Source organism: Panulirus ornatus, chromosome 6, assembly GCF_036320965.1.
Source record: "Panulirus ornatus isolate Po-2019 chromosome 6, ASM3632096v1, whole genome shotgun sequence".
Taxonomy (NCBI): domain Eukaryota; kingdom Metazoa; phylum Arthropoda; class Malacostraca; order Decapoda; family Palinuridae; genus Panulirus; species Panulirus ornatus.
Genome location: NC_092229.1, coordinates 8,526,013 through 8,598,101, shown reverse-complemented (window position 1 = coordinate 8,598,101; position 72,089 = coordinate 8,526,013). Strand labels below are relative to the sequence as shown.

The 72,089-nt window shown below is 48.5% G+C and overlaps 1 protein-coding gene across 1 annotated transcript; it reads left to right on the top strand.

Annotated features, from left to right (window-relative positions):
* The first annotated feature begins 21,890 nt into the window (after nt 1-21,890).
* On the top strand, nt 21,891-59,893 carry LOC139749047 (uncharacterized). Its single transcript, XM_071662464.1, has 5 exons — nt 21,891-22,013; nt 39,245-39,484; nt 45,835-45,970; nt 56,461-56,590; nt 59,750-59,893. The coding sequence occupies exons 1-5, from the start codon at nt 21,901-21,903 to the stop codon at nt 59,833-59,835; spliced, it is 705 nt and encodes a 234-aa protein (XP_071518565.1). The 5' UTR covers nt 21,891-21,900; the 3' UTR covers nt 59,836-59,893.
* The last annotated feature ends 12,196 nt before the right edge of the window (nt 59,894-72,089 follow it).

Here is a 72,089-nt window from a genome sequence, read left to right as displayed (position 1 = left end):
AGGGGGATGGTGAAGGAAGGGGGGGGGGGGCTTATGGCTGAGTTAGGGGGGGTTGGGGGTTTAGAGGGGAAGGAGGGGGGTTGTGGTGGAGAGGGTGATGGGGATTGGTGGTGATGGTGAGGGGTCGAGGGTGAGGGGAAGCAAGCCAGTGGCCAGCCCCTTGGGTCGAAGCCAAGACTTCGTCAACAACTGTCCTCATTCCCCTCCCCTACCTCTCCCCAAATCCCTTCCCCTCCCAACTTCCCCTCCTTCCCCTCCCAACTTCCCTCCCTCTCCTCCCCTCACCCCCACCTTGAGGTGGATGGCACACAACCTCAGCTTCCTTCTTCTCCTAGGACGAAGAGTGAGCATAGCCTCAGCTTCCTCCTTCTTCTCCTAGGACGAACAGAGAGCATAGCCTCAGCTTCCTCCTTCTTCTCCTAGGACGAACAGCGAGCATAGCCTCAGCATTCTCCTTCTTCTCCTAGGACGAACAGTGAGCATAGCCTCAGCGTTCTTCTTCTTCTCCTAGGACGAACAGTGAGCATAGCCTCAGCATTCTCCTTCTTCTCCTAGGACGAACAGCGAGCATAGCCTCAGAGTTCTCCTTCTTCTCCTAGGACGAAGAGCGAGCATAGCCTCGCGTTCTCCTTCTTCTCCTAGGACGAACAGTGAGCATAGCCTCAGCTTCCTCCTTCTTCTCCTAGGACGAAGAGCGAGCATAGCCTCGCGTTCTTCTTCTTCTCCTAGGACGAAGAGCGAGCATAGCCTCAGCGTTCTTCTTCTTCTCCTAGGACGAACAGTGAGCATACCCTCAGCGTTCTCCTTCTTCTCCTAGGACGAAGAGCGAGCATAGCCTCAGCGTTCTTCTTCTTCTCCTAGGACGAAGAGCGAGCATAGCCTCAGCTTCCTTCTTCCCCTAGGACGAACAACGAGCACAGCCACATGAACCCCTACAACCACACCGAGGACGCCCACAACACCCACATAAACGCCCACAGCACCCTCGTGAACGCCCACAACACCCACATAAACGCCCACAGCACCCTCGTGAACGCCCACAACACCCACATAAACGCCCACAGCACCCTCGTGAACGCCCACAACACCCACATAAACGCCCACAGCACCCTCGTGAACGTCCACAACACCCACATAAACGCCCACAGCACCCTCGTGAACGCCCACAGCACCCACATAAACGCCCACAGCACCCTCGTGAACGCCCACAGCACCCACATAAACGCCCACAGCACCCTCGTGAACGCCCACAGCACCCACATAAACGCCCACAACACCCACATAAACGCCCACAACACCCACATAAACGCCCACAACACCCACATAAACGCCCACAACACCCACATAAACGCCCACAACACCCACATAAACGCCCACAACACCCACATAAACGCCCACAACACCCACATAAACGCCCACAACACCCACATAAACGCCCACAACACCCACATAAACGCCCACAACACCCACATAAACGCCAACAGCACCCACATAAACGCCCACAACACCCACATAAACGCCCACAACACCCACATAAACGCCCACAACACCCACATAAACGCCCAAAACACCCACATAAACGCCCACAACACCCACATAAACGCCCACAACACCCACATAAACGCCCACAACACTCCAGTGAACGCCCCGAAGGTTGGAGGATATACACGAGGGGTGACCATCTGGAGAAGAACGGCTTGGGTGAAGGGCCTGCGTGGTGGGATGGGGTCGCCACTGCAATGGATGTGAACAGAGACAGCGACCTGTTGTTGACCAGTTGAGACAGGTGGATCCCACAAGCCATTCCACCCTTACCTCCTTCCCCGTCTCCTGCCGTCCACTGGGCTCCCTCAAGCGCGACAGACGGGTGACGGAGGCGAGAGAGAGAGAGAGAGAGAGAGAGAGAGAGAGAGAGAGAGAGAGAGAGAGAGAGAGAGAGAGAGAGAGAGAGAGAGAGAGAGAGAACGCGTCTGAATGGATGAGGAATGAATGAGTATTATGAATGTTGTCAGCGTAAATGGGGGAAGGGGGGGGGGGGGGGGGGGGGGGGGGGAAGCCGCTCCTGTCCTAAACTGTCCATTGTCACGCCCGTCTGACGGCAGACTGTCTGCCAGCAGACTGTCTGTCTGTCTGTCCGTCTGCTTGCCACTCCAAGGTCCAGCAAGACTGTCTACCACACCACCCGTCTAGCAGACTGTCTGCCACATTCGTCCACTAGCAGACTGTCTATTTACCCCAGACTGTCCGACTGTCTACCACATTCATCCACCAGTAGACTGTCTATCTACCACCCCACCCGTCCAGCAGACTGTCTATCTACCACACCACCCGTCCAGCAGACTGTCCGACTGTCTACCACATTCGTCCACCAGTAGACTGTCTATCTACCACCCCACCCGTCCAGCAGACTGTCTATCTACCCCACCACCCGTCTACCAGTCAGCCAGCCACATCCCGTCTAACAGACTGTCTGTCTACCCCACCACCCGTCTAGCAGTTCTACCACGCCCAGTTCAGCAGACCCTCCAATACGCTGGTGTGTACTACATTCACCAGGGGGGGGGGGGATAGACAGACATTTATCCCCACACACCCCATACACACACACACACACACACACACACACACACACACACACACACACACACACACACAAAGAACCTCCCTTCCGATACACACGTGTAGTTATCATGTAGACGTAAAAGTACATATATATATATATATATATATATATATATATATATATATATATATATATATATATATATATATATATGTTTATACATATATACATTTAGGTACGCATTCATGCACGCACAGAGAGAGAGAGAGAGAGAGAGAGAGAGAGAGAGAGAGGAGGGAGAGAGAGAGAGAGAGAGAGAGAGAGAGAGAGGAGAGGCTGGGGTCTGACGCTAACTCTCACAATTGCTTTAATAAACGAGGAGGAGGGAGGGGGGTATAGGTGAGGGCGTGGTGGGGGGATGTGTAGGGTGGTGGGGGGGTGGGGGAATGGGGATATGCGAGGAGTGAGGGGAGTTCGGGGAGGGAATGGAGGCCGAATGTGTGGGGTGTAGCGCAGTAGAAGATATAGGGGGTGGGGATGGAGGGGGGGATGGAATTTGAGGGTGTAGCGAGAGAGGGTGTAGCGGGAGGGGGTGGAGGAGAAGGGGTTGAGTGTGTAGGGGTTGTGTGGTGTAGTGCTGGTGTACTGTGGGGTATAGTTGGGTGGGGGATGTGTCGGGTGTGGGGTGGGGTGTATGGGAGAGAGGGGAAGGATGTATTCCAGGACCATACTAAATAATTAAGGCAGTTGTGGGGGGGTGGGGGGAGAAGACAGGACACTATGGGATGGGACATTAAAGGAAGGGACATTGAGGGACGGGACTGAAGTCTGGCCCTTCACCTCCCTTCTCCTCTCTCACCTCCCCACTATCAACAATACACATGAGGTTCCGGGAGATGTGAGGCAACGTTTATCAACAATACACATGAGGTTCCGGGAGATGTGAGGCAACGTTTATCAACAATACACATGAGGTTCTGGGAGATGTGATGCAACGTTTATCACTCTCCAAATACCCCCATAATGCTGGGGGGGGGGGGGGGCTGATGTCCCCATTGCTTTGGGGGAGCCTGGCGCCCTCATTGTTGGGGGAAGGGGGTGACCTGGTACCTCCATAATCTGGTGTTAAATGGGAAATCAACTGACCAGCTTCACGCGACTGGTGGAGTTCCACAAGGCTATGTTCTAGTACCCATACCTTTCATCATATATATATATATATATATATATATATATATATATATATATATATATATATATATATATATATATACATATATCAACGACCCAGAGAGACAAGACCCACTAGCAAACATTCAAAATTGGCAGACGACACAGAGAAAAATATGGCCAACTCATGGGCAGACTGTCAGAAGCTTCAGACAGAATGATGTAAATAAACAGAATGCACAGAGACATGGTAGATGGATTTCAATACAGGAAAGCGCAGCAAAGGTCTGCACTTAATTACCAACACATAGAAACCACGAATAGTACGAAATACTTACGAAAAATCTTTATAAAAAGATAAATACGAGAGGGACTTTGGAATGACCATCAGTGATGACCTTGCTATGGCAAACATTGTCTAACTACATATAATTCAAGCCAATAGGATGTCAGGTATCATAGCTAGAAATCTAGAAACTACATAAAAACAAAAGGAGACGATACTCACATCCTCTGGAGTAAGCTGTTCACTTCTGGTCACCACACCTGGGAGAAAGAGAAAGAAGAAACTAGAGCGAATGCAAAGATGAGAAACCAAACTAATATATATATATATATATATATATATATATATATATATATATATATATATATATATATATATATATATATATATTTTTTTTTTTTTTTTTTTTTGTCGCTGTCTCCCGCGTTTGCGAGGTAGCGCAAGGAAACAGACGAAAGAAATGGCCCAACCCCCCCCCCCCATACACATGTACATACACACGTCCACACACGCAAATATACATACCTACACAGCTTTCCATGGTTTACCCCAGACGCTTCACATGCCTTGATTCAATCCACTGACAGCACGTCAACCCCTGTATACCACATCGCTCCAATTCACTCTATTCCTTGCCCTCCTTTCACCCTCCTGCATGTTCAGGCCCCGATCACACAAAATCTTTTTCACTCCATCTTTCCACCTCCAATTTGGTCTCCCTCTTCTCCTCGTTCCCTCCACCTCCGACACATATATCCTCTTGGTCAATCTTTCCTCACTCATTCTCTCCATGTGCCCAGACCATTTCAAAACACCCTCTTCTGCTCTCTCAACCACGCTCTTTTTATTTCCACACATCTCTCTTACCCTTACGTTACTTACTCGATATATATATATATATGTATATATATATATATATATATATATATATATATATATATATATATATATATATATATATATATATATATATATATTTATATATATATATATTCACCATTATTGTCAGTGTATAAATATCATTTGATGTTGTCATTGCCTGTGTCAACATCCCCCCCCATCATTAACCACCCATTTCCCTATCAGGCAACCGTAATGGTGAATGATGGTGACTCCTGCTGCTAGTGATGGTGAGATATTCGTACTCTTCCTTGTACACCAGTGTTGGTGGTGTACACAAGTCATGTACACCATCCTAGTGGTGTACATAGGAGTGTAGTACAATTCGTTGTGGTGTGGGTGTAGTGTTTGACAATCCTCTTTGGAGTGTAGTTGTCTGGCTGGCACTGGTGAGCTCAGGACGTTTGATGGTGGAGATGGTGGTGGTGATGATGGTGGTGATAGTGATGGTGGTGGTGGAGATAGTGGTAGTGGTGCTGGAGATGGTGTTGGTGGAGATAGTGCTGGTGGTGGTTTTGGTGGTGGAGATAGTGCTGGTGGTGGAGGTGGTGGTGGAGTTGGTGTTGGTGGATATGGAGATGGTGGTGGTGGTGGTGGTGGTGGTGGTAGGTTCCTCCAACACACACACCCACACACACACACACACACACACACATACCCACATCCTGAATCCAATCCTTTCATGATTTCATTTCATAAGTTCATCTGATTTACTGTGGATCGACTCTCTCTCTCTCTCTCTCTCTCTCTCTCTCTCTCTCTCTCTCTCTCTCTCTCTCTCTTCCTCACGTTATTGGACAGACAGTCTTCGTGCAGCTCGCTGGCTGTCTGTCTGTCTGTCTGTACACAGTCACCACACAGACGACATAACACACGATCCTTGTTTTTCTTTGGTTCCACGTTTCGTTCATCTCCTCCTCCGATCCCAGCTCTCTCTCTCTCTCACGGCCCTCGTCTTCTTATCTCCTAATAACTGATACCGTCAAACCAAGATCTTTTAAGGTACTGATAGCCATGACCATACACACAACATCTGGTCAGTCCATAGTTGTAATAACTGTACGACTGGAAAAAATGGTAACACAGTCTCCCTGGCGTCATGATGCGAAGGGGGGGGGACACACTCAAAGGTGTGTAGGGAGTTGTGGGTGGTGGAAACAGGTTTTAAAAGGGCGACACAGTCAATGGGGAGGGGCGGGCTATGATGATATAGAAGAGTCGTCCCTTCTATATAAACCCACGTCGTTCCGTGAGCCAGTACATCCAGCAAGGTCGTCTCTCTCTGGCTGACGCCTGTCATATATATAATCATCCATGAAATACGACCCTCCCCATTGCTCTCGTTTATTTTTTCCCCCCACTTGTTCTGCTCCGGGTGTAAGACACACTCAGGAGAAAAAAAGAGAATAGAAAATGGCACTTACTTCCACGCCTCACAAGTACTCACTCACTCTTCCACTTAGTCCATTAGCGAGTTTTCTGCTCGGCTACCTAGTCAGCCCCCCCAGCCCTCCCATCCTTCCCACCACCACCAGCTGGGGGCTTACCTCTCAGCTCAGCATGGGGCTTTGCTGTTGGCTCAGCAGGGACTGAGCTGTGATGACCCCCCTCCGGAAGGGACTGAGCTGTGACCCCCCCAGCAGGGACTGAGCTATGACCCCCAGGAAGGACTGAGCTGTGACCCCCCCAGCAGGGACTGAGCTATGACCCCCTCAGCAGGGACTGAGCTGTGACCCCCCCAGCAGGGACTGAGCTGTGACCCCCCCAGCAAGGACTGAGCTGTGACCCCCCCAGCAGGGACTGAGCTGTGACCCCCACGCCACCAGCAGAGGCCCAGCTATGACCCCAGGTCACAGGCCTCAGATCCAACACATTTTGCTAGAGATGTAGAACACACGTGTAATGTTATATATGGGGATAGGGGATTAAGAATACTTCCCACGTATTCCCTGCGTGTCGTAGAAGGCGACTAAAAGGGGAGGGAGCGGGGGGCTGGAAATCCTCCCCTCTTGTTTTTTTTTTTTTTTCCAAAAGAAGGAACAGAGGGGGCCAGGTGAGGATATTCCAAAAAAGGCCCAGTCCTCTGTTCTTAACGCTACCTCGCTAACGCGGGAAATGGTGAATAGTTTAAAAGAAAGAAAGATATATATATATATATATATATATATATATATATTAGTTATTTCTGAGCTGTTGTATGAGGGCTGTGTTTCGCAAGGCAGAACAACAGTTACTGTAGTCAGCACAGTCAGTACATTCAATAAAGGCAATATAGTCAGTACAATCGGTATAGTCAGTACAGTCAGTATTGTCAGTGCCGTCGGTATAGTGAGTATAGACTGTACAGTCAGTGGAGTCGGTACAGTCAGTACAGTCATTATAGTCAGGAAAGCCAGTACAGTCGTTGTCCAGGGTCGTACAGTCGTGCAGTCTTGTTCCAGGGTCGTACAGTCGTGTTCCAGGGTACCAGCGAGAGGTGAGGGAGACGGAGGGAGAGAGAGGGAGGGAGAGAGAGGGAGAGAGAGGGAGGGAGGGGGAGGAAGAGGGAGAAAGGAGGGGGGGGGGTAAATAAACCCCTAAGAGTCAGGGTGACAGACTGGAGGGAGAGGGAGGGAGTGGAGGAGGGGTTGAGGGAGGGAGTGGAGGAGGGGTTGAGGGAGGGAGTGGAGGAGGGGTTGAGGGAGGGAGTGGAGGAGGGGTTGAGGGAGGGAGTGGAGGAGGGGTTGTTGTTGTTGTGGTGGGGGTAGAGGGAGAGAGGAAGGGAGGGAGGGAGATGAAGAAGATGATGTCTAATTAAAAGGCGAATTCCCTTAAGAAGTAATCCGTCGAGATAATTATCTTAATTAGATTTAGTAATGATTTTATTACGCATGGCCACTCACACACACGCGCGCCTCACCACCTCACCTCACTGCCTCATTTGCATGATGGGAAGTCGCTTCACGTTCGTCTTTTCGCTATTCGTGAACACGTCCTCCACAACGGACGAATCTTCGCCCACGAATATAGGTCTTCGCCAAGTTTCGTGATTCGTGCGGGCGGGCGGGACGAGGTTGAAGGTGTTTATATCCCAGGGTGCTTCATAACCCATGGTTTATGAGGGGTTGTAACCCCCACCAGGCAGGGGGTCACAACCCCAGTAGATAGGGGTCACAACCCCAGCAGGCAGGGGTCACAACCCCAGCAGGCAAGGGGTCACAACCCCAGCAGGCAGAGGGTCACAACCCCAGAGGGGAAGGGAGTCACAACCGACCCTGTACAACCCCAGCAGGCAGGGGTCACAACCCCAGCAGGCAGGGGGGTCACAACCGACCCTCTACAACCCCAGCAGGCAGGGGGGTCACAACCGACCCTCTACAACCCCAGCAGGCAGGGGTCACAACCCCAGCAGGCAGGGGTCACAACCCCAGCAGGCAGGGGGGTCACAACCCCAGCAGGCAGGGGGTCACAACCCCAGCAGGCAGGGGTCACAACCCCAGCAGGCAGGGGGTCACAACCCCAGCAGGCAGGGGGTCGCAACCCCAGCAGGCAGGGGGTCACAACCCCAGCAGGCAGGGGGTCACAACCCCCAGCAGGCAGGGGGGTCACAACCCCAGCAGGCAGGGGTCACAACCCCAGCAGGCAGGGGGGTTACAACCCCAGCAGGCAGGGGGGTCACAACCCCAGCAGGTAGGGGGGTCACAACCCCAGCAGGCAGGGGGGTCACAACCCCAGCGGGTAGGTGGGTCACAACCCCAGCAGGCAGGGGTCACAACCCCAGCAGGTAGGGGGGTCACAACCCCAGCAGGTAGGGGGGTCACAACCCCAGCAGGCAGGGGTCACAACCCCAGCAGGCAGGGGGGTCACAACCCCAGCAGGCAAGGGTCACAACCCCAGCAGGCAGGGGGGTCACAACCCCAGCAGGCAGGGGGGTCACAACCCCAGCAGGCAGGGGGGTCACAACCCCACACCTGCATGGCAATTAATGTTAGTTATTACGGACAATTACTCTAGTCGAAGGGGTCGAGTCATTAGTGATAATTGATATTCCCATTCTGATAATCACACCTGCCTCTGGGGGAAGGGGAGGGGTGGGGGGGGGGGGAAATTATCACTGGAGGGCGCAAATGCCTCTACTGGGTTTCCCTCCACCACACTCTACTGGGTTTCCCTCCACCACACTCTACTGGGCTTCCCTCCTCCACACTCTACTGGGTTTCCCTCCACCACACTCTACTGGGTTTCCCTCCTCCACACTCTACTGGGTTTCCCTCCTCCACACTCTACTGGCCTTTCCTCCTCCACACTCTACTGGGTTTCCCTCCACCACACTCTACTGGGTTTCCCTCCACCACACTCTACTGGGTTTCCCTCCTCCACACTCTACTGGCCTTTCCTCCTCCACACTCTACTAGGCTTCCCTTCTCCACACACACACACACACACACACACACACACACACACACACACACACACACACACACACACACACACACATGTAACAATTCTATGGTCGCCACACTCCACACCTGGTGGAACACACCCACACACTTGAAAATGGAGCTCGTCTGTGAGAGAGAGGGAACAACTGGCGTGTCTTCATGGAGGAAAGTGGCGTGTGTGTGTGTGTGTGTGAGAGAGAGAGAGAGAGAGAGAGAGAGAGAGAGAGAGAGAGAGAGAGAGAGAGAGAGAGAGAGAGAGAGAGAGAGAGGACCTGATGCATGTGTGAGAGAGGGGACCTGGCACGTCCGTGCCTCGTCAAGAGGGGACGTGGTGCGCCTTGTGTGAGGTGGTGGTCATCGTAGACGAAGGACACAGACGGACGGACGGACGGACAGGGACGGACGGACAGGGACGGACGGACGGACAGGGACGGACGGACGGCAGGGACGGACGGACAGGGACGGACGGACTGCAGATGATAACAACACAGCCAACATCCCCTCCACTTCCCACCGCCCCTTCCCACAGTCGTGTGTGTGTGTGGGGGGAGGGACTTGGTCATGACGACCTGACTGGTCACACTGGGGTCGTCACAGTCGTGTGTGGGGGGGGAGGGAGTTGGTCATGACGACCTGACTGGTCACACTGGGGTCGTCACAGTCGTGTGTGTGGGGGGGAGGGAGTTGGTCATGACGACCTGACTGGTCACACTGGGGTCGTTACAGTCGTGTATGTGGGGGGGAGGGACTTGGTCATGACGACCTGACTGGTCACACTGGGGTCGTCACAGTCGTGTGTGTGTGTGGGGGAGGGACTTGGTCATGACGACCTGACTGGTCACACTGGGGTCGTCACAGTCGTGTGTGGGGGGGGAGGGAGTTGGTCATGACGACCTGACTGGTCACACTGGGGTCGTCACAGTCGTGTGTGTGGGGGGGGAGGGAGTTGGTCATGACGACCTGACTGGTCACACTGGGGTCGTTACAGTCGTGTATGTGGGGGGGGAGGGACTTGGTCATGACGACCTGACTGGTCACACTGGGGTCGTCACAGTCGTGTGTGTGTGTGGGGGAGGGACTTGGTCATGACGACCTGACTGGTCACACTAGGGTCGTCACAGTCGTGTGTGGGGGGGGAGGGAGTTGGTCATGACGACCTGACTGGTCACACTGGGGTCGTCACAGTCGTGTGTGTGTGTGGGGGAGGGACTTGGTCATGACGACCTGACTGGTCACACTAGGGTCGTCACAGTCGTGTGTGGGGGGGGGAGGGAGTTGGTCATGACGACCTGACTGGTCACACTGGGGTCGTCACAGTCGTGTGTGGGGGGGGGAGGGAGTTGGTCATGACGACCTGACTGGTCACACTAGGGTCGTCACAGTCGTGTGTGTGTGGGGGGGAGGGACTTGGTCATGACGACCTGACTGGTCACACTAGGGTCGTCACAGTCGTGTGTGGGGGGGGGAGGGAGTTGGTCATGACGACCTGACTGGTCACACTGGGGTCGTCACAGTCGTGTGTGGGGGGGGGAGGGAGTTGGTCATGACGACCTGACTGGTCACACTAGGGTCGTCACAGTCGTGTGTGGGGGGGGGAGGGAGTTGGTCATGACGACCTGACTGGTCACACTGGGGTCGTCACAGTCGTGGTGGCTAGCTAAGAAGACGCCATTGATCAGGAGGAACTGATTGTACAGGCTGGTGGTGGAGGTGGAGGCTGGTGTTCAGGCTGGTGGTGGAGGTGGAGGCTGGTGTTCATGCTGATGGTGGAGGTGGAGGCTGGTGTTCAGGCTGGTGGTGGAGGTGGAGGCTGGTGTTCAGGCTGGTGGTGGAGGTGGAGGCTGGTGTTCAGGCTGGTGGTGGAGGTGGAGGCTGGTGTTCAGGCTGGTGGTGGAGGTGGAGGTTGGTGTTCATGCTGATGGTGGAGGTGGAGGCTGGTGTTCAGGCTGGTGGTGGAGGTGGAGGTTGGTGTTCATGCTGGTGGTGGAGGTGGAGGCTGGTGTTCATGCTGGTGGTGGAGGTGGAGGCTGGTGTTCAGGCTGGTGGTGGAGGTGGAGGCTGGTGTTCATGCTGGTGGTGGAGGTGGAGGTTGGTGTTCATGCTGATGGTGGAGGTGGAGGCTGGTGTTCAGGCTGGTGGTGGAGGTGGAGGCTGGTGTTCAGGCTGGTGGTGGAGGTGGAGGTCGGTGTTCATGCTGATGGTGGAGGTGGAGGCTGGTGTTCAGGCTAGTGGTGGAGGTGGAGGCTGGTGTTCATGCTGATGGTGGAGGTGGAGGCTGGTGTTCAGGCTGGTGGTGGAGGTGGAGGCTGGTGTTCAGGCTGGTGGTGGAGGTGGAGGTTGGTGTTCATGCTGATGGTGGAGGTGGATGCTGGTGTTCAGGCTAGTGGTGGAGGTGGAGGTCGGTGTTCATGCTGATGGTGGAGGTGGAGGCTGGTGTTCAGGCTAGTGGTGGAGGTGGAGGCTGGTGTTCATGCTGATGGTGGAGGTGGAGGCTGGTGTTCAGGCTAGTGGTGGAGGTGGAGGCTGGTGTTCATGCTGATGGTGGAGGTGGAGGCTGGTGTTCAGGCTGGTGGTGGAGGTGGAGGTTGGTGTTCATGCTGATGGTGGAGGTGGAGGCTGGTGTTCAGGCTGGTGGTGGAGGTGGAGGTTGGTGTTCATGCTGATGGTGGAGGTGGAGGCTGGTGTTCAGGCTGGTGGTGGAGGTGGAGGCTGGTGTTCAGGCTGGTGGTGGAGGTGGAGGTTGGTGTTCATGCTGATGGTGGAGGTGGAGGCTGGTGTTCAGGCTGGTGGTGGAGGTGGAGGCTGGTGTTCAGGCTGGTGGTGGAGGTGGAGGTTGGTGTTCATGCTGATGGTGGAGGTGGAGGCTGGTGTTCAGGCTAGTGGTGGAGGTGGAGATTGGTGTTCAGGCTGGTGGTGGAGGTGGAGGCTGGTGTTCAGGCTAGTGGTGGAGGTGGAGGCTGGTGTACAGGCTGGTGGTGGAGGTGGAGGCTGGTGTACAGGCTGGTGGTGGAGGTGGAGGCTGGTGTACAGGCTGGTGGTGGAGGTGGAGGCTGGTGTTCATGCTGGTGATGGAGGTGGAGGCTGGGGTACAGGCTAGTGGTCGAGGTGGAGGCTGGTGTTCAGGCTGGTGGTGGAGGTGGAGAGATGAACGAGAGGCAGGAAGTGATCCACCCACATGGCCATGTCATGACGTCACAATCTTAAATGGATGATCCACCGGCCCCTTCTATCACTCCCCCTTTCCATCCTTTCCCATTCCCTATCCCTCTAGTCTCTCCACTTCTCATCCTTCCACTGCCAAACCCTCCACTCCCCCATACCCATCCCTCCACTTTCCTTCCCTCCACTTCCCTTCCTATGACCCTCCACTGCCCCCCTCCTCTCCCACCACACCTTCCCTTCGCCTTATCACCTCTTCCATCAACACAAAACACGACCAACACACACCCCAACACATATCTTGATGAGGTCAGAAGGACCCATCAAACTGGGTTTGGTCCACTGAGGACCCAGCAAACTGGGTCCGGTACACTGAGAACCCACCAGACTGGGTTCGGTACACTGAGAACCCACCAGACTGGGTTCGGTACACTGAGGACCCACCAGACTGGGCCCGGTACACTGAGGACCCACCAGACTGGGCCCGGTACACTGAGGACCCAGCAAACTGGGTCCGGTACTCTGAGGACCCACCAAACTGGGTCCGGTACACTGAGGACCCACCAAACTGGGTCCGGTACACTGAGGACCCAGCAGACTGGGTCCGATACACTGAGGACCCACCAAACTGGGTTCGATACACTGAGGACCCACCAAACTGGGTTCGGTACACTGAGGACCCAGCAGACTGGGTCCTGGCATCCCCACCAGTTCCTCCACCATATCCCCGATAGCTCCGCCACCACCGCCCTCATCCCCACCAGTTCCTTCACCATCTCCCTCAAATCCCCAACAGTCCCTCGATCATTACTCCCCTCTCTCTCGCTATCGTCCCTGCCATCCCTAACCAACTCCTCCTTCTTCTCCAACATCTCCAACACCACCTCTTCAGAGACTCCTCCATCACCCATAAAAGACGGGGAGAAGTATTGAAAGGGCTGTGGAAGTTGGGGGGTCAGCGCTGAGCCGGCAAAACTCTAGAGCCTTGGTTCGACTTCCCTTAAGTGGCCGCTTTCACGTCGATGTGGTCGTCTTTATGTCTAGGTGGCCCATCTTGTGGTCGTCCGAGAGTCTGGGTGACAAAGTTGTGGTCGTCCCTGAGTCTGGGGGGGGCAAAGTTGTGGCCGCTCTTGGTCGTTCTAGAGTTTGGGTGGCAAAGTTGTGGTCGTCCCTGAGTCTGGGGGGCAAAGTTGTGGTCGTCCCTGAGTCTGGGGGGCAAAGTTGTGGTCGTCCCTGAGTCTGGGGGGTCAAACCTGTGGTCGTCCCTGTACCTGGCTATCAAGTTTGTGGTCGTGCTAGAATCCGCACGACCAAAACATTGATCTCTTCTCATCTGGGTGGCCAAGACGTGGTCGTCGTCCCGTCTGGGCGACCCAAGACGTGGTCGTCTTTCAGTCTGGACGACCAAGACGTGGTCGTCGTCCCGTCTAGGTGGCCAAGACGTGGTCGTCTTTCAGTCTGGGCGACCCAAGACGTGGTCGTCTTTCAGTCTGGGCGACCCAGACGTGGTCGTCTTTCAGTCTGGGCGACCTCAGACGTGGTCGTCGCTGCGTTCGACCCATGGAGCTATTATCAACATCATGTGACCTTTGCTCCACTGTAGTCTGGTGTGAGGTGTACGAAAATAATTTTCTTTCTACGATGCTTTCTTTTATATTAATTCCAGGACAAGAGTCTGTCTTCATAACCAGAGAATGGCGCACTAGAATATTCCTTTGATGTTGGGCCAACTTAACAACTTAAAATTCCTCAGACTGGGAAAAATAAGTTAATATTCGTAGACGTAATACCTCTGTTGATTCACTCCCTCTTCGAAATGTGTCTCGAGTTAGCTCAATTGTATTCGAGGTTTCATTCCCTCGTAAGTACCTTAGGAGGAGTGTCGATGTGTCTCGTTTCCCTGGTTCGTTTCGGTTGTGGTTCATCGTGCTGGTTTCGAAACATTTCCTCATGGTTTAAGAGACGTTTTTAGCGTGGCATTCAGCCACAGAGGTTCAGAGATGGCGAGCTAATCATTCGGTTTATTCAATCATTGCTTCAGTGATCTGAATGGCGTTTTTCGACATTCGTCCAACTGATTCAAAGAAGAATTTGTTTGCCGGAAACGAATCCTTATGGTTCATCTTTGTGGTTCATCTTCGTGCTTCAGAATCCTCCGGTGGTTCAGCACATTGATTTAGAGATGTTTTTCCCCACCTTTTCTTCGCCTCTCTCCTCATGTATTCTCTCATTTTCTTCACCTCTCTCCTCATGTATGCTCTCATTTTCTTCACCTCTCTCCTCATGTATGCTCTCATTTTCTTCACCTCGCTCCTCATGTATTCTCTCATTTTCTTCACCTCTCTCCTCATGTATTCTCTCATTTTCTTCACCTCTCTCCTCATGTATTCTCTCATTTTCTTCACCTCACTCCTCATGTATTCTCTCATTTTCTTCACCTCACTCCTCATGTATTCTCTCATTTTCTTCACCTCACTCCTCATGGCGTTAGGAGAAGGGTTGCCATATGGAGGACACACAAGTAAATGAACCAGTCCCAAATATAGGTTTATGAGGGGATTGGTCCTTTAAACTCCCTCCTGAACACGGCGGGTCGAACGCTGATAAATGGTTACCTGGCCTTTGACCTGACCCCCAATAAAGGTCAAAGACGCACCATCATACCCAAAATTCGTACCGTTGTTGCTCAAGGATCGTACGGCCTATTTAAAGGGTCGTATCATCCTGTTGAAGGGTCGTACAGTCCTACTGAAGGGTAGTCCCGTCCTGTTAAAGGGTCGTATTGTTCTGCTGAAGGGTCGTACCGTCCTGCTGAAGGGTCGTACCGACGTGTTGAAGGATCGTACCGTCGTGCTGAAGAATCGTACCGTCGTGCTCAAGGGTCATACCGTCCTGCTGAAGGGTCGCACCGACGTGTTGAAGGGTCGCACCGTCCTGCTGAAGGGTCGTACCGTCCTGCTTAAGGGTCGTACCGACGGGTTGAAGGGTCGTACCGCCGTGCTGTAGAATCGTACCGTCGTGCTCAAGGGTCATACCGTCCTGCTGAAGGGTCGTACCGACGTGTTGAAGGGGTCGTACCGCCGTGCTGTAGAATCGTACCTTCGTGCTCAAGGGTCGTACCGTCCTGCTGAAGGGTCGTACCGCCGTCCACAAGACATTAACTCATCACGTTGGTGGAGATAAAGAAAAAAAATAAAGGATAAAAATTCTCCAAACAACTTTTCAAGTGAAGAGTTCCACACTCATGGCTTCCCTGGGAGAGGCAGCTGGTCTACCCAGATCTTGGCCCGCCTCCCCGCGCCCCCCGCGCTGTGACCTGCCTTACCCACCTTACGACCTACGTGACCCAGCCTTACGACCTACGTGACCCAGCCCTACGACCTTCCCAGCCTTATCTTACGACCTACTTGGGCACGACGACATACGACCTCCCAGTTCCCTGCCCCTTGCTCCTTCTCCGCCACTCTCTCCTCTGACGCCTACCCACTCCATTTCCCTAACAACGACTTCCCTACTTTTGCTCCCCTGACCACCTCACCCCCGACGCGCCATCCCCACACCAGACAGGGGTGGGTCCCTTCCAGCGCACACAACACCCGACTCTCAAACCACATTACCAACCGGGACAGTCCAAGTTTAGACCCACAGTTAATACCAGTCATTAACCACACAAAAGAAACGTGTTCTAACAGCATCGTAGAAGTTCCAATGGTTGAAGTTTCCTTCACGGAGAAGTTTGTGAAGGTCGCGGAAGATATCCTCCAACTCCCCATGGTGAAGGGCGCAAGCCTTACCCTGTCTGTGGATGCGCGGGAGGGAGGGTGACTGTAGACGTTGGTACATATGGTCGCTGGCGACGGTGGGCGCTGACCAGGTGTTTACCTCCAGTTGATGGCAGCTCAGATACGAGTCCTTGGTTCTCTTCGATGATCATATGTATATATTCTCTCTCTCTCTCTCTCTCTCTCTCTCTCTCTCTCTCTCTCTCTCTCTCTCTCTCTCTCTCTCTCTTACTATCTGTCTCTCTATCTATATCCCAGATCCCAGACAACTCATCCGGATAAGAACTTTTGAATAGACCTTTCCACTGTCATCTTGCCCTCTGTCTGGCGATGTGAATAGACCGTAATCTGGGTGATGGTGGGAGGGATGAAGCCTCGAGATTAGCATATGATTAAGCATGTTGGTAGGGGCTTGTGTCGCGGTGGTTGGAGGAGATGGAAGGGGACGAGGATAATGATGATTAGGTCATTACTGTTATGGGGAAAAAATGGAGTGGAGGTTTTTTTGCTGGTGGGGGGTTCTTGTTGGCTGGGATATTGTAGGAGTTGGGAGGATGTTATTGTGTGTGTGTGTGTGTGTGTGTGTGTGTAGTGGAGGTTGGCCTGAGAGACGAGGAACGATGGACGAATACAAGGAAGGCGTACACACAGTGCTGAGGGAGTTACTTCATAGCTCACGATAGGACTAGTTAAGGTGGTGAGGTGGCCATTATGATATGGCCCTCAGGAAAGCATATATATATATATATATATATATATATATATATATATATATATATATATATATATATATATATATATTATCCCTGGGGATAGGGGAGAAAGAATACTTCCCACGTATTCCCTGCGTGTCGTAGAAGGCGACTAAAAGGGAGGGAGCGGGTGGCTGGAAATCCTCCCCTCTCGTTTTTTTCAATTTTCCAAAAGAAGGAACAGAGAAGGGGGCCAGGTGAGGATATTCCCTCGAAGGCCCAGTCCTCTGTTCTTAACGCTACCTCGCTATCGCGGGAAATGGCGAATAGTACGAAAGAAAGAAAGATGTATATATATATATATACATACATATCCTCGTGATGTATGAGTTTCATAGAATATAACACAACAGGGTAGTATGTCTTGGAGCCGATAGATTCTACTGCTTTGGAACTAGATTATATCTCCCTCCTGATCATATCTCCCGTCCTATATAATATAACCTTCGTTCTGTCTACCTCCGTGTGACCTGGTCATATCTCCCGTCTAATATAACCTTCGTTCTGTCTACCCCCGTATGACCCGTCTCCCTTGTGCCATACGTCATTCCTATTGTTATCTTTTACGTAATGGAGTCGTTCGATTCAGTATACCCTTCTCCCCCCCCCCACCCTCGTTAAAGAGATATGCTCGTGGCTGTAGTATACAGCGCTTGGTTGGGTATAACCCAAGTAGTATTTCTGTCTAAAGGAGAGTATACCTAAATACGTCTATGTCTTCCTCGGCATATCCTTCTCATTGCAGGACACAAGGTAAACCCTCTCAGTGCAGGATACAAGGTAAACCCACTCAGCGCAGGACACAAGGTAAACTCTCTCAGCCTCATCTCCTATGGTCTTTGAAGGAAAGACCGTCCTTTGTGGACGGGTCTAAAATTCCTTCCCTCCCTCCCTCTTGCAACTTTCCCACACACACACACACACACACACACACACACACACACACACACACACACATCACCTACACCATACACCCCTACACAGACTACAACCTCGACCTTCCATCTCCAGAACTTCACCTTCTCCTCCTCCAAACAAACCCAACCCCCTTTTCCCCCCCTCGTCAACCACCCATATCAAAAGCAAGAAAATGTCCCACCCTTTTCACACGGTGGGGGCGCCAACTTCCCCCACGCCTCCCGCAGGGGGTCTCGCTGGCGGTCGAACTTCGTGAAAAAAGCCAAGAACTTCATTTGTTAAGATTAAAGGCTGAATCCCTCACACTCATTCCCTCACCAGCAATGAGAGGCTTTGGACTCGTAATGTATGCAAAGTAGGTGTGGGCGACGCACGAAACAGGTCGGCAGGAGTGAAGAGGCGTTCCGTGACACAAGCGATGTGTTCCTCCTCCTGGTGCTGAGGTAACGCGAGCGTCACAGTGACTTAGGTATAGTGTCAAGGAGGTAACGCGACCGTAACAGTGACTTAGACATAGTGCTACGAAGGTAACGCGATCGTGACAGTGACTTAGGTAGCGGGTAAAAGAGGTAAGACGACCTGGCCTTCCCCATATCGACCTTACCTTAATAAGACGGCAGGAAGGGACGATGCGTGTGTGTGTGTGTGTGTGTGTGTGTGTGTGTGTGTGTGTGTGTGTGTGTGTGTGTGTTATATTTATAGGTCTGGAGACCATGATTACCTGCGGAGTTACCTGTTGGTACAGTGCTGTGAGGAGGATGGGGGTGTAGGAGGAGGAGTTCAACAATGGAGAGCCCTATTGCGTTCATGTTCTTTATCAAACTCGTAGGACGCTTTCACACTGGTGAGGGTCCTTTCACACTCGTGGGGGGGTTCCATCACACTGGTGGGGGGTTCCATCACACTGGCGGGGGTGCCATCACACTGGTGGGGGGGTTCCATCACACTGGCGGGGGGTTCCATCACACTGGCGGGGGTGCCATCACACTAGTGAGGGGTTCCATCACACTGGTGGGGGGTCCCATCACACTGGCGGGGGTGCCATCACACTGGTGGGGGGTTCCATCACACTGGCAGGGGTGCCATCACACTGGTGGGGGTTCCATCACACTGGCGGGGGTGCCATCACACTGGTGGGGGGTTCCATCACACTGGCGGGGGTGCCATCACACTGGTGGGGGGTTCCATCACACTGGCGGGGGTGCCATCACACTGGTGGGGGGTTCCATCACACTGGCAGGGGTGCCATCACACTCCTGGGGGGTTCCATCACACTGGTGGGGGTGCCATCATCACACTGGTGTGGTTAGAGGTACTTGATGCTGAAGGCGCAAGATGACGTGGGCAAGGGGTCATGAGGGCAGTGGGCGATGCTTAGGGCACGGGGTGTTGTTGAAGGCACGGGGTGTTGTTGAAGGCACGGGGTGTTGTTGAAGGCACGGGGTGTTGTTGAAGGCACGGGGTGTTGTTGAAGGCACAGGGTGTTGTTGAAGGCACGGGGTGTTGTTGAAGGCACGGGGTGTTGTTGAAGGCACGGGGTGTTGTTGAAGGCACGGGGTGTTGTTGAAGGCACAGGGTGTTGTTGAAGGCACGGGGTGTTGTTGAAGGCACAGGGTGTTGTTGAAGGCACGGGGTGTTGTTGAAGGCACGGGGTGTTGTTGAAGGCACGGGGTGTTGTTGAAGGCACGGGGTGTTGTTGAAGGCACGGGGTGTTGTTGAAGGCACGGGGTGTTGTTGAAGGCACGGGGTGTTGTTGAAGGCACGGGGTGTTGTTGAAGGCACGGGGTGTTGTTGAAGGCACGGGGTGTTGTTGAAGGCACGGGGTGTTGTTGAAGGCACTGGGTGTTGTTGAAGGCACAGGGTGTTGTTGAAGGCACGGGGTGTTGTTGAAGGCACGGGGTGTTGTTGAAGGCACGGGGTGTTGTTGAAGGCACAGGGTGTTGTTGAAGGCACAGGGTGTTGTAGAAGGCACGGGGTGTTGTAGAAGGCACGGGGTGTTGTTGAAGGCACGGGGTGTTGCTGAGATCACCATGGCTGTCCAGATTGGAAACCCCTCCACTCAATGTATTTATAAGTTTTTTCCCCAAGGAGGACGGAGGCCAAACGCTAAACATCTTACTCAAGGTGAGGTCGCCTCAGTGAACTGTAAAGACAGATGATATGCTTCTTACCCTTGAATCTCGTAACTTCTACACCCTCTTCTTATTTTGTCTCTAAGTCATCGGAGATTAGGTTTCCAGCACTTGACCTAGAATTGTAGCAAGGCTGAAGACTTCCAGTACTTGACCTGGAACTGTAGCAAGGCTAAGGTTTCCAGTACTTGACCTGGAACTGTAGCAAGGCTAAGGTTTCCAGCACTTGACCTGGAACCTAAGTCTTATTCCTCATTTTCGTCATGGAGTTCAACATTGTTCACACGGCAGTTTTCCGTTGTCATTAATATTCCTTTCTCATACCATGATTCATTATCAAGGTCCTATAATGCGAATTACAAATCCAATTGGACATAACGCTGATCCCTGTGGCACACCACTTCTCACGTCTAACCATTCTGAGCTTTGAGTGTTCATCCCTGATCTCTAATTACCGAATTTTCTAGCCACCAATTAACACTATCATCAATCCCACGTGACCTAAGTGTTGTTATTAATCTTTGATGATGGACTTTATATAAAATGATTTCTCGAAATCTACGTAGATGACAGACCACCTCACTCCCCTTGTATTTCTTGATTGGATCATCAAATGAACTGGAGCAGGCGGGTTAGATGTGAATGACTGCGTCGAAAGCCATTACCGTGAATCCTTAATTTACTGGCAATCCCAGAGATGATGAACATTCTTTCCTCTAATGTGCCAATTTATGGACGCCTGCTGGATGACTGGGTTGACCTGGGTGATAATCTCAGACTAAGGATTAATCACTTTTATAACTTTTAGAAATATGTTCCACTGGCAAACTTCTACCTCTGGAAAACTTCCCCTATAGCACTTTTTTTCCTTTCTCTTTTTCTGACGTTTGAATTACTCTCATTCCATTTAATGCTGACTGTATATATATCTTTGACCGTGCTGCACAATGTTATCTCCGCTAGCAATGGGACTGCATCTACGACATGGGTCGAGTGTTTAATGATGAACACGAATGAGGCGAACAATGATAATGAACGTATTGAAAGCAGTGAAAACTACCTCAAATGCACCTTCCTCTCTTTGATTACTTTTACCACAGCTTCCTCCCACAATGAGATTGTCCACTAGATCCTCCTCACTTGCAATTAGAACTACTTAAGTCGAATCGTTCACATAAAAGAGATTTCTTTCATATGTAATCCTTCGTCTGCGTCTGATGGTCCATGCGAGAGGCCTTTAAATAACCATGCAGTTATTTCTTACGTTGATTAGCATTTCAATTCCCCACTAAGGAGGGAGTGATGCCTGGAAGTAGCCACCACATTTTGCGTTTGAAGGGTTGAGATCAACAATGTCTGTCTGTTATCTGTATCTGTTAATTGTATCTAATTACTTTTCGTGTCATTCTTACATAGAGAATCTAAGTCTGTTGATTTCTTGTGTCCATTACTTTCATTGGTCATACTTATATCTGCCACTTATATTAACCATGTCTTGTATATGCCACATGTATTGACCCTGTCTTGTATATGCCACATGTATTAACCCTATCTTGTATATGCCACATGTATTGACCCTGTCTTGTATATGCTACATGTATTGACCCTGTCTTGCATATGCCACATGTATTGACCATGTCTTGTTTCTGCTACATATACTGACCACGTATTGTGTCTGCCATATATACTGACCACGTCTTGTGTCTGCCACATATACTGACCACGTCTTGTGTCTGCCATATATACTGACCACGTCTTGTGTCTGCCACATACACTGACCACCTCTCGTTGTCTGTCGTCCACAGTGTACAATCGACATGCCAGCGTCGGTGCAAGACGTGTTCCGGCCTCCAGTGGAGTGTGGTATGTGTCGGGACGTGAGGCACGTAGAGAGGGTCCACACCATCACCCCACAGCACTTCGAACACAGGTGAGGCCAACGCACACACCCCCAAAATACCCTCTCCCCTTCCCTCTCCTCTCCTTCCTCCCCCATCATCCCCCACTGCCCTTATGGCTATGTCTCTATCTTAGATCCACTGTCTAGACACTTATGAAATACAGCTGCAGTGAGGAAAATACAGCTGATTGTATAACCACCCTCCGTGCGAGACGTACCCACCCACACACTAAGCTGGTGGCCACAGTGATAATAATGTTTGCTCTTGGGGTCATAATAAAATCCACCCCCTCCCTCTCTCCCCTTTTTATCTCCAGGTTTGAAAGGTTTTCTATGGTCACATTTCTATCTCGTCTTGCTTCTATGATGGTCTATGTCTATGGCGATATATACGAGTGCCCGAGGTAGGTATCAATGCGTCAGATGTCTGCCCGTGACTCGGTCAACGCTTACGACACACGCAAGGCCTGCCTTCCTTCGAGTGAGCTGATCAAGTTTTCCAATCTCTCTCTCTCTCTCTCTCTCTCTCTCTCTCTCTCTCTCTCTCTCTCTCTCTTGCCTTCGAGTAAGCTGACCAAGTTTTCCAATCTCTCTCTCTCTCTCTCTCTCTCTCTCTCTCTCTCTCTCTCTCTCTCTCTCTCTCTCTCTCTCTCCTCTGTGAGGACCGTGGGCGCCACCGCTCCTCACTCCCTCACTCCCTCTCCTCTCTTCGCTGCCAGGTCAAACAACTGGGATGTCCCACCACGAGATAGTCTGGGATGTTATCCGTGGGGATTATAATGTTAAAAAGAAATATATAGAAACGTGTAGGGATGGTGTGTGCCGGGTGGGAGATGGGCAACCCACCCCAACCACTTAAACACGACACAGTAGAATCAACACGACCCCCCCAAAAAAAGAAAATGAATAGATAAAAATCTGAACCATGTCATATGGCACAGTTGAATAAACAGATAAATAGATGAATAGATAAAATCTGAACCACGTCATATGGCACAGTCAAATAAATAGATAGATACTTAAATAGATAGATAGATAAATAGATAAAAATCTGAACCACGTCATATGGCACAGTCAAATTGATACGACCAAATAGAAACAAATAAAGTTTTACAATTAACATTGGAAACCCCAAATGAATAGTTTCGTTACACTATGTAGACCTAGATCCTTACTTAACAACACACTTAAGTCCTTCATTTATTCATTCCCATGTGATGTAAACACCAGTGGGCTATGACCTCACAATGGTTGTGTAGTTAAGTATAATAGCCTAACAAGGCTGTTAAGTATAATAGCCTAACAAGGCTGTTAAGTATAATAGCCTAACAAGGCTGTTAAGTATAATAGCCTAACAAGGCTGTTAAGTATAATAGCCTAACAAGGTTGTTAAGTATAATAGCCTAACAAGGCTGTTAAGTATAATAACCTAACAAGACTGTTAAGTATAATAGCCTAACAAGGCTGTTAAGTATAATAGCCTAACAAGGCTGTTAAGTATAATAGCCTAACAAGGCTGTTAAGTATAATAGCCTAACAAGGTTGTTAAGTATAATAGCCTAACAAGGCTGTTAAGTATAATAGCCTAACAAGGCTGTTAAGCATAATAGCCTAACAAGGCTGTTAAGCATAATAGCCTAACAAGACTGTTAAGTATAATAGCCTAACAAGGCTGTTAAGCATAATAGCCTAACAAGACTGTTAAGTATAATAGCCTAACAAGGCTGTTAAGTATAATAGCCTAACAAGGCTGTTAAGTATAATAACCTAACAAGACTGTTAAGTATAATAGCCTAACAAGGCTGTTAAGTATAATAGCCTAACAAGGCTGTTAAGTATAATAGCCTAACAAGGCTGTTAAGTATAATAACCTAACAAGACTCAGACTCGTCTTGAACCGGTTCAGGTGGGGAAACAAGGCGCACACTTTACGAGATACTTAAGAGCGTTAAGTATGGCATTTCCTACACCCATAATGGCAACCAAACCTTTAACAGAAACACTTATTTGAGTTTTCCTCAACAGTGTTGGGTCTTAAACGTTTCTCCTGGTCGTAAACGTTTTTCTGGGTGTTAACGTTTCCGTGGTTGTAAACGTTTCCCCTGGTCTTAAACGTTTTTGCGAGTGTAAACGTTTCCTTGATTGTAAACGTTTTACTGAAAGTACACATTCCATGGGTGGTAAACGTTTCATTAGTCGTAAGCGTTTCAGTAGACGTAAACGTTTCACCGATCGTAAACGTTTCATTAGTTATGACGTTACACTGGTCGTAAATGTTTCATTAATTGTAAACAATTCACTGATCGTTGATTTCAGCGAGTGTAAACGTTTCACCTCTTGTAAACGTTGATTAGTCGTACCAATAATACTCCCCCAGCTGGAGCAACACGCCCCCAGCTGGAGCAACACGCCCCCAGCAGGAGCAACACGCCCCCAGCAGGAGCACACGCCCCCAGCAGGAGCAACACTGCCCTGTGGTCCTGTACAACCTGTTGTAAGATTCTCTTTTCTAAATGGTCCTGCAGCTCTGGGGCTGCACTCCTTTCAGTAGCAGGGAAAGGCCGACTCCTTTGGAATGGGTTCTTGTGACGGGACTGTGCTCCCACTAAAGGTGCCTTTGCACTTGCGGTATATAACTTCTTACACACGGAGCCTAGTGATATATATATATATATATATATATATATATATATATATATATATATATATATATATATATATATATATATATATATATATGTTTTGGATAATCACATATTTACCAAATGGCGTCCTAGCTTCGTCTCTTCGATGTATATCAACTGACTGTTATATTTCTCTCTTGTCTCTCTCCTGATGATGTGATTATTACACGAAAGTGCACTTGGGAACTTTTCGTGTTTCATTTTCCCCGTGGACTCGTAGGAATATATATATATATGACGTAGTACAGTCACTACAAAATACAGTACAGTTTTACGGTGTGAGGATGGAGGTGTCTCCCTCTCTTACACCCCCCCCCCTCCCACTCTTTCCATCGCTCTTCTCTCTCTCTCTCTCTCTCTCTCTCTCTCTCTCTCTCTCTCTCTCTCTCTCTCTCTCTCTCTCTCTCTCTCTCTCTTTCTCTCTCCCTCCACGACACCCTTTTCCCCCTTCAGTACACACACCTCCTCCCCCAATCATCCCTCCCTCCACCACTCCTTCCTTCCACACACTCTGCCCTCTCCCTTCAAACACTCCTCCTCCCTCCCTCCAACACTCCTTCCTCACCCTCCACACACTCCTCCCTCTCCTTTCAACACTCCTCCTCCCTCCCTCCAACACTCCTCCTCCACCCTCCACACACTCCTCCCAACACTCCTCCTCCCTCCCTCCAGGACTCCCTCCCCCTCCCTCCACCACTCCAGACCAAACTTCTGACTCGTCAATTAACGAATGTTTTTCTAACTGGAAAACACTTTTATCCTCCCAGGATGAACGTGGACAGCCACTCTGGTAAGACCCATCGTTTAGAATCTTTCTCTTTTTCTCCTTTTTTTTCCCTTTTACGCCTTCGAAGTCGCCATGGGAAGCTCCCCCTTCGGGAAGAGGAGGAGGAGGAGGAGGAGGAGGAGGAGGAGGAGGAGCAGATGAGAGAAGTGTAAAAACCAGATAACGCCTCCTCCTCCTCCCTCCACACAAACTCAACCCGTGCCTTAACCTAACTTAAACTCGGGTAACTTAAACTAAACCTAACCTTTATAAGTTTGTCCACGCCACCCCACCCCCTCCCCCCCCCCCCAAAAAAAAGAGACAGTTGCTCAAGTTTTGTTTAATAGTTTTAATGGCTTTGGCCCAGAGAGAGAGAGAGAGAGAGAGAGAGAGAGAGAGAGAGAGAGAGAGAGAGAGAGAGAGAGAGAGAGAGAGAGATGAATGAGGGGCCTCTCTCATTCTAGGGAAACGAACCCCCCCCCCTTCACTGGCCTCTTAAGCAGATGGACCTCACTTAGCCAAGGTGTAACTTGAAGGACTAGGAAGTCTATTGGACTGACCTCAGTGACTGGATAATGGAATGACTTACGACTGACTGACATAGAACCGGATTAAACTGGACTGGACTGGACTGACCTCGCTGACTGGCTAAATGGACTGGCTCAATGATTTAGACTGGATTATCAGTGACTAGATTATCATTAATGAGAGATTACACATGTGCCCAACAGTAACTGATGAAAGGCACAACAGTGACTGATGAAAGTCACAACAGTGACTGGTGAAGGTCACAACAGTGACTGATGAAAGTCACAACAGTGACTGATGAAAGTCACAACAGTGACTGATGAAGGTTACAACAGTGACTGATGAAGGTCACAACAGTGACTGATGAAAGTCACAACAGTGACTGATGAAGGTCACAACAGTGACTGATGAAAGTCACAACAGTGACTGATGAAAGTCACAACAGTGACTGACGAAAGTCATTCCTACTGCCAACAGTGACTGAAGATATGTACCGACTTCCAAAAGTGATGAATGAGTTATAGCCATTCCCAACAGTGATTAATGAGATGTAACTCTCCTCCCGACTGAGATCAATGAGAAGCACTCATCATCCCCAGCAGTGATTAATGAGTTAGGCATACCCCAGGCAGCGTTCAGTGACATGCACTCACTCCCAGCAGTGATTATAGAGGGATGTCTCACTCACTTCCAGCAGTGATTATAGAGGGATGTCTCACTCACTTCCAGCAGTGATTATAGAGGGATGTCTCACTCACTTCCAGCAGTGATTATAGAGGGATGTCTCACTCACTTCCAGCAGTGATCATAGAGGGATGTCTCACTCACTTCCAGCAGTGATTATAGAGGGATGTCTCACTCACTTCCAGCAGTGATTATAGAGGGATGTCTCACTCACTGCAAGCAGTGATTAATGAAAAGGCATACATACTGCCGTCAGTGATCAATGAGTGATACACTCACTGTCAGCAGTGATTACTATAATGCGCTTACGCCCAACAGCGATCAATGAGAGGAAGTACCCCCCCCCCCCCCTCCCCTCCCCGCGCCCTACTGCCAAGTGTCTATCGGCCCGGGAGAGAGAGAGAGAGAGAGAGAGAGAGAGAGAGAGAGAGAGAGAGAGAGAGAGAGAGAGAGAGAGAGGGAGCTGTGAGTGACCTAACTGATTGTCACGTCCAGATTGCCCTTTCCATCCCGCAGAATGAGCTGGGTCTCGGGCTATATTGATCTGAGAAGGGGAGGGGAAAGCTGAGACAAGACTGGGGTGGGTCTACCATTAGCCAAGAGGAGACAGACACTTCCAGCAGACAAAAGAGTGTGGTGGAAGAGGGTTCGATTCCATTGTAGTATGGCTGGAAGAGGGTTCGATTCCATTGTAGCGCGGCGGGGAAGAGGGTTCGATTCCATTGTAGTACGGCGGGGAAGAGGGTTCGATTCCATTGTAGCACGGCGGGGAAGAGGGTTCGATTCCATTGTAGCACGGCGGGGAAGAGGGTTCGATTCCATTGTAGCACGGCGGGGAAGAGGGTTCGATTCCATTGTAGCACGGCGGGGAAGAGGGTTCGATTCCATTGTAGCACGGCGGGAAAGAGGGTTCGATTCCATTGTAGCACGGCGGGAAAGAGGGTTCGATTCCATTGTAGCACGGCGGGAAAGAGGGTTCGATTCCATTGTAGCACGGCGGGGAAGAGGGTTCGATTCCATTGTAGCACGGCGGGGAAGAGAGTTCGATTCCATTGTAGCACGGCGGGGAAGAGGGTTCGATTCCATTGTAGCACGGCGGGGAAGAGGGTTCGATTCCATTGTAGCACGGCGGGGAAGAGGGTTCGATTCCATTGTAGCACGGCGGGGAAGAGGGTTCGATTCCATTGTAGCACGGCGGGGAAGAGGGTTCGATTCCATTGTAGCACGGCGGGAAGAGGGTTCGATTCTCTTGTTTTTAAAGGGACTCGATCCCACTACTTGGGGATTATGTGATGATCTCTCCTAATAAGTACTCTGACCATCTTAGTTGGGGGGGACGGGACAACACTCAGGTGGGGGACGAGTGAATGACCACAAGGTGACCCGATCCTGACCTCCCTCCCTGGTCCCATGACCTGCCCTGGTCCCATGACCTGCCCTGGTCCTGGTCTTACCAGGTCATCATCATCCAGGTCGCTTCATATGCTTGCAGTGGGTGACAGCTGTCTTATAGAAAGAGGAGGAGGAGGAGGAGGGGAGAAGAAATTGGGGCGAGGAGGAGGAAGGGAGAAAGGAAGGGGGAAAGGAAGATAAAGCAAGACAGAAGAAGAAGAAGAAGAAGAAGAAGAAGAAGAAGAAGAAGAAGAAGGGCAGAGGTGAGTAAGGAGGAGGAGGAGGAGGAGGGAGATGTGAGTAAGGGGGAGCTATATTCTCCATCTCTCTCTCTCTCTCTTCCATCTTCCTTCCGATCTCTCCCTCCTCTCCCTTCCTCCCTTCTCTCTCCCTCTTCCCTCCGCCTCTCCCCCTCACAGGGCTGGCGGGGCCGGCAAGCTGGTAATGGAGGGAGAGTAATTTGTGCCAGACTTTCTTTGTAACGAGCTGAAGTACCAGTTCGAGGCAGACTCCCTTTGGAAGCCCTTAATCAGGTGCGCTTGCACACACACACACACACACACACACACACACACACACACTTATTTTCATCTTTCTTTCCCCCATATTTTTTTCTCTCCCTTCTCTCCTTCCTTCCTTTCTTTCATCTTCCTTCTCCCTCTCCATAATCGCCAGGGAGGGAGAGGAGAGGTGGAGGAAAACCCTTTCCCCCCCATCTCCTCCTCCTCCACCTCCTCCTTCCTTCCTCCTCCACACAGTGCACACGTCGTAAAGTCATGATCATCTGTATTTATTTCAAGAGTCCATGTCGACATGACCGGATTAGTGTTGCAAAAACATGTTTACGAGGAACACCAAAAGGGGTTATTTTCGCGACATCAAACTAATGAAGGATTTGGGGAAGTTTATTTTTTTGCGTGTGTGTGAAAAAAATTGTACACCATGAAATATTATTGCGTTATTTACGTTGTGTATTTTTTGTTTACATTAGGTTATGACTGATTCTACCTACGAAGTGTGTATATATATATATATTTTTTTTTTTTTTTTGCTTTGTCGCTGTCTCCCGCGTTTGCGAGGTAGCGCAAGGAAACAGACGAAAGAAATGGCCCAACCCCCCCCCCCATACACATGTATATACATACGTCCACACACGCAAATATACATACCTACACAGCTTTCCATGGTTTACCCCAGACGCTTCACATGCCTTGCTTCAATCCACTGACAGCACGTCAACCCCGGTATACCACATCGCTCCAATTCACTCTATTCCTTGCCCTCCTTTCACCCTCCTGCATGTTCAGGCCCCGATCACACAAAATCTTTTTCACTCCATCTTTCCACCTCCAATTTGGTCTCCCTCTTCTCGTTCCCTCCACCTCCGACACATATATCTATCCTCTTGGTCAATCTTTCCTCACTCATTCTCTCCATGTGCCCAAACCATTTCAAAACACCCTCTTCTGCTCTCTCAACCACGCTCTTTTTATTTCCACACATCTCTCTTACCCTTACGTTACTTACTCGATCAAACCACCTCACACCACACATTGTCCTCAAACATCTCATTTCCAGCACATCCATCCTCCTGCGCACAACTCTATCCATAGCCCACGCCTCGCAACCATACAACATTGTTGGAACCACTATTCCTTCAAACATACCCATTTTTGCTTTCCGAGATAATGTTCTCGACTTCCACACATTCTTCAAGGCTCCCAGAATTTTCACCCCCTCCCCCACCCTATGATCCACTTCCGCTTCCATGGTTCCATCCGCTGCCAGATCCACTCCCAGATATCTAAAACACTCCACTTCCTCCAGTTTTTCTCCATTCAAACTCACCTCCCAATTGACTTGACCCTCAACCCTACTGTACCTAATAACCTTGCTCTTATTCACATTTACTCTTAACTTTCTTCTTTCACACACTTTACCAAACTCAGTCACCAGCTTCTGCAGTTTCTCACATGAATCAGCCACCAGCGCTGTATCATCAGCGAACAACAACTGACTCACTTCCCAAGCTCTCTCATCCCCAACAGACTTCATACTTGCCCCTCTTTCCAAAACTCTTGCATTCACCTCCCTAACAACCCCATCCATAAACAAATTAAACAACCATGGAGACATCACACACCCCTGCCGCAAACCTACATTCACTGAGAACCAATCACTTTCCTCTCTTCCTACACGTACACATGCCTTACATCCTCGATAAAAACTTTTCACTGCTTCTAACAACTTGCCTCCCACACCATATATTTTTAATACCTTCCACAGAGCATCTCTATCAACTCTATCATATGCCTTCTCCAGATCCATAAATGCTACATACAAATCCATTTGCTTTTCTAAGTATTTCTCACATACATTCTTCAAAGCAAACACCTGATCCACACATCCTCTACCACTTCTGAAACCACACTGCTCTTCCCCAATCTGATGCTCTGTACATGCCTTCACCCTCTCAATCAATACCCTCCCATATAATTTACCAGGAATACTCAACAAACTTATACCTCTATAATTTGAGCACTCACTCTTATCCCCTTTGCCTTTGTACAATGGCACTATGCACGCATTCCGCACGCATATATATATATATTCTTTATCTATATACATTTGCCATTTCCCGCGTTAGCCATGTAACTTAGATGGAATAATCCTCACTTGTACCCCTTTTCTGTTCCTTCTTTTGGAAAAGTAATAGCCAGGAGGGGAGGATTTCCACCGCTATTCCCCCATCCCCAGCTCCCACCACCCCTTTACGTGGGTACAACTCTGTCTGTGTGAGTCGTGTGTGAGGCGCTGGAATGAGGTTTCACTCAATCCCTTCCCTTCTCACAGCTCCACTCATACCTCACCATAACCTCTGCTCCCTCCTCCTCCTCCTCCTCCTCCTCCTCCTCAAGCCCTTAGTCATTCCTCCACTCGAGTCGCAACATGAGTCTTCATGTAAAGGACGGGTCATATGTCAAGACTCATGGACGAGTGAGTAATGAGTGAGTGGGTGGGTGGGTGGGTGGGTGAGGTCGTCTGTCTAGTGGTGGGGATGTGAGGAGACGAGGAGTGTGGTCGTTTGATATCTCTGTGGCTACAGGTGTGTGTGTGTGTGTGTGTGTGTGTGTGTGTGTGTGTGTGTGTGTGTGCGGGGCAGGTGTTGACAGGTATTACAAGTGCGTGCGTGTGTGTGGCAGGTGTTAACAGATATTACAAGGAGGAGAGTGAGAGTGGATGGGAGGTAGGAGGCGATGGGAGATGGTAAGAACACTCCTACGTGGAGGGGAGGGAAAGAGAGAGAGAGAGAGAGAGAGAGAGAGAGAGAGAGAGAGAGAGAGAGAGAGAGAGAGAGAGAGAGAGTGCGTGTGAGTGTGTGTGTGTGTTGGTGGTATGTAATGGAAAGAGGAACCTGTCGGCCATTTGCGAGGTCAAGTCGATGGTGTGTTGAAAGTCGGTCAGTCAGTCTCTCTCTCTCTCTCTCTCTCTCTCTCTCTCTCTCTCTCTCTCTCTCTCTCTCTCTCTCTCTGGTGTCCTAGCCTTTCTCCTCATGTCGTCCCACCTTCTCCAGGGCTTCACGTTACCAAGCAGAGATCTCGTAACTATTACTTGCCTGCGGTCTGGTCTGTCCCTCTCCCTCACATCTTCCCTCGATCGAGTCTTTCACAAGACTTCTTCCTCGCCATATATATATATATATATATATATATATATATATATATATATATATATATATATATATATATACATCCCGTCCAGATCTCTTACCCTCATCCTGTTCCTTGGAGCAAACTTCTTCTCTTTCATCTAACATAAAACTTCTCTGTTACTCTCATATTCTGATGTATCTTCAGAGCTTCCCCAACAGCTTCTTATCTTTCGCTTTCAAGTTCCATATCATCCTGCATCAAGGAAAAGAGAAATACGCTTCATATCAAGCTTTATTCTTTTTTTTTTTGTCTCAGTTTATTCAGCTTGTTTTGAGTTTCTTCAGTCAAGCTTAATTGTGCGAGTGACCCATTCTCCTCACTGGGAGCTACTTTGCCACCGCAACTTTATCATCAGTCAAGTCCCTCGTGACAGACACCATTGCAAGATATAAAAAACATTTTACGTCAACACCTGATATGTTTCACTTCTTTTCCTTCTCCTTCTTCTCCTCCTCCTCCTTCTTCTTCATCTCCTTCTTCTATTCCTTCTTCTATTCCTTCTCCTTCGCCTTCTTTTTCTATTTTTCTTCTCCTTCTCCTCCTCCTTCTTCACGCGTTTGGTTATCGCTGTGCGAAGTTACGGCTCTGTGTTCTTTTTCCCCTACAGCCCTCTCTCTCTCTCTCTCTCTCTCTCTCTCTCTCTCTCTCTCTCTCTCTCTCTCCTCACCATCATCCGTGTTGAGTGGATTCACTTCCACTCTGGAAACACTCACTCTCCCTCCCTTCCCTCTCCATCCCTCCCTCCTAGCTAAGCCAACTGCCATTCGCTGGGAGATCCTCTGCACGACTGACAAACGTCTCGTCATCAGTAAAACCTGAATTCTTTGACTAGTTCTTCCTCCTCCTCCTCCTCTCCAACTCTCATTCCTTCGCCGGGGCGTGTGAAAGTTCCCTCTCATGAATCATAAAACGTCTTCGCATGAATCTCGAACAATACAGCCCCACAGGGAACCAACCCACCTCCCACCCAATGCCTGACTGTCCAGACTTACCCCCACTGCTCGGGGTTCGTGACTGTGACTCCCCCTTCCCCACCTCCTCCCTCATCCTCATCAGCAGCGCTGAGTCGTAAGAGTGTGGCCGAGGAGCCGAAGATAAGGAGGGAGGGAGGGAGGTTATAGACGGAGGCATAAGGTGGTTGTTTTCACGAGGGAGTACGGGAGTGTGGGAGACCTGAGCTGAGCAGGACAGTGGGGGGTTGAAGAAGGGAAGATCCTGTGGTGAAGATGAAGGAGAGGATAGAGAGATATTTCACTGAGGTGTAGCGCAAGCCTGCCTTGGTGTACGGGGGACCACCTGCCTTAGCTTGCGGTAATGGTACGTGGGAGAACCACCTGCCCTGCTGTACGGGTGTGGTTACGTGGAACCACCCACCTGCCCTGGTGTACGGGTGTGGTACGTGGAACCACCCACCTGCCCTGGTGTACGAGTGAGGTACATGGGTGGAAGAACCACCGCCCACCTGCCCTGGTGTACGAGTGAGGTACATGGGAGGAAGAACCACCACCCACCTGCCCTGGTGTACGAGTGAGGTACATGGGAGGATAACCATCCACCTGCCTTGGTGTACGAGTGAGGTACATGGGAGGATAACCATCCACCTGCCCTGGTGTACGAGTGAGGTACATGGGTGGATAACCATCCACCTGCCCTGGTGTACGAGTGAGGTACATGGGTGGATAACCACCCACCTGCCCTGGTGTACGAGTGAGGTACATGGGAGGAAGAACCACCACCCACCTGCCCTGGTGTACGGTCATGGTACGTAGGGATATACACCACACATCTTGCCCCCGGTGCACCGGGCGTGGCACAGGAGTTGGACCAGGACTTGGGTAACGGAGTAAGTACCTCTTATATGGCTATTAATTCCCTAAGACTTCATGAAGAGGGTTGGGAGTGGCGACCAGGGAATAGCAAGTGTAAGACGCGGTTGAGGAACAAAAACGGTGGCAGAGGCGACGACTAAGATGGTCTGGGCCAAGGGAGGAAGGAAGGAAAGAGATAAATGTATCCCTGTGTGAAAGATGATTATTAAGGAAACCCTGGAAACAGACGTCTGGTGGGAAGGATAGATACCACAAGACCTCACAGTCTATGACCAAAGTCCGCATCTTGCAGGATGGTGGGATGATAAACATTCATTCCTAATCTATATAGAGATGGAACCATCTAGATGGAGACAGGATGATAAGGTAGAGAGGGCCGCTCCTTCCCACCCCCTCACTCCCTCTAGCGTGATCAGCCCTATGAACACCATTCTGTACAGAGAAACCAAACTGACGCGCCAAGATGGGAGAAGAAATTAAACTGGCAGAATACATTTGGGATTGACATATAGACGACATATAGCCAGTGATAGACGCATTCTAAGCCATTAAACTAAAGAAGATAAACTAATATACCTACACACCTCAGTGTCATTCTTGAACAAGCAATTAAGTGATGAATGACATCATTAAAGTGCTTGCGAAGTCATTTTTTTGCATGCCCAGATAGTCTTACTCTCGCTGATGGTCAGAGCCACATTAGGTAATTACAAATAGGTAATTATGAATAGGTAATCACAAATAGGTAACCACAAATAGGTAATTACAAACAGGTGATTATAGATAAGTAATTACAAATAGGTAATCACAAATAGATAATTACAATCAGGTGATTATAGATAAGTAATTACATATAGGTAATTACAAACAGGTGATAATACATAAGTAATTACAAATAGGTGATTATAGATAGGTAATTACAAATGGGTAATTACTAATAAGTAATTACAAATGGGTAATTACAAATGGGTAATCATACACATTGAACTACCCTGGTGAGTATTATGACCCCAGTCCCCGCGTTCGAGCCCCCGAGCAGGCCAGCAGATGCCGGGTCACGGCTGCACGTGCACGGCTGGCCTGGCCATCTGGCGACACCAGCTGGAATATTCATATATGTATATCTATAAACCTGGGACACCGTGTGTGTGTGTGTGTGTGTGTGCCAGGACAAGACACACACACACACACACACACAAAGACAATCTCTCTCTCTCTCTCTCTCTCTCTCTCTCTCTCTCTCTCTCTCTCTCTCTCTCTCTCTCTCTCTCTCTCTCTCTCTCTCTCTCTCTGTGCGTATATATATATATATATATATATATATATATATATATATATATATATATATATATATATATATATATATATATATATATATATATATATAAATATGATTTTTTTTGTGCTCACGCGCGAACGTTGTGTGTGTGTGTGTGTGTGTGTGTGTGTGTGTGTGTATGTATGTGTGTATGTGTGTGTGTGTGTATGTGTGTGTGTATGTGTGTGTGTGTGTGTGTGTGTGTGTGTGTGTGTGTGTGTGTGTATGTGTGTGTGTATGTGTGTGTGTGTATGTGTGTGTGTGTGTGTGTGTGTGTTGTGCATTTATTCGGAGGATAGGAACTCAAGAAAAAGAAAAAAAACGTATAAAAAAAAAAAATGAAAGAATGCCAGAATTATTAACCTTGGCCACTCAGGTATTTATATACCCGACCCTTAAAGATGAAGAGGTTGCGTAGGCAGAGGTGAAAGACGGGAGGAGGAAAGGGGGGGAATGCCAAGCTTCGCTGCTCGCAGAGAGGAGGTACGTTATCATAACGGTCTACCTTCGTGTGGTTGGCTTCAACACAGAAACTAAGGGAAGAAGCACCAGCGACAGCCAGTGTGATGGAGTGGATAGGGTAACGCCATCACTGAGGAAGGAATGGGGTGACATGAAGGATACATATACTTATGTCCAACATGTTACAGTTAAGAAGCCATGTAAAATCCTCATTTCATCCATGTCCCTAATTTCTCCTCTCTTCCACACGTCTATCTAGCCCCCGTTCACCCTTATCTTCTGTGCTTCTCCAAATGGGACGTTACCATCCACGTTTCTCCACCACACCACAGCTTTGGAACACAACTTCACCTGTCTCCACCATCCAGTGTCAGTCTCACCTCACTGCTTCACCCTTTTCCACCATTATTTCCAACATAGTCTATTACTGTCCCCCACTACCCTCCACTAACCTTCCATCATCATCCACCACTTCCCTCCACCATCATCCACCACGACCCTCCACCATCATCCACCACGACCCTCCACCATCATCCACCACTACCCTTCACCACCATCCACAACGACCCTCCATCATCATCCACCACTACCCTACACCATCATCCACCACTACCCTCCACCACCATCCACCACTACCCTCCACCATCATCCACCACGACCCTCCACCATCATCCACCACTACCCTCCACCATCATCCACCACTACCCTCCACTATGCCCTCCTCTTGGCCCAGCAGAGCCCCGTCCTAACCAGGTTGGTCTGCTGGTTGGCAGATCTTATTCCACCAAGTTCACCAAGTGCTGCTCCCTCTCCTGGCTTCTAATTTCTAACTTCGGTCTATAGAACTTTGTTTTTGTTGTTATTGTTGTTGTTGTTGTTGATGCAGCCTCTTCTTCTTCTTCGTTTTCTTTTTCTTTGTTCTGTAGCGCCGCTGGGCATCACCATATGTCCCTGCGGGTCCCAAGTCTCACGAAACGAAGCTAACTTATTTAGCGATGTTAAGATTCTGGTAACACACATTCTCTGATCCGGCATACACACCAACACCAACACTACGACCACCTCCAACACTAACACCACCTCCTCCAACACTACCACCTCCACCACCAAAACCACCTCCAGCACTAACACCACCTCCTCCAACATTACCACCTCCACCACCAAAACCACCTCCTCCAACACTACCACCTCCACCACCAAAACCACCTCCAACACTAACACCACCTCCTCCAACACTACCACCTCCACCACCAAAACCACCTCCAACACCACTGCCTCCAACACCACCAACGCCTCCAACACCACTGCCTCCAACCACAAACCACTCCACCACAAACACTGCCTCCAACACTGTCTCCACCACCAACACTTCCAACACTACCTTTATCACCAACGCCACCACCTCCAACACTACCTCCATCACCATCACCACCTCCAACACTACCTCCATCACCAACACCACTAACTCCAACACTACCTCCATCACCAACATCACCACCTCTAAAACGACTTCCATCACCACCACCACCTCCAACACGACCTCCATCACCAACACCACCACCTCTAAAACGACTTCCATCACCACCACCACCACCAACACCAGCACCGTCCCCATCATCGCCAACACCAAAATCACTCTGGTGGTTGTCCTCCACCACTCGTTTGGCGTTTTCTACACTCTGGAATGGCCGCCACTCGAGCGTTTTACCGAGCCAATTAAGCAGGAATAGTTCCTCACATTACGACGAGAGACTCAGCGGCAGATTATGGTCCAGAAATGTATACATTACGACCTTGAGAGAGAACGAGGCCTTGTACTTCTTCTTCATCTTCTCCTCCTCCTCCTCCCTCTCCTCCTTTTCCTTCTTCTTCTTCTTCCTCTCCTCCTCCTGCTCCTCCTTTTCCTTCTTCTTCTTCCTCTCCTCCTCCTCCTCCTTCTCCTCCTTCTCCTTCTTCTCCTTCTTCTTCTTCTCCTTCTCCTTCTCCTTCTCCTTCTTCTCCTCCTCCTCCTTCTTCTTCTTCTCCTCCTCCTTCTTCTTCTTCTCCTCCTCCTTCTCCTTCTCCTCCTCCTCCTCCTCCTTTTCCTCCTCCTCCTTTTCCTCCTCCTCCTCCTCCTTCTTCTCCTCCTCCTCCTCCTTCTTCTTCTTCTTTTCCCCCTTTTGCTTTCCCAAGCCTTCCTCTAGAGGCGATGGCACCATGTCTTGGTTCGGGAGGGTGATACGTCTTTACCAGCTGGAAACGAGGGAGTGATAATAGGGGCACGAAGGGGTCTGTCTGTCCCAGATCGCGGTACAGCGGCAGCTGGGACCCGCGATACTGTACCGGAGCGCGGTACACCGGCAGCTGGGACCCGCGACACTGTCCCAGATCGCGGTACAGCGGTAGCTGAGACCCGCGACACTGTACCGGAGCGCGGTACACCGGCAGCTAGGATACGCGACACTGTACCGGAGTGCGGTACAGCGGCAGCTGGGATACGCGACACTGTCCCAGGGCGCGGTACACCGGCAGCTGGGACCCGCGACACTGTCCCAGGGCGCGGTACAGCGGCAGCTGGGATACGCGACACTGTCCCAGGGCGCGGTACACCGGCAGCTGGGACCCGCGACACTGTCCCAGGGCGCGGTACACCGGCAGCTGGGATACGCGACACTGTCCCAGGGCGCGGTACAGCGGTAGCTGGGACCCGCGACACTGTCCCAGGGCGCGGTACAGCGGCAGCTGGGGCCCGGGACACTGTCCCAGGGCGCGGTACAGCGGTAGCTGGGACCCGCGACACTGTACCGGAGCGCGGTACACCGGCAGCTGGGACACGTGACACTGTCCCAGGACGCGGTACAGCGGCAGCTGGGACCCGTGGTGTCGCGGGACTTCAGGTCTTGTCCCAGGACCATTGTCCTCGACAGTACAATGGGATGTCTTCGTTGGAATTAAAGAAAACGTGTGTGCGGACGCCATCTATTGGCTGGGTAACTCAACCATTAAGAATCAAACTTCGTAAAAATGGAAATCGATGTTTCCATCATGAATGTCGGCGGGTGATTTCACTTCATTCACTGCTTCTTTCACCGAGTTCTCGAATATATAGGAAGGGAGGTGGGGGAGTGTGTGTGTGTGTGTGTGTGTGTGTGTGTGTGTGTGTGTGTTCGACTCCCCTAAGGCAAGAAGTTGCCTGTTAGGTTAGGTTAGGTTAGGTTAGGTTAGGGGAGGGAAGGCTGCTGACAACACCTGTCCACAGCCACAACCAGTTAATGTTGACCCGGTGGAGGAAGGCTGAGAACACACCACACTTTCCCCTCAGTCAAAACCGGTTATTGTTGGTAGGGGGGAAAGTTGAGGAGGGGGTGGGAAGAGGAGAGGGAGGAAGGAGGAGGTTGTGAACATCGGCCATATTGGTTACTGTTGGCCCAAGGGTGGAAGCTGCTGCTGCTGTTAGCAACGCCTTCCCTCAGCTGAACAAGTTATTGTTGGCACGGTGGGCGAGGAGGTGATGATGATGATGAGGCAACACCTACCTACCCCAGCCTCCCCACCTCCATGTATCAACCTCACTTCTCCACACGCAGGGGACTCCTGACAGATCCTCAACCCACCACAGACACCATTGTATACTCTCTCTCTCTCTCCCTCTTCGTCCACAGTAAGTCAAAGCTTTCCTATCTCATAAGAGTCAACGTGAGTCTCTCTCTCTCTCTCTCTCTCTCTCTCTCTCTCTCTCTCTCTCTCTCTCTCTCTCTCTCTCTCTCTCTCTCTCGCCTCTTCCCTGCCCACAGAGATGACTGGCGGCCACAGCTCCATACTACACCACCACAACCACCACTTCCTCCTCCTCCTCCTCCTCCCACTCCTACAGAAGACTCTAAACCCCTTCTTCCTCTCCTACAGGTACGCCTACAGTGGTCGTCCCGTGGTGGTGACCGACGGGCAGAAGAACTGGACGGCGCCCCAGACCTTCTCCTTCGCCTTCTTCAAGTCCATCTACGCCGACGACTCCCCGGTGCTGGAGAACTTCGAGAGGGACTGCCAGTTCTTCCCTTACCAGACGGAGTTCCGGAACTTGCGTCACGTCTTCAACATGACCTCCGAGCGAGCAGAGATGCGCGGTGAACCCTGGTATATCGGATGGTAAGTTGACCTGACTTGACCTCCCCTCCTACTTTCACCTGGGTAGAGAGAGAGGCGCGGGGCTCCTGGTTGTGCTCACGGCTGAGTTGACCTTCCCTTGACCTGATGTCACGATGGGACATGGATCTTGGCTGGCTATAGGAACCCAAACTGAACATCCTTTTAGTGAACTGATCCGATTTAACTTGACCCGTCCATTAGGATCCTCCGCTACACGGAGTGATATATATGCTGTATCCTTTCGTGGATTGAACCGACCTATCTCTGTACACTGAGCTGGCCACAACGCTCGCTTCTAAGGGCGTGCCGTCTGGCTAGGCAACTCAGGCAGCGTGACCTGGCCAGAGTGACCCCCTTGAAGGGGAGGTGGTCGACGGCTTCTTTATCACTCACTATCACTCACCTTTACTCACCTCTGACTCACCTTTACTCACCTCTGACTCACCTTTACTCACCTCTGACTCATCTTCTTCATTATCATTTGTCACTTTCGAGATCTACGCTTTATTTACCTTGTTCTTCCAGGAGTGTTCTAACCTCATGTTCTTCTTCTTTCTAAACTAGTTTTTTCTTAGTGTCTTTTTCATCCTCTACTTTCTCTTCTTCATTTCCCTTCTTGCCTTATTTTCCCTCTTCCATTATTTCTTAGTGTCTTTCTCTTCCTCTACTTTCTCTTTTCCATCTCTCCTCTTGCCTTTATCTTGTTTTCCCTCTTCCATTATTATCTGCTTGTCTGGCCTCGTCCTGCCTCACACATCCTATATATACATATCTCTCTTATCTTCCTATCTACCATCATATCTAGCCCTGTTGGCTCACCAGCCATCACACAACACCTCGTAAGACACACTGGTAAAAAAGGTCTGTGACAATGGCTCACTGGGTTACGTGTCTTACGTGTGGCGTAAGTATGGCAAAAGAAAAGGTCAGGTTTGAAAAAAGGTCACTCTATCGTTCCCTAGTAGGGGCGGGGGTGGGGGGGGTCGAGTCTCTCGGAGGTCAAGGGTCGTTACTGTCACGTAAGGTGTTATCTTGCTCACATCAAGGGAATGATCTTTCTCTCATCCTGCTCAATCTAGCCAATGATCTTTCTCTCATCTTCCTCAATCTGACCAATAATCTTTCTCTCATCTGACCAATAATCTTTCTCTCATCTTGCTCAATCTGACCAATAATCTTTCTCTCAACTTGCTCAATCAGAGCAATGATCTTTCCCTCATCTTCCTCGACTACCTTCAAGACTGGTTTCCTCCTGTCTCCCTCTCTCTCTCTCCCTCCACCCTCCACCACAAGGGAAACGTTGAATAATGGGTTTTCATCATTACAGTCTTACTTTGATCTCGTCCCTCTGGCCATATGTATGGTGTAGTTATGACAACTACAACCTCCTCCTCCTCCTCCTGGCCTGACCTCCTCCTCCTCCACTCTAGACCGTGTTCCAATAATATTACCTCACGCTCTGGCTAACAACACTCTACTTCCCACAATGGAACGTCTCTTTTCCTATCTCATCGCCACAGACGTGACACTTTTTCTATTCGTTCAGCTGTGGATTGGAACTTGACTATATATATATATATATATATATATATATATATATATATATATATATATATCTACCCGAGTGAGTGAAAGTGACTGAAAATATATGGGTCTTTCTTACGGTCTAATGTCATCTGTTTTTCTTTTTTTTTTTCTGAAGACTTTAACAAATGCGAGAATGATGACATCTGGCAACTCGCTCAAGCAGCTTTGTTTGTACAGATGTAAACAACTGTTTGTACCAGTGGTTTGTCTCCACAGTGTCCTTGACCTCCCCATGATTAAAGTGACGAGGTCAGATATAGCTTCAGGTGTGTGTGTGTGTGTGTGTGTGTGTGTGTGTGTGTGTGTGTCGTGCGCTCTCTCTCTCTCTCTCTCTCTCTCTCTCTCTCTCTCTCTCTCTCTCTCTCTCTCTCTCTCTCTCTCTCTCTCTCTCGTCTCACATTTCGTCCTCTCGTTCCCTTTGTCTCATTCCCCCTTCGTTGTGACGCTTTTTGTACTCCCCTTCATTTACATTTGTCTCCTCCTTTCCCTTCACATGATCCCTTATCCTTATCTTTCCCTTCACATGACCCCTTATCCTTATCTTCCCCTTCACATGATCCCTTATCCTTATCTTTCCCTTCACATGATCCCTTATCATTGTCTTCCCCTTCACATGGTTTCTTATCGTTATCTTTGTTTCTCCCCCCTTCACTATCATTTCTCCTCTCCCCTTGTCTCCCCCTTCTCCTCCCCTCCCTCTCTCTCTCCCCAGCGCGCGAAATACGCCACTTGGAGGACCACTCCGACGAAATACGCCACTTCCATTACCACTCCGACGATATACGCCACTTCCATTACCACTCCGACGATATACGCCACTTCCATTACCACTCCGACGATATACGCCACTTCCATTACCACTCCGACGATATACGCCACTTTCATTACCACTAGGACGAAATAATGCGCCACTTCGATAACCACTAGGACGAAATAATACGCCACTCAGGTGACCACTCCGACGAAATACGCCACTTCCATTACCACTAGGACGAATTACGCCACTTCCATTACCACTAGGACGAAATACGCCACGCCCATTACCACTAGGACGAAATACGCCACTCAGGTGACCACTCCGACGAAATACGCCACTTCCATTACTACTAGGACGAATTACGCCACTTCCATTACCACTAGGACGAAATACGCCACGCCCATTACCACTAGGACGAAATACGCCACTTCCATTACCACTAGGACTAAATACGCCACTTCCATTACCACTAGGACGAAATACGCCACTCAGGTGACCACTCCGACGAAATACGCCACTTCCATTACTACTAGGACGAATTACGCCACTTCCATTACCACTAGGACGAAATACGCCACTTCCATTACCACTAGGACGAAATACGCCACTCAGGTGACCACTCCGACGAAATACGCCACTTCCATTACTACTAGGACGAATTACGCCACTTCCATTACCACTAGGACGAAATACGCCACGCCCATTACCACTAGGACGAAATACGCCACTTCCATTACCACTAGGACGAAATACGCCACTTCCATTACCACTAGGACGAAATACGCCACTTCCATTACCACTAGGACGAAATACGCCACTTCCATTACCACTAGGACGAAATACGCCACTTCCATTACCACTAGGACGAAATACGCCACTTCCATTACCACTAGGACGAAATACGCCACTCAGGTGACCACTCCGACGAAATACGCCACTTCCATTACTACTAGGACGAATTACGCCACTTCCATTACCACTAGGACGAAATACGCCACTTCCATTACCACTAGGACGAAATACGCCACTTCCATCACCACTAGGACGAAATAATACGCCACTTCCATTACCACTAGGACGAATTACGCCTCTTCCATTACCACTAGGACGAAATACGCCACTTCCATTACCACTAGGACGAAATAATACGCCACTTCCATTACCACTAGGACGAAATACGCCACTTCCATTACCACTAGGACGAAATACGCCACTTCCATTACCACTAGGACGAAATACGCCACTTCCATTACCACTAGGACGAAATACGCCACTTCCATTACCACTAGGACGAAATACGCCACTCAGGTGACCACTCCGACGAAATACGCCACTTCCATTACTACTAGGACGAATTACGCCACTTCCATTACCACTAGGACGAAATACGCCACTTCCATCACCACTAGGACGAAATAATACGCCACTTCCATTACCACTAGGACGAATTACGCCACTTCCATTACCACTAGGACGAACTGATACGCCACTTCGATGACCGCTAGAACGAAATACGCCATTTTGATAACTACTAGGACGACATACGCCAGTTTGACGACCACTAGGACGAAAATACGCCACTTCGGTGACCACTCCGACGAAATAAAACGCCACTTCGACGACCACTCGGACGAAGTGGCGTGGATTGAAGGTAATGTCTTGATGGCAAGTCATAACACGGGGATGTCTCTCCCAACAGCAATACTGCAAATGCAGCCACGACCATCGTTAGACCAGAGAGAGAGAGAGAGAGAGAGAGAGAGAGAGAGAGAGAGAGAGAGAGAGAGAGGGGGGACAGAGAGGGAGAGAGAGAGAGAGAGAGAGAGAGAGAGAGAGAGAGAGGGGGGGGGGGGGGGACAGAGAGGGAGAGAGAGAGAGAGAGAGAGAGAGAGAGAGAGAGAGAGAGAGAGAGAGAGAGAGAGAGAGAGAGAGAGAGAGAGAGGGAGGGAGGGAGGGAGAGGGAGGGAGGGAGGGAGAGAGAGAGAGAGAGAGAGGGGGGGGGACAGAGAGGGAGAGAGAGAGAGAGAGAGAGAGAGAGAGAGAGAGAGAGAGAGAGAGAGAGAGAGAGAGAGAGAGAGAGAGAGAGAGAGAGGGAGGGAGGGAGGGAGAGGGAGGGAGGGAGGGAGAGAGAGAGAGGGAGAGAGGGAGGGAGGGAGGGAGAGGGAGAGAGGGAGGGAGAGAGAGAGAGGGAGAGAGGGAGAGAGAAAGAGGGACAGGGAGGGAGGGAGGGAGAGAGAGAGGGACAGGGAGGGAGGGAGGGAGGGAGAGAGAGAGAGAGAGAGGGAGGGAGGGAGAGAGAGAGGGAGAGAGAGAGAGAGAGAGAGAGAGATTTTACGCAGTAGAAAACGAGAGATGAAAGACGACAGAAAACTGGAAACGGGTAGAGGAGATAGGTGCGGGAAAGAAAATGGGAAGTATTATGACTGAGGGAACCAGACAGCACCGAGGGGGTAAAGGATGAGATAGTGATGGTCAGTATGGAAGAAAATACTAGAGTTTTATTCGTATATATGAACCATCGTGGTGTAGCGGTTAGCGCCCCTTGACCCTGAGGGCATCCACGGGCCCGCCCAAAATCGAGCGCATAGGTTCGAAACCTGGGTTTTTTTTTTGACGGTCCACAGTCAACCCAGCTGTTCATCCACCTTCCAAAAAAAAAGTTGGTCGATAAGACGGTTACGTAACTCGAGACAGCGGTAATCCCGCTCTTACAGACATGGAAATTATAGAAAGGGAAAACAGTTTAGTCCAATGAACCAAATATCTATGCAGAGATCCCAAAGTCCCAGCGTGGACTTGATCCCAAAATGATCCCATCCCAAAATGTCTTCCGAAGAAAGACGAAGATGACGACACGAAAAAGCCTTGACGGCGTCATCAGAACGAAGCATCGACCGACCATGACAGAAGGATAAAGAACATGGGATGTGCACCGCCAACACACACACACACACACACACACACACACACACACACACACACACACAAACGGGATAACACAAAGCTGGCACCAAAAAGAGTATGGACCCGTTGCTCTTAAGGCACTTATAACAATTATAGCCAAAGGAACAATAACAACATATATATATAAACATTTCAAAACATAACAAGAAAATTTCTCCATTATTGTAGGGTGTAGTTCTTTTTCAAGAAATAAGAGAAAATAAACGTCATTTAACGTTTCCCTTCTTCAATCCCATCCCGAATCTGAAATTCAAAGAAGCTGTGACGAGGAGAAAGACAGACTCAAGAGAAAGATGAATTAGGTGAGATTCTGTCGAAGTTAAAAGGGCGTCGTGGATCACAACCAGACAGAGCGTGGGTCACAGGGGCAGCGGTGAGTGGGCCTTGAGGCACGCCAGTGTTGACAGGGAGGTAAGGATAGGTTCATGATCTATCCACGATGAGAGACAGACAGATAGATAGATAGACACAGGCCAGGGAGGGAGAGAAGTGAGTGAGGGAGGGAGGGAAAGCCATGTTGATAGACAGGCATACACCACACACACACAGGCCAGGGAGGGAGAGAAGTGAGGGAGGAGGGAGGGAAAGCCACGTTGATAGACAGACAGACAGACACACACACACACACAGGCCAGGGAGGGAGAGAAGTGAGGGAGGGAGGGAGGGAGGTAAAGCCAGACAGAGGAAGGGAGCTTGGAAATCCGACCCGTGTCACCAAAGTGGTCTGAGATGGTTAGTGGTTATATGTGTGGTTTCCCTCAGTCAGTTGACTGGATATATGTGTGGTTTCCCTCAGTCAGTTGACTGGATATATATGTGTAGTTTCCCTCAGTCAGTTGACTGCGATTATGTGCATTGCTGAAAGTGACTATCTTTGCCCAGATATCATTTACTCACACCACACAATAACACATCACTCACTCCCTCATTCTCACAAAACCCATTCACTCACCCGTGCGCCTCTCTCTCTCCCGATCTCTCGATCTCACTCTTTCTCTCTCTTTCTCTCCCCCCCCTGCGCCGCAACCCACCCATGCGGCAGGAGTAACTGCGACTCGTCTGCGGCCAACATCCTGCGGGTCCACTACGAGAGGCCGTACTTCCTGCCGCAAGCGGCCGAGTCCTCGAAAACCGACTGGATCTTCATGGGGACCCCTGGCTTCGGTGCCCACATGCACGTGAGTTCCCCCGCACTGACGTGCACACTGTACTGTTAGGTCTTGACCCGTGCACACTGCACTGACGTGCACACTGTACTGTTAGGTCTTGGCCCGTGCACACTGCACTGACGTGCACACTGTACTGTTAGGTCTTGTGATGAATGTATAGATAGATTGTTAGGTCATGTATATGAATGTAGTGATAGATAAATTGTTAGTTCATGTGTTGTGTTGTGAAATGATATCTATTCCAAGATGCCTCCCACCCACACCGTCCCCTACCACAATGTGTCCCTCCCATACCGTCCCCTACCACAATGTATCCCTCCCACATCGTCCCCTACCACAATGTGTCCCTCCCACACCGTCCCCTACCACAGTGTGTCCCTCCCACATCGTCCCCTACCACAATGTGTCCCTCCCACACCGTCCCCTACCACAATGTGTCCCTCCCACATCGTCCCCTACCACAATGTATCCCTCCCACACCGTCCCCTACCACAATGTATCCCTCCCACACCGTCCCCTACCACAATGTATCCCTCCCACACCGTCCCCTACCACAATGTATCCCTCCCACATCGTCCCCTACCACAATGTGTCCCTCCCACATCGTCCCCTACCACAATGTATCCCTCCCACACCGTCCCCTACCACAATGTGTCCCTCCCACACCGTCCCCTACCACAATGTATCCCTCCCACACCGTCCCCTACCACAATGTGTCCCTCCCACACCACCTCACTATGTAGATGTCTCTTCCCCTTCTCCTCACCACATGTGTCCTACCCCTCCACCCAACCCACCCCAGTCATGCCTTTAAGGTCGTCAGGTCAGCAATATCCGCTGGTCGTCCGGCCCCTAGCGACACTCTTCCCTACGCTGCTCTCTCTCTCTCTCTCTCTCTCTCTCTCTCTCTCTCTCTCTCTCTCTCTCTCTCTCTCTCTCTCTCGATGCTCTTTCTTCACAAATCATTTCTCAGTATCTCAACACAGCCATATTGAATATATCTTTTTTCCCATCTATTGCATTTCTTTCTGTGTCTAATATATATATATATATATATATATATATATATATATATATATATATATATATATATATATACATATATATATATATATATATATATATATATATATATATATATATATATATATATATATATATATCTTTTGTTATTTATATTGTTCTTATGATTTCATTTATTGATGTCTTTATTGTCTTTATACCTTTATTGTTATCAGACTTCCTTTCTTTGATTTCTTTGATAATTGTTCTTTTGAATGCCAACATTTGTTCTTTCCACGTGTTCTTCTGTTATGTGTTTGGTGTTAACTGTTAAAAGAAAATGGTTAATGGTTGGTATGCTACCCTCGACCTATTTGGGTTAATGACTGACTGTTTTTAGGAACGACCCTTGACGGTTTAATCACCTGAGCACGACGGTACGACGACCCTCGTCTACGACGGGTACGACCCCTGACTACGACGGTACGACCCCTGAGTACGACGACCCTTGTCTACGACGGTACAGCCTTTGAGTACGACGGTACGACATTCGACGACACGGTACAGCAATTGAGTACGACGGTACGACCTCTCATCACGACGGTACGACCCTTGAACACGACGACTTCCCGGCCTTTGACTTAACCTTGATAAGGTCAAAGGTCAAAGACCAGGTCATCATACTGTAGGGTCGTCCTTCTTGTATTCAAGGGTCGTACTGTCGTGCTCAAAGGGTTAAGGTGTGATCAAAAGTAGTTGATATCTCCTTTGACAGTTTACTCTGACCGTATTGACTGTTACTTTGGGCACATTGACTGTTACTTTGACCGTATTGACTGTTACTTTGGGCACATTGACTGTTACTTTGACCGTATTGACTGTTACTTTGGGCACATTGACTGTTACTTTGGGCACATTGACTGTTACTTTGGGCACATTGACTGTTACTTTGACTGTATTGACTGTTACTTTGGGCACATTGACTGTTACTTTGACCGTATTGACTGTTACTTTGGGCACATTGACTGTTACTTTGACCGTATTGACTGTTACTTTGGGCACATTGTTACTTTGACCTTTTGACAGTTACTTTGATTATATTGACTGTTACTTTGGCCGTATGGACTGTTCTTTTGACCTTTTGTCAGTTACTTTGAACTATTGACCCTGTTACTTTGACCATACTGACAGTTACTTTGACCATAAGAACTGTTACTTTTACCATATTGACTGTTACTCTGACCATATTGACGGTTACTATGACCATATTGACAGTTACTTTTACCATATAGACTGTTACTTTGACCATATCGACTGTTACTTTGACCATATTGACTGTGACCATATTGACTGTTTCTTTGACCATATCGACTGTTACTTTGACCATATTGACTGTTTCTTTGACCATATCGACTGTTACTTTGACCATATTGACTGTTACTTTGACCAAATCGACTGTTACTTTGACCATATTGACTGTTTCGACTGTTTCTTTTTATGACGATCAAGTCTGTCTCCCACATCTTGTCACTACAGTGTTATCTATCATTGATGATAAATGTTTTGACTGATACTTCGAGTGTTTCGATCACCATATTGACTGTTCCTGGAGTTCCGTCATTTATTCATTCATTTATTTATCTATATCTATTCATTTTTCGAAATCCTTGAATAGAGGGAGTCTATCTTTTCTTTTTTTTCATCACTCCCTTCAAGACAAACACACCAGTGAAATCATTGGTATTTAAGATAGACCTTAGAGAGAAAGTCCTTTCTTACCTACGACAACACGGGACGAAGATCATATCTTTATCTTAAAGATAAAGTCAACTGGTTCGTTTCCCCCTCCCCCACTCTCTCTCTCTCTCTCTCTCTCTCTCTCTCTCTCTCTCTCTCTCTCTCTCTCTCTCTCTCTCGTGCCTCCCGTGATGAAGGACACGTCACTTGTCAATCGTGTTGGGTCGGTCATCTGGGACTGTCTTCAGCCACGGACCACAAAGTTCTCTTCGTGATGTATGTCTGTAAATGTCAATTCGCGAGGTCCTGTCTCTCTCTTCTCGAAGGTACATTTCACTTCGGGTTGTTGAGGGGAAGATGACCTCTCGTGCAGGTTGCCTGTTCGAGCACCAGATAGGTATACTGGGTAAAAAAAGGGGGTGGTACCTCACACCAGGGTATAGGCACTGTGGCTAGCAGGTGGTGGTGGAATGGCAGACACTGTGGCCAGCAGGTGGTGGTGGTGCTGTGGCTAGCAGGTAGTGGTGGTGGAATGGCAGACACTGTGGCCAGCAGGTGGTCATGGTGGAATGGCAGACACTGTGGCCAGCAGGTAGTGGTGGTGAAATGGCAGACACTGTGGCCAGCAGGTGGTCATGGTGGAATGACAGACACTGTGGCCAGCAGGTGGTGGTGGTGGAATGGCAGACACTGTGGCCAGCAGGTGGTGGTCGTCGTGAAATGGCAAACACTGTCGCCCGTAGAGGGTATACCACCGTAGTACATGGAGGCCCAACCAATCATAGCAAAATCCAGAGGTCTCCTCCTCCTGCAGGTGTTAGGGAGAGGCTGTCGTAAGAGCCCTTCTTTAGGTTCAACCTTCGATATTCCAGGGTATTGCCATGGGAGGTCGACGACACCTTCTGTCCCATATGGCTCAACGGCATCCTTCAAGTCCAGGACAATTACAGAGGCATTTGCTTCCCTTTGGGCAGTGCGTCCTGCCAGACGCTGGAAACAGGAGACCACAGATCTGCCTCTGGTCTTCATGGTCTGGATGGACTGTTCTATTCCAGAGTAGATTGTCCTGGACTGTTTAATTCCAGAGTAGATTGTCTTGGACTGTTCCATTCCACAGTAGACTGTTCTGGACTGTTCCTTTCCACAGTAAAGTGTCTTGGACTGTTCCATTTGAGAGTAGGTTGTCTAGGACCAGGTTCGATACCCAGTTCACAAGCAGTAACTCCGGACGACAGATGAAAGCGGTACAGCATTTCTTAGTGTGTGTGTGTGTGTGTGTGTGTGTGTGTGTGTGTGTGTGTGTGTGTGTGTGTGTGTAGGAAATGTTGCTGTTCGTGTGCTGATGGTAGGTCGACTGTATCTCCGGAGAAGGTGACAAACAAAGGTTGCAACTTGACTCTGCCAGTACATGGCGCATCGCTGCAGATGTGGTGTTCGAGTGGTTTCAATCGACTGCTTCTTACGACTCGACTTCCTATGCAAACACCGCCTCATGTTGTGGAGAAGCTGAGGAGAACCAGTGCCCAGGAGCTGGCACGTCCCCCACTGAAGAGGTCACCTCGCATCTCTCTACCTCCTCCTCCTCCTCCTCCTCCAGTGTGCACGAAGCGATGGTCCATCTATCTGTTACCTCCAGCGTACTCACGTGTGACCTTATCATTCGTTTTCCCTCGCCAGTTTCAGCAACAGACTTGTACCAGTGGCAGATTCTTTCGCCATCCTCCATGGGGCTGGCTGTCCCCTCTCCTTGATCCGCTTTCTACCGCGTCGTCCTCCTCTCTCTCTCACTCCTTACTTCACCCTCTTGTTGCCAACAGCCATCAACCTACCGGGTGTACCGTGCACACATGTAGGCTGTACCGTACTGGGTGTACCGTGCAGGGGTATGATTGCACCGTCCTGGTTGCGTGGGACAGAGCCTCCAGCCGGCTACCTGGGACAAACATTGAGAGTCAAGTCCTGAATCCCTTCCTTCATCTTTCTCCCTACTGTCTTCCTCCTACAAATGGCTCTTTTCCCACATGAAATAAGATGAGAAATCTTGTATATGTTGTTAGCCTGGAGGCAGCCTCGGCGTGTCGTACGGGCTCGACCTTAAGATCTGGTGTTGTGCACCCGCTAAGAGGCTTCACGTCTGGCCGGTGACCTCAAAATGTCAGCTTACTGTAAGGGTCTTCAGGGCCTCTTTAGCGACTTAAGGCTTCTCCTTGAACAATACGGGCAAGTGTGACATGTTGGAGGGCCAGCTTCGAGGCTCAGGTAGCCTGGCTGTTGAAGGACGAGCTCCCAAGACTCGTCGTCAACTCTGGCAGTGGCTGCAGCTCTGGTAGAATGGTGTAGCAGATTTCGGCTTGTCCTGGGCGACGCTGGACTCCATCAGTAGCCAGGGGTCGGTGTCGCAGGCTGCTCAACCCTACCTCGGCGATGGCGCGTTGGCGGTCAGTCAGTCTCTCTCTCTCTCTCTCTCTCTCTCTCTCTCTCTCTCTCTCTCTCTCTCTCTCTCTCTCTCTCTCTCTCTCTCTCTCTCGCTTCCCCCCGAAGCGCTACCGTTGAATATGACCCCCTCCTCTTCATCCTGCAGGGGGCATCACTCACTTGAGGTTCTTGGGGCGGTCAGGTGTAACGTTATGTTCAGCCTCACCCGCTGGATCTGGGCGATGAACCTGTGGGTTGTCGGAGGCGAGGGTTTACACCTTGTTTACAGAGAGGCTCCGGGAGGAGGAGGAGGAGGAGCTCGTGTGTTATTCTGCCGCAGACAAACATCACACACCACTCGAGTCCCTTTGAGCCTCTAGGTTTGCACGCGTCTGTGGCCCTCCCTCATGGATTGTCTTCCATCTTTCATAGTTCTGCTCTACCATCGCTCAGTCTTCTAGTTCAATACATATATGTATATATATATATATATATATATATATATATATATATATATATATATATATATATATATATATATATATATATATATTGAACCTTGAACCCCTATGACTACTCTTATGGGGATCCTGCAACGCCAAGGAAGTCAGCCGCATCCACTGGCTGGGGCGTGACTCGCCTTTATCTAGAGAGTGTAGTTCCCAGTGAGTGTATACGTCTGGTAAATTGGAGTTCGGGAGTGGTTTGAGGATGGCAGCTTTTAATGCTTGTTGGGTTATTTTGTGTTAATGGCTTTGTCCAAGTGGCGTTTAGATGAACCTGGGGAAAATTGTGAGTACAGGGGGAGCCGTAAAGTGTGAGGTTGAGGTAACGTTATTTATCTATGCATGACGTTTGGTCTGGGGTCATGAAATGGCTCGGATGGGAGGTGGACGAATGCCCATGGGCAAAACTTGGTTGCCATCCCATCCGTGTGGAGCTGCGCTTGAAGGACGTGTGCGTGTGTCAAATCATACAGGTGTTGTATGTCTGTGGGTTTGCTCGACAGCTGGCGATCGTTGTGTGTGTGGTTAAGGGTGGTTTTCTTCACTGCTTGTTTTTGAGGGAGCGCGAGAGCAGGGCGGGCTTGGAGGGTGAGGCAAAGTTTAAGAAGTGGAGTGGAGGTATTGTTTGCGGAGGGGTCGTAAAGAAAATTCTTTCCTTTCCTGTCCGAAGTTGGTGCCGGTGTGTTCTGGGAGCATTTTGCTCGTGGGCTTTTCTGTAGAGGGTCAATGTTTTGCACACACACACACACACACACAAACACACACACGTGCACTGGCTATAGAAAACATAATACCTTCCAACAGGCAGGATTCGAACCCAAGATCTTTTCCCTGGTAGCCGGGAACGTTAACGGCTCGGCGTTGATCACTCCTAAAAGAAAAATGACTATTCGATTAGAAGTAATCGAATCCCCTTTGTCTGATATCCATAAGCAACGGGGTCTACACCGGTCAAATCCCATCAGGCTCACATAACCAACAGCTAACATTTTACAGAACCTTAGTGCACAAACGCGGAGGTATACGAACACGAATATGGTGCATTCGAACGCGCACTTTCATAGAACACATAATACCCTCTAACAGCCTTGTTGACTACGCTTGTGCCAACCATCGCCTCCCATGATCCCTAACTGGGATGAGCTTTCGAAACAATTTAGTGGGAATAGAATGAGGCTTCGTATAGCAGCCACTGCTATGAACGGTATGTTGAAGCCTCGTAAAACTACGAAGAATGTACAGTCTATGACACCTCCTGCTATAGACAGCTGTGTTGAAAACTTCCTTACGGCAGCCACTGCTATGAACAACACACCGAAACTTTCGCATGCAACACATCTGCCTCTGGGGACAGTCCACTGAAACTTTTTCTGTAGCGTTCACTGAAACTTTCTGTAGCGTTCACGGCCACATAGACACTAAGCCAAACTTTAAAAAACGGAATCGGATAAACCAAACGATTTCTCTGTGCATCCTGTGCCACACCAGGATACCAAACGCGTCTGGAAACGCCGTCTAAAGAGGTCGCCAGTACGCTTGCGCGCCAAAGAATATTTGTGGCCTTCGTCCTTGACCCGTCGCCAGGTGTCTTATAATAGGAGAATATTAAAGGGGACAGACTTATCTGCTGGCCAATAACATTATCATAGTCGAGTACATGGGTAAGGGTATAGACAGCAAACAAGTAGGTGGGAATGTTTAAGATATGGGGGTCCCCACGAGTGAAAGACTACGTCCCCGTAATTATTATACAGTACAAGTAGGTAATTACTGTACAATACAAGTAGATAATTACTATACAGTACAAGTAGGTAATTACCATACAGTACAAGTAGGTAATGAGTATACAGTACAAGTAGGTAATTACTATACAGTACAAGTAGGTAATTACTGTACAATACAAGTAGATAATTACTATACAGTACAAGTAGAAAATTACTATACAGTACAAGTAGGTAATTACTATACACCATTCTGAAACATGCAACACTGTAGTGTACCCTGGGTGTAATTACACCACCCTGGGTATACCTACACCACCCTGGGTGTATCTACACCACCCTGGATGTACTTACACCCACCTGGGTGTACTTACACCTACCTGCGTATACCTACACCACCCTCGGTGTACCTACACCACCCTTGGTGTACCTACACCACGCTGGGTATACCACCTGGGTATACCTACACCATCCTGGGTGAACCTACACTACACTGGGTGTACCTACACCACACTGGGTATACCAACATCACACTAGGTATATCTACACCACACTGGGTATACCTACACCACACTGGGTATACCTACACCACACTGGGTATACCTACACCACACTGGGTGTACCTGCACCACACTGGGTGTACCTGCACCACACTGGGTATACCAACACCACACTGGGTATACAAACACCACACTGGGTATACCTACACCAGACTGGGTGTACCTGCACCACACTAGGTATACCAACACCACACTGGGTATACCAACACCACACTGGGTATACAAACACCACACTGGGTATACCTACACCAGACTGGGTGTACCAACACCACACTGGGTATACAAACACCACACTGGGTATACCAACACCACACTGGGTATACAAACACCACACTGGGTATACAAACACCACACTGGGTATACAAACACCACACTGGGTATACAAACACCACACTGGGTATACCTACACCAGACTGGGTGTACCAACACCACACTGGGTATACAAACACCACACTGGGTATACCAACACCACACTGGGTATACAAACACCACACTGGGTATACAAACACCACACTGGGTATACAAACACCACACTGGGTATACAAACACCACACAGGGTATACAAACACCACACTGGGTATACCTACACCAGACTGGGTATACAAACACCACACTGGGTATACCTACACCAGACTGGGTATACAAACACCACACTGGGTATACAAACACCACACTGGGTACACCTACACCGGATCCCCAGACACATAGATGAATATTCGCATTTTTTGGTTTATTCTGGACACATTGTCATGAACTGGACTTCTACGAAATCCCTTGTCTGTAATGCCTATTGTTTGGCCTCGATTTTATTTGCACGGTTTTGATGTTGGTTTTGTACTGCGGGAGATGTTGGTTGTGTGGTTATGTTGGTGGGCCATAGTGTTGGTTGTGTGGTTATGTTGGTGGGCCACAGTGTTGGTTGTGTGGTTATGTTGGTGGCCACAGTGTTGGTTGTGTGGTTATGGTGATGGCCACAGTGTTGGTTGTGTGGCTATGTTGGTGGCCACAGTGTTGGTTGTGTGGTTATGTTGGTGGCCACAGTGTTGGTTGTGTGGTTATGGTGATGGCCACAGTGTTGGTTGTGTGGTTATGGTGATGGCCACAGTGTTGGTTGTGTGGTTATGGTGATGGCCACAGTGTTGGTTGTGTGGCTATGTTGGTGGCCACAGTGTTGGTTGTGTGGTTATGTTGGTGGCCACAGTGTTGGTTGTGTGGTTATGGTGATGGCCACAGTGTTGGTTGTGTGGTTATGGTGATGGCCACAGTGTTGGTTGTGTGGTTATGGTGATGGCCACAGTGTTGGTTGTGTGGTTATGGTGATGGCCACAGTGTTGGTTGTGTGGTTATGTTGGTGGGCCATAGTGTTGGTTGTGTGGTTATGTTGGTGGGCCATAGTGTTGGTTGTGTGGTTATGTTGGTGGCCACAGTGTTGGTTGTGTGGTTATGGTGATGGCCACAGTGTTGGTTGTGTGGTTATGGTGATGGCCATAGTGTTGGTTGTGTGGTTATGTTGGTGGGCCATAGTGTTGGTTGTGTGGTTATGTTGGTGGGCCATAGTGTTGGTTGTGTGGTTATGTTGGTGGCCACAGTGTTGACTGTGTGGTTCATGTTGGTGGTCTCAATGATGGTTGTGTTGTTAAGGGCAGGCTAACTTGCTTGGACCTTTTCTGGTCTGTGTGGTCTGCGTAACTCTCTCTCTCTCTCTCTCTCTCTCTCTCTCTCTCTCTCTCTCTCTCTCTCTCTCTCTCTCTCTCTCCTTGCAAGCAAAGCCACCCCCCCCACATGATGTTCCCGCTCCCTCATCTTTAATGTCACCCCAAACCTCTCGCAACATTGATACGATGGCCATGGCCACTGAATTCCATTTTCCCCCCTCAGTCGATCTTACCCACACACACACACAAACAAAAAAAAACATTTTTTTCTTTTAATTCTATATCTAGTTTATGCGATTTATTTCCTCTTTACGTCTGGTTCCATTTCGTCATTGTGTGTCGTCGCTCCCCATCTACCACGTAAATTAAACTATGCATGATCCCCCCCTCTCAACCTTTTTTTTTCCAATTACCGTATCACACATCCACAAATGCCATTGCTCCTCTTCCTAGTGCAAGAGAGATCGAGTGATGGCACTATATCACATCCCTTCACTCAGATGTGTTCACCTCGTAACAGCAGGAGAGGACTATGTACCTGGATATATATCTTTACCTCCCCCACGTCAAAAAAAAAAAAACCTTTGGAGGCTCTTTGACTCTCTCTACCTCCATAAGACATCTTGATTACGCCAACGTATGTGTTTAACACACACACACACACACACACACACACACACACACACACACTCACACACACACACACAACACACACGACACACACATTCCTGTGTCTACGTACTTGATCCCATGACTATGTTGTGGGTCATCTTAGCGTGTCCCGAAAACTGGATCCAGTCCCTCATCCAGTGGGAGGTGGCTGCAGTTCCTCTCCCTCCCTCACCACCATCTTGACAGTGCACTATTAACCCCTTGTTTTTTTTCTCTCCCCCGTTCCCCCAGATCGACCACGTGGGGAATCCCTCGTGGCAAGCACAGATCCGGGGCAGGAAGCTGTGGACGCTGGAGCCACCGCCAGAATGTTATTTCGAGTGCGTCCCAATGGAGGTGGTGGTCGAACCGGGCGAGATCAGTAAGTGCTGAAGAGGTGGTGGAGGTGGAGGTGCTGAGGTGGTGATGGTAGTTGGGAGGTGGAGGGGGGGTGTCAGTGGGAGGAGGAGGAGGAGGAGGGAGGGGAGAGGAGGGGAGAGGAGGGGGTCGTTGGAGGTACTAAGGGCAGAGGTGAGGGAGGGAGGTGAGGGTGGGTTGATTTGGCTGAGGGAGGAGGAGGAAGAGGAGGAGGGTCTTCGGTGTGGTAGAAGGGGTTGGTGAGGAACCACAGCTCCCTCCCATGGGCCCTCCGTGGTGTAATGGTTACTCTCACTTCCAATAGGTTACCATGGGTTTACCCCCGGATGGGTCGACACACAGAGGGGCAAGTGTTCATCCTCCCCATCTTAGGCTATGGTGGGTATATATATATATATATATATATATATATATATATATATATATATATATATATATATATATATATTTTTTTTTTTTTTTTTTTTTTATACTTTGTCGCTGTCTCCCGCGTTTTCGAGGTAGCGCAAGGAAACAGACGAAAGAAATGGCCCAACCCCCCCCCCCCCCCCATACACATGTATATACATACGTCCACACACGCAAATATACATACCTACACAGCTTTCCATGGTTTACCCCAGACGCTTCACATGCCTTGATTCAATCCACTGACAGCACGTCAACCCCGGTATACCACATCGCTCCAATTCACTCTATTCCTTGCCCTCCTTTCACCCTCCTGCATGTTCAGGCCCCAATCACACAAAATCTTTTTCACTCCATCTTTCCACCTCCAATTTGGTCTCCCTCTTCTCCTCGTTCCCTCCACCTCCGACACATATATCCTCTTGGTCAATCTTTCCTCACTCATTCTCTCCATGTGCCCAAACCACTTCAAAACACCCTCTTCTGCTCTCTCAACCACGCTCTTTTTATTTCCACACATCTCTCTTACCCTTACGTTGCTCACTCGATCAAACTACCTCACACCACACATTGTCCTCAAAAATCTCATTTCCAGCACATCCATCCTCCTGCGCACAACTCTATCCATAGCCCACGCCTCGCAACCATACAACATTGTTGGAACCACTATTCCTTCAAACATACCCATTTTTGCTTTCCGAGATAATGTTCTCGACTTCCACACATTCTTCAGGGCCCCCAGAATATATATATATATATATATATATATATATATATATATATATATATATATATATATATATATATATATATATATATTCTTTTCTTTTAAACTATTCGCCATTTCCCGCGTTAGCGAGGTAGCGTTAAGAACAGAGGACTGGGCCTTTTTTGGAATATCCTCATCTCAATATATATATATATATATATATATATATATATATATATATATATATATATATATATATATATATATTGAGCGATCAGGGCCTGAACATGCAGGAGGGTGAAAGGCTTGCAAGGAATAGAGTGAATTGGAACGATGTGGTATACCGGGGTCGACATGCTGTCAATGGATTGAACCAGGGCATGTGAAGCGTCTGGGGTAAACCATGGAAAGTTCTGTGGGGCCTGGATGTGGAAAGGGAGCTGTGGTTTCGGTGCATTATACATGACACATAGAGACTTGAGTATAAACGATTGTGGCCTTTGTTGTCTTTTCCTAGCGCTACCTCGCGCGCATGTGGGGGGAGAGGGTTGTCATTCCATGTGTGGCGGGGTGGCGACGGGAATGAATAAAGACAGAAAGAATGAATTATGTACACGTGTATATATGTATATGTCTGTGTATGTATATATATGTATACGTTGAAATGTATATGTATGTACTGTATATGTGCGTCTGTGGATGTGTGTGTATATACATGTGTATGTGGGTGGGTTGGGCCATTCTTTCGTCTGTTTCCTTGCGCTACCTCGCTAACGCGGGAGACAGCGACTAAGTACGATAATGATAATAATATATATATATATATATATATATATATATATATATATATATATATATATATATATATATATATATATACACACGAGTCAAGAACTGGGTGCATATATGTAAAAGTTTAAGAGACAGAAGGCAACACAAAAGTAAAACTCTTTCCCTGTGACACACAAATGGTATCCACACACACACACACACACACACACACACACACACACACACACACACACAGCTGGGCTGGTATAACCCCTCCTCCTCCTCCTCCTCCTCCTCCTCCTCCCTCCATACTCTCGTTCACCAGCCAATAACCAATCAACGAGAGAGCTAAATAATTGCTTCCATGGGTACGTTGGGCCAAGGGGGCCTGATCCCCACATCAATATTCTACTGTTCACGTGTTCACATGGCTCGCGGGAGGAGGTAAGGGGAGACCATCTGCTAGAAAATGGGAAACGGGGATTTTCTGTTTTCAGTCTGGCAATATGGAAGGTCATGTGGCGGGATCTGTGGGGATATTGTAGTGGCCCGGGATGTCCCTGTGTAACCTTGACCTTACTATGGGATCTGGGGATCATGACCTGACCTTCTCATGGTAGGTGTGAGTGATGACCTGACCTTCTAATGGTAGTTGTGAGTGATGACCTGACTTTCTCATGGTAGCTGTGAATGATGACCTGACCTTCCCATGGTAGTTGTGAGTGATGACCTGACTTTCTCATGGTAGCTGTGAATGATGACCTGACCTTCTCATGGTGTGAGTGATGACGTGACCTTCTCATGGCAGCAGTGAGTGATGACCTTACCTTGTCAGAGCAGCAGTGAATGATGACCCGCCCTGACTATGGTAGCTGTGAATGATGACCTGACCTTCTCACAGCAGCAGTGAATGATGATTACCATGACCTACGGTAGTATTGATGCTTCTGAATGATTAAGCTATTAATCTTGATGAGAGAAAACCTGAATTATAATGATCAGTGTTGTGAGTAATTGGATTACTCATGTCACTGATAAATCAACTTGAGGTTAATGTTAATCTTTAATGTTAATCTTAAATATGGTATTAGTTAGGGTTGAAGGGAATAATGATGACTTTAACGTGATGATTGTGAGTAAAGTGATGGTTGTGAGTAACATGTGAGTAACCTGTGAGCAACATAATGGTTGTGAGTAACGTGTGAGTCACCATGATGGTTGTGAGTCACGTGTGAGCACCATGATGGTTGTGAGTAACAATACCTCTGGTTTCAGTTGTGTTGGACACGAACATCTGGTACCACAAGACCCTCATCGTCTCCCAAGAACTGAGCATCACCATCGGCTCCGAATACGACTAGTGGGGAAGAGGAGGACGAAGAAGAAGAAGAAGAAGAGGAGGAAGAGGAGGAGGACAAGCCATTAGCTTCGAGAAGGAGGGGACAACTTTATCTGAAGCTAGTGGAGGTTGAGGAACACCTGGAGAAGACGAGAGGTTGAGGAGCCTCCTGAGGGTGGAGAAGGGCAGATGCAGAAGACGTGGAGGTTGAGGAACACCTGAAGAAGACGAGAGGTTGAGGAGAATCCTGAAGGAGGAGCGGGACAGAAGCAGAAGACGTCGACGTTGAGGAACACCTGAAGAAGACAAGAGGTTGAGGAGCCTCCTGAAGGAGGAGCGGGACAGAAGCAGAAGACGTCGACGTTGAGGAACACCTGAAGAAGACAAGAGGTTGAGGAACCTCCTGAAGGAGGAGCGGGACAGAAGCAGAAGACGTCGAGGTTGAGGAACACCTGAAGAAGACAAGAGGTTGAAGAGCCTCCTGAAGGAGGAGCGGGACAGAAGCAGAAGACGTCGACGTTGAGGAACACCTGAAGAAGAGGTTGAGGAGCTTCCTGAAGGAGGAGTGGGACAGAAGCAGAAGACGTCGAGGAAGACGTTACCATGAAGACCTGGAGGTGCAACTTAAGATGGTGGACTCTTGGGATGGAGGGGGTGTGTATATGGAGGTACAACTTGAGGTAGAAAGACACTTTAAGGTGGAGGGGCGGGGGGCAAGTGAGGCTTTAGACTTATTCCATGAGGTGTTGTAGTAACTGACCTCTTGCTGGTGTGGAGTGTGACCTGATCTTGACTGGTGTGTGACCTCGACTGCTTCTGGGATTGGGAGAAGTGTTAGGGACGACTATGATAACTATCAAAGTCATTAGTGATAAGAAAGATAAGATTATCTCTCGGTGAGATCTGCCAGGCAAAATGTAAATCAAAAGGGACACGACCAGTCTACTTCGCCATCAGTCATTTCATAGAATCATAAATCTACATATCCCTGTCTACGCAAAGTAAGGACAGACAAATCTACATATCTCTGTCTACGCAAAATAAGGACAGACAGAGTTACATATCTCTGTCTACGCAAAATGACAAACGTAGCTACATGTCCTCGTCTACGCGAAATAAGGACAGACAAATCTACGCATCCTTGTCTACACAGTTGAAGCAACATGCTGTATAAATAAACCATGGAAACAGTTTGTATCAGATAGATGGGAGATGAGGAGAGACGACATGACATGAGGTACGTAATGTTGTGGACTCTGACGTGATACACCAGCAGAAACATGACTGTATACGAGTTCAAACAGTGTTATTAATCACAGTGACATGACACTGGGCACAGAGCACTGCTGAAGCATGAATAGGTGAGTGGACATGACAATGAGTGGACATGACAATGTAGAGAGACACAGTTTCGTACATTGCATTAGACCCATTTTCTCTAGACCCATTTTCTGTGGATATCATTCATATATATTCATTTTATTCTTTTCTTCACGAGTGAATAATTTCAGACGATATTCCTGTACGTTTATTCATTCATGGATTTCTGTCTTCATTCATGGATTTCTTTCTTCATTCATTCATGTCCCGCGTTCTTTCTCCTGTTCGCGTGTCATTCACCTTACCTTACGACCACACTTGGCTCAGTGCACAGGTAGGAACAGCTGGCTGGGCCAAACATGGGTTGTTGTCTGAACTTCAAGAAGTTCAGAATGATCAACCAAACTATGAAGTTCAGAGGAATCAACCAAACTATGAAGTTCAGAGGAAACAACATAAAGGAGCTCCCGCGTCGCCTGCTCTCTCTCTCTCTCTCTCTCTCTCTCTCTCTCTCTCTCTTTCTCTCTCTCTCATCTCCTTGCAAGCAAAGCCACCCCCCCCACATGATGTTCCCGCTCCCCTCATCTTTAATGTCCACCCCAAACCCCCTCGCAACATTGATACAGGGCCCCATGGCCACTAAATTTTCCCATTTTTTCCCCCCTCAGTCGATCTTACCCACAAAAAAACACACACAAACAAAAAAAAACTTTTTTTTTTTAATTTCCCTATATCTAGTTTATCATTTTTTCCCCTCTTTACGCCCCTGGTTCCATTTTCGTCATTGGTGTCGTCGCTCCCCATCTACACGTAAATTAAACTATGCATGACCCCCCCCTCTAAACCCTTTTTTTTTTCCAATTTACCGTATCACACATCAAAACAAATGCCATTGCTCCTCTTCCTAGTGCAAGAGAGTTTCGAGTGAGGGCACTATATCACATCCCTTTTCACTCAGATGTGTTCACACGTAACAGCAGGAGAGGACTATGTACCGGATATATATTTTTAAACCTCCCCCACGTCAAAAAAAAAAACCTTTGGGGGCTCTTTGACCTCCTCTACCTCCATAAGACATCTTAAATTTACGCCAACGTATGTGTTTAACACACCCACACACACACACACACACACACACAAAACACACACTCACACACCACACACACAACACACACGACACACACTTTCCCTTTGGGGCTACGTACTTGACCCCAAAGACTATGTTGGGGGGTCATTTTAGCTAGTCCCAAAAAACTGAATCCATTCCCTCATCAGGGGGGGGTGGGTGCAGTTCCTCTCCCTCCCTCACCACCATCTTGACATTGCACTATTAACCCCTTGTTTATTTTTTTCTCTCCCCCGTTCCCCTAGATCGACCACGTGGGGAATCCCTCGTGGCAAGCGAAAGATCCGGGGCAGGAAGCTGGGGACGCGGGAGCCACCGCCAGAATTTTTTTTTCGAGTGCTTTCCCAAGGGAGGTGGGGTCGAACCGGGCGAGATCAGTAAGTCCCTGGGTGGAGGTGGAGGTGGTGCTGAGGTGGTGATGTATTTGGGGGGGTGGAGGGGGGGTTTTCAGTGGAGGAGGAGGAGGAGGAGGGAGGGGAGAGGAGGGAGAGGGGGGGAAGGGGTCGTTGGAGGTACAAGGGCAGAGGTGAGGGAGGGAGGTGAGGGGTTGGGTTAAAATTTTGGCTGGGAGGAGGAGGGGGAAAAGGGGGAGGGGCCCTTTCGGTGTGGGTAAAGGGGTTGGTGGGGAAAACCCCAGCTCCCTCCCATGGGCCTCGTGGTGTAATGGTTACTCTCACTTTCAATGGGTTATCATGGGTCAAATCCCGATGGGTCGATACATAGAGGGGCAAGTGTTCATATATATATATATATATATATATATATATATAAATATATAATATATATAAATATAATCGGAGCCTGAACATGCAGGAGGGTGAAAGGTGTGCAAGGAACAGAGTAATTGGGAACGATGTGGTATAACCAGGGTCGACGTGCTATCAATGGATTGAACCAGGGCCCATTTTAGGCGCCCCTGGGGAAAAACCATGGAAAGTTCTGGGGGGCCCCTGGATGTGGAAAGGGAGCTGTGGTTTGGGTTTGCATTATACATACAGCTAGAGACTGAGTATAAACGAAATGTGGCCTTTGTTGTCTTTTCCTAGCGCTACCTCGCGCGCATGCGGGGGGAGAGGGTTGTCATTCCATGTGTGGCGGGGTGGCGACGGGAATGAATAAAGACAGAAAGAATGAATTATGTACACGTGTATATATGTATATGTCTGTGTATGTATATATATGTATACGTTGAAATGTATATGTATGTACTGTATATGTGCGTCTGTGGATGTGTGTGTATATACATGTGTATGTGGGTGGGTTGGGCCATTCTTTCGTCTGTTTCCTTGCGCTACCTCGCTAACGCGGGAGACAGCGACTAAGTACGATAATGATAATAATATATATATATATATATATATATATATATATATATATATATATATATACACACAAGTCAAGAACTGGGTGCATATATGTAAAAGTTTAAGAGACAGAAGGCAACACAAAAGTAAAACTCTTTCCCTGTGACACACAAATGGTATCCACACACACACACACACACACACACACACACACACACACACAGCTGGGCTGGTATAACCCCTCCTCCTCCTCCTCCTCCTCCTCCTCCTCCTCCTCCCTCCATACTCTCGTTCACCAGCCAATAACCAATCAACGAGAGAGCTAAATAATTGCTTCCATGGGTACGTTGGGCCAAGGGGGCCTGATCCCCACATCAATATTCTACTGTTCACGTGTTCACATGGCTCGCGGGAGGAGGTAAGGGGAGACCATCTGCTAGAAAATGGGAAACGGGGATTTTCTGTTTTCAGTCTGGCAATATGGAAGGTCATGTGGCGGGATCTGTGGGGATATTGTAGTGGCCCGGGATGTCCCTGTGTAACCTTGACCTTACTATGGGATCTGGGGATCATGACCTGACCTTCTCATGGTAGGTGTGAGTGATGACCTGACCTTCTAATGGTAGTTGTGAGTGATGACCTGACTTTCTCATGGTAGCTGTGAATGATGACCTGACCTTCCCATGGTAGTTGTGAGTGATGACCTGACTTTCTCATGGTAGCTGTGAATGATGACCTGACCTTCTCATGGTGTGAGTGATGACGTGACCTTCTCATGGCAGCAGTGAGTGATGACCTTACCTTGTCAGAGCAGCAGTGAATGATGACCCGCCCTGACTATGGTAGCTGTGAATGATGACCTGACCTTCTCACAGCAGCAGTGAATGATGATTACCATGACCTACGGTAGTATTGATGCTTCTGAATGATTAAGCTATTAATCTTGATGAGAGAAAACCTGAATTATAATGATCAGTGTTGTGAGTAATTGGATTACTCATGTCACTGATAAATCAACTTGAGGTTAATGTTAATCTTTAATGTTAATCTTAAATATGGTATTAGTTAGGGTTGAAGGGAATAATGATGACTTTAACGTGATGATTGTGAGTAAAGTGATGGTTGTGAGTAACATGTGAGTAACCTGTGAGCAACATAATGGTTGTGAGTAACGTGTGAGTCACCATGATGGTTGTGAGTCACGTGTGAGCACCATGATGGTTGTGAGTAACAATACCTCTGGTTTCAGTTGTGTTGGACACGAACATCTGGTACCACAAGACCCTCATCGTCTCCCAAGAACTGAGCATCACCATCGGCTCCGAATACGACTAGTGGGGAAGAGGAGGACGAAGAAGAAGAAGAAGAAGAGGAGGAAGAGGAGGAGGACAAGCCATTAGCTTCGAGAAGGAGGGGACAACTTTATCTGAAGCTAGTGGAGGTTGAGGAACACCTGGAGAAGACGAGAGGTTGAGGAGCCTCCTGAGGGTGGAGAAGGGCAGATGCAGAAGACGTGGAGGTTGAGGAACACCTGAAGAAGACGAGAGGTTGAGGAGAATCCTGAAGGAGGAGCGGGACAGAAGCAGAAGACGTCGACGTTGAGGAACACCTGAAGAAGACAAGAGGTTGAGGAGCCTCCTGAAGGAGGAGCGGGACAGAAGCAGAAGACGTCGACGTTGAGGAACACCTGAAGAAGACAAGAGGTTGAGGAACCTCCTGAAGGAGGAGCGGGACAGAAGCAGAAGACGTCGAGGTTGAGGAACACCTGAAGAAGACAAGAGGTTGAAGAGCCTCCTGAAGGAGGAGCGGGACAGAAGCAGAAGACGTCGACGTTGAGGAACACCTGAAGAAGAGGTTGAGGAGCTTCCTGAAGGAGGAGTGGGACAGAAGCAGAAGACGTCGAGGAAGACGTTACCATGAAGACCTGGAGGTGCAACTTAAGATGGTGGACTCTTGGGATGGAGGGGGTGTGTATATGGAGGTACAACTTGAGGTAGAAAGACACTTTAAGGTGGAGGGGCGGGGGGCAAGTGAGGCTTTAGACTTATTCCATGAGGTGTTGTAGTAACTGACCTCTTGCTGGTGTGGAGTGTGACCTGATCTTGACTGGTGTGTGACCTCGACTGCTTCTGGGATTGGGAGAAGTGTTAGGGACGACTATGATAACTATCAAAGTCATTAGTGATAAGAAAGATAAGATTATCTCTCGGTGAGATCTGCCAGGCAAAATGTAAATCAAAAGGGACACGACCAGTCTACTTCGCCATCAGTCATTTCATAGAATCATAAATCTACATATCCCTGTCTACGCAAAGTAAGGACAGACAAATCTACATATCTCTGTCTACGCAAAATAAGGACAGACAGAGTTACATATCTCTGTCTACGCAAAATGACAAACGTAGCTACATGTCCTCGTCTACGCGAAATAAGGACAGACAAATCTACGCATCCTTGTCTACACAGTTGAAGCAACATGCTGTATAAATAAACCATGGAAACAGTTTGTATCAGATAGATGGGAGATGAGGAGAGACGACATGACATGAGGTACGTAATGTTGTGGACTCTGACGTGATACACCAGCAGAAACATGACTGTATACGAGTTCAAACAGTGTTATTAATCACAGTGACATGACACTGGGCACAGAGCACTGCTGAAGCATGAATAGGTGAGTGGACATGACAATGAGTGGACATGACAATGTAGAGAGACACAGTTTCGTACATTGCATTAGACCCATTTTCTCTAGACCCATTTTCTGTGGATATCATTCATATATATTCATTTTATTCTTTTCTTCACGAGTGAATAATTTCAGACGATATTCCTGTACGTTTATTCATTCATGGATTTCTGTCTTCATTCATGGATTTCTTTCTTCATTCATTCATGTCCCGCGTTCTTTCTCCTGTTCGCGTGTCATTCACCTTACCTTACGACCACACTTGGCTCAGTGCACAGGTAGGAACAGCTGGCTGGGCCAAACATGGGTTGTTGTCTGAACTTCAAGAAGTTCAGAATGATCAACCAAACTATGAAGTTCAGAGGAATCAACCAAACTATGAAGTTCAGAGGAAACAACATAAAGGAGCTCCCGCGTCGCCTGCTCTCTCTCTCTCTCTCTCTCTCTCTCTCTCTCTCTCTCTCTCTCTCTCTCTCTCTCTCTCTCTCTCATCGGGCCACGAGACGTTGCGAGAACAGAAGTGATTCACACGAAGTCTTTGTCGGCACGTCTCCAACAGACCATTGACGCAGCGTACGCGGACCATAAAAGACCATTGACGCAGCGTACGCGGACCACAGAAGACCATTGACGCAGCGCACGCGGACCACAGAAGACCATTGACGCAGCGTACGCGGACCATAAAAGACCATTGACGCAGCGTACGAGGACCACAGAGGACCATTGACGCAGCGTACGCAGATAACAGGTGTCAGGTCAGCAGGTCAGGACAGGTGTTGGGTGGGATGTCAAGAGGTCAGTAGGTCACGACAGGTGTCTGGTGGTGGAAGGGAGGGAGGAGAATGATACGCGACAGGTGACGACAGATGTGATAAACCCTTGTACAGGTGTTCATTCATCCACCTCCCCTCCCCTCCACACCCCTTCCAGACCATGGCCAAATACACTACACCCCCTACACCCCCCCCCCCCCCACACACAAGTGTACTACAGGTGTTATTATGCCTTCAGTGCAGACGTACTGCTCCCATTGTCTAAGTGTACTACGTACTTTTGTGCAGGTGTGATGCACCCCTCTTGTGCAGGTGTAACTCCTCCCTTGTGCAGGTGTATCGCGCCCTCGTGTAATACACCCATCTTTTGCAGGCGTAACACACCCATTTTGTGCAGGTGTCTTATACACCCCTCCTGTGCAGGTGCAGTACATCCATCTTGCACTGGTGTACTACACCTATGTTTTGCAAGTATAATACACCCACCTTGTGCAGGTGTAATACACCCCTCTTTTACGGGTGTGATACACCCATATTATGCATATTGAATACACATCTCTTGTGCAGGTGTAATACACCCCTCTCGTGCAGGTGTGATACATCTGTACTGTGCATGTGTAATACATCCCCCTTTTTCAGCAAAGGTAAAACACCCATTTCGTGCACGTGTTCTATACCCTTACTGTGCCGGCGCAACACACCCGTCGCAATACACCCGTCTCGTGCAGGTGTCACTACACCTGCCTCCTACAGGTGTACAAAATCCCACCTGTCCAGATATTAACACACTTCTCATTTACCACGTAGATATCATGAATGTATCGCATTATACTGTCTTAAGGTATGATCCCCTGTGATTTTGTCTCTAGTCTTACTTATGTATTTAGTGTTAGCTATAAGTCATTAAGACAAGTGTATGGAAAAAAATAAAAACATAAAGAAGAAAACGGCCCCTTCCAAAAAAAAAAAGAAATAAAAAAATATATAATGTCGAGTATATATATATATATATATATATATATATATATATATATATATATATATATATATATATATATATTTATATGGCCACTACACAGCTAAGGTCAGAACAGGACTTGTGTCATTGCTATGTCTTGATCGTCTCTATGGTATATTTTTACATTATTAAAATGACGTTGGCATCAGTATATCGTTTCTTTGTCCTTCTTTTTTTGACCTTTCCTCAATTTCCTCACAGCTGAGGACAGACTTAAGAGCCTCATAACAATGTAGATGAGGATAATACATTAAGCCTTACCTCAGTATACATGAGGACAGTATATGGAACCTCACTACACTGTGGATGAGGATAGTATATTAAGCCTCGTCTCAGTATACATGAGGACAGCAAGTGTAGCCAATATCTGGCCAAAGATCAACCTTCCAGCAAGCCAGTGTTTCCCCACTGCTCCCCTCACGGCTCTCCCGACTTCTGCGAACCCCACGAGTTCCTCTCGACCTTCTGAACTCCTGCTACGAGGCCGTGGCGCCCTCCCGCCCGCCCGCGAGGTAAGGTCTTCTGTCCCAGGGATCTCAAGTGTTCATCACCAGGAACAGCGCAAGATGGTGTTGGTGTTGAGGTTGTCATATACACCCAATTCCACCCACCTTCTTTCGCCTTCAAACCCTTAAACGTTCACTGTACGATGTCGAATACCCAGAGTAGGTCATCTGAACCTACTCCGATGAACTTGTCCTGACTGACTGCACCTCCTCAAGTCTATAAATGTCAATATTGGCACCTCAGTACGACTGAAGGAACAATATAGTGACACCTCAGTACGACTGAAGGAACATTATTTTGGCACCTCAGTACGACTGAAGGAACTTTATACTGGCACCTCAGTACGACTGAAGGAACAATATAGTGGCACCTCAGTACGACTGAAGGAACATTCTATTGGCACCTCAGTACGACTGAAGGAACTTTATAGCGGCACCTCAGTACGACTGAAGGAACATTATTTTGGCACCTCAGTACGACTGAAGGAACTTTATACTGGCACCTCAGTACGACTGAAGGAACAATATAGTGGCACCTCAGTACGACTGAAGGAACATTCTATTGGCACCTCAGTACGACTGAAGGAACTTTATAGCGGCACCTCAGTACGACTGAAGGAACATTATTTTGGCACCTCAGTACGACTGAAGGAACAATATAGTGGCACCTCAGTACGACTGAAGAGAAAGACTGTATCATTAGAAGAAAATAAATTAGTTGCCTCAGGAATAGCAATGATTTTCTTTATATCATTTACATGTGGTGATAAGAAATGGAGGCACTGGGGACTAACACACACACACACACACACACACACACACATATATATATATATATATATATATATATATATATATATATATATATATATATATATATATATATATATATATATATATGGACCCCCAGCTGGTGAGTGGTGTTGTGGTACTGTGGGTGGATTGTGTGGTGTGGGAGGTTGTTGGCGAGGTTGGCAGCCCAAGGGAAGCGCTTAGTCGCTAGGGAGGAGGAATGAGAGAGAAACACACAGATCCCTAAGTAGTCTGAACTGGCAAAGGGGGAGAAAAAAAAAATTAAAAGGAGATCTCGATAAAGCTGATGGGGATGTGTGTGGGGTGGAACGCCCCGATAGACTGAGTCACGACTGTGGTGATAATAATGTGGTTTCTGGAGACCAAAGAAGTCGTCGAAAGCCACCATTTACGTTCTGGAGGAAGAAATGTTAAGATACAAGAGATAACAATGGTATGGAGAAGGTGCTGAAAGGTCGTTAGAGACATTGGCTCTGGCTCTCTCTCTCTCTCTCTCTCTCTCTCTCTCTCTCTCTCTCTCTCTCTCTCTCTCTCTCTCTCGTGTGTGTGTGTGTGGGGATCTAATGACAACAAACAGATGTCATTCAGTATACGAGAGATGATAACATCCCCAGAGGTGAATAGTAAACTTAGATTTTTTATAGAATCATCAATAGAGAACCACGCGAGAATATTGTCTCCCTCCCCTCTTTGGATCAGAGAGAATATCTTAGTGGGTTATAGCAGGAGCGAATGACGGAGTGTGCTGAGTCTCTTTTGAAGATAAGAGTCAGAGAAGATGGCCATCGGAGCCTGTCCAGTGAGAGTGGGAATTGGCCAGATGCTATATATCAGTGCACACGGAGGAGAGAGAGAGAGAGAGAGAGAGAGAGAGAGAGAGAGAGAGAGAGAGAGAGAGAGAGAGAGAGAGAGAGGCCTCCCGGAACTATAGAAAAAAAAACCAGGTGTTATTGACAGGCATTACATTGTGTGTTATTAGAAAAGGAAAAAAAAAAAAAAAGGGTTTAGATTTTTTTCAATGGAATATCTCTTTTACATTTCATGGGCCTCCGTGGTGTACCGGGTTAGCGTTCCTGACCGTGACGCATTCACGGGCTAGCCCAGGGTCGAGCGCGTAGGTTCGAATCTCGGTTGCGGCAGTCGGTACACACTCAACCCAGCTCTTCATCCTCCCCCTAGGTGTTGGTCGATAAAATGGGTACATCGCTCAGGCTAGGGATATATATATATATATATATATATATATATATATATATATATATATATATATATATATATATATATATAACAAAGAGGAAGATGAAACACGATAAATTCCCAAGTGCACTTTCGTGTAATGATCACATCGTCAGGAGAAGAGATACAAGAGTGAGATAGAAAACCTAGAACAGTCACTTTACATGCAAATGTTCGGGTCCGGCAACATGTCTGTCATAGAGAAAAAAAATCTATTACGTGGACAGGACAGAGGGAACCGTTAACAATTTCGTATAGACCTTCACCAATATTCATGTTACAATACTTTGTGTATTTACGAAGAGAAGATTCAGTGATACATCTTATATAGTGAAGGAGTTACAGTTGATAACTGACTTAGCGTTACTCCAGTTAATACAAAGGTTGTAATGTTTTAAGATGATTAAATAAAGCATTTGATTCTCGTCCTGCTCTTTGCTGTTGTTATTACACTGCAGCAGTGATACAGTGGACCACTGTATCTTATACTACGGGGTGATACAATCAGCAGTGATACAATCAACTGCTGCATCTTATTACAGTGACGGTGTGTCTTACCATAGATGTGATACAGTGAACTACTGCACATCACTACAGGGACGGTGTATCATACTGCAACAATGATACAGTGAACTACTGCACATCACTACAGGGACGGTGTATCATACTGCAACAGTGATACAGTGAACTACTGTATACTACTACAGAAAATGATGGTGTATTATGCACTGTACACTGATCATACTGCAGCAGTGATACAGTGAACTACTGTATACCACCATAACGGCGCCACGTTCGTAAGTAAACCACTGTAGACTAAGACCTACACACATATACCCTTCTTACGCTGTAACCTTCCTCACCCCTATGTCCCCCGTACATTAGAACCAAATGACTGAGACACGCCACACATTACCACTACTTCTTTGCCCCTTAGTAAACCATCCACTGTAGGCTTCCATTTGGGGCTCAGGTGATGTAAACTATATACATCAGTCTACATCGTAGGTCCACATTGGTCTACCTCAGGCCTCTTGTCGACCGGGGTCGACCATTTATCTAACCCCCTGGACAGATGGAGCGTGACCTGAGATCACCAGCTGACAGAGACAGCTGGAGTATGACCTGAGGTCACCAGCTGATACAGACAGCTGGAGTGTATAACCTGAGGGGCACCGAGTGACCGGGAAGGGACGGCTGGAGTGTGACCTGAAGTTAGCGGTCGACCAAGACAAGCATCGCTGTTGTGTGACCTGCAGGAGACGTGAGGACTGACACCCCATCACCTCGAAGTCACCAGCACCTGTCTGTCTGTCGGTCTTCTACTGCTGCTCCTCCTCCTGCTCCTCCTGCAGCAGGAGCCAATGTATAGTGTGGCAGAAGAAGGAACTTCGATGTTAGTACAGCAAGGAGGAGGAGGAGGAGGAGGAGGAGGAGGAGGAGGTTGGCAACTCGTCTTGTGGATCAGTGTTAAATCCAGGTCGTGAGGGA

What these genes read in the sequence shown, in the direction of transcription:
- LOC139749047 (XM_071662464.1), top strand. Translation starts at nt 21,901, where the DNA reads ATGCCAGCGTCGGTGCAAGACGTGTTCCGGCCTCCAGTGGAGTGTGGT. An exon ending in CCACAGCACTTCGAACACAG is followed by an intron (nt 22,014 to 39,244) that starts GTGAGGCCAACG and finishes CCTCTCCTACAG; the next exon opens with GTACGCCTACAGTGGTCGTC. An exon ending in GCTTCGGTGCCCACATGCAC is followed by an intron (nt 45,971 to 56,460) that starts GTGAGTTCCCCC and finishes CCGTTCCCCCAG; the next exon opens with ATCGACCACGTGGGGAATCC.